This window comes from Dendrobates tinctorius, unplaced genomic scaffold, assembly GCF_039654945.1.
Source record: "Dendrobates tinctorius isolate UK_male_01 unplaced genomic scaffold, ASM3965494v1 ptg000158l, whole genome shotgun sequence".
Taxonomy (NCBI): domain Eukaryota; kingdom Metazoa; phylum Chordata; class Amphibia; order Anura; family Dendrobatidae; genus Dendrobates; species Dendrobates tinctorius.
In genome coordinates, this window is record NW_027361825.1 from 12171253 (window position 1) to 12233202 (window position 61950).

Sequence of the window (61950 nt, forward strand, 5' to 3'; positions counted from 1 at the left end):
ACATACTTCATTGGGGTCAGGTCTGCCAGGAGAGGTGCAGGTCTGCCAGTTTGACCGGTTGGGACGTCATGGCCTCCTTCTGTTCCTGTTGGGTTACACGCTGCCTACTGGTCTTTCACGGATGTCTTCAACAAGAAGGAGGCAGAGAGTCTTCCTCCACATCGGCCATATGACTGCCCGATTGAACTCATTCCCGGTTTGACACCTCCTAGGGGCAGGATATACCCACGCTCTCCAGCTGACACCCAGGTCATTGTCAGACTACAGTATAACCAGGAAAAACTGTCCAGGGGCTTTATTCGGAAGTCCTCCTCTCCCACAGGCGCGGGAATCTTCTTTGTTAAAAAGATGGACGGCTCCCTCCGACCCTGTGTTGACTATAGAGGCTTGAACAACATCACGGTCAAAAACAGGTACCCTGTACCACTAATTCCAGAGCTGTTTGATTGGTTAAGGAGAGCATAGACCTTCACCAAACTAGACCTTCATGGTGCTTACAACCTGATCTGTATCCGCGCTGGAGACGAGTGGAAGACCGCGTTTAATACGCGGGACGGACATTATGAGTGCCTGGTCATGCCCTTCGGCCTCTGGAATGCACCCGCTGTATTTCAAGACTTTGTTAATGACATTTTTCAAGACCTCCTGTATTCTTGCTTAGTATCTGGACGATATTCTCGTTTTCTCTCCGGATCTGTCATCTCATCGGCAGGACGTTCGCCAAGTGCTGTTACATTTAAGGGAGAACCGTCTCTATGCCAAGTTTGAGAAGTCCGTTTTTTGAGCAGACCTCTCTACCATTCTTGGGATACATTATCTCGGATTTCGGTCTGAAAATGGATCCGTAGAAAGTATCAGCCTTCCTCAACTGGCCACTGCCTCTCGGCGTAAAGGCTATCCAACGGTTCCTTGGATTCGCAAACTATTACAGGCAGTTCTTGCCACATTTTTCCTCGCTATCTAAGCCTATCTCGGCTCTTGTCTGTAAGGGAGCCAACTCCTATGTCTGGTCTCCGGAGGCTATAGATGCCTTCTTGTCTCTGAAGGAAGCCTTTGCAGCCGCTCCTGTGCTTCATCATCCAGAGAATAACAAGCTGTTCATTCTCGAGGTGGATGCCTCCTCCACGGGTGCTGGAGCAGTGCTTCTCCAAAGGTCCTCTTCTGGTAGCTTAGTCACCTGCGTTTTTTCTCCAAGGCATTTTCTTTTGCTGAGCGCAATTATTTCATCGGAGACAGAGAGTTGTTAGCCATCAAATTGGCTCTCGAGGAATGACATTACCTTCTTGAGGGGGCGGTACTTCCTTTCATAATTTTCTCTGACCACAAGAATCTGTCCTATATCCGGTCGTCTCAGATACTTAATGTCCGACAGGCCGGATAGTCCCTGTTGTTTGATTCGATTTTGAGCTTCACTTCTGACCAGGCCATAAGAATATCAAAACCAACGCGCTGTCCAGGTCATTCCAGCCTGCTGATGCCAAAGAAGATCCTTCTCACATCATCGATCCCTCCAGGATTATTATGGTGACTCCCCTGGGTCTTGGTAATTTACCCCCAGGGAGGACGTTTGTCGCCGAGAATGACAGAAGGTATTACCTTGGGTCCATTCATCCAAGATTGCCGGTCATGCGGTGATTAAGAAGACTCTCTCTCTCATACCTCGCCACTATTGGTGGTCCTCTCTATGCCAAGACATCGAAGACTTTATAGCTTCCTGTCCTTTCTGCGCCAAGAACAAGATTCCGAGGCAACGTCCCACTGGTACTCTGCAGCCTCTCCCAGTACCTTCAGCCCCATGGCAACATATAGCCATGGATTTCATCACCGATCTCCCTCAATCCTCTGGTTGTACAGTAATCTTGGTGGTCGTGGATTGGTTTTGTAAGATGGCCCACTTTATCCCTCTGCCGGGTTTGCCCTCTGCCTCCGAGTTGGCCAAGACGTTTATTGCTCATATCTTCAGGATTCGCGGATTCCCGCAATGCATTGGGTCCAACAGAGGAGTACAGTTTACTTCCCGGTTTTGGAGACCTCTCAGCAAGCTTATGAATGTGACTTTGGATTTTTCTACAGAAGAAATATATCGTAGCACAACTGTGATGATGCACAAGTAGGTTCCCAGGCCCAAGGTATAGTAACATAAAACTTGGCACTCAGGTAAACAGACGGTAATGGCTATGTCGCTTCTACACCAACGCGGCATCCACCACTAGTTAGGTCACCTGTTTATCTGCATTCCTATTGGGCATATATAACCCATTTATGTCCTCCTAAATACACAGGCGCATACAGCCTTACATCACCATTCACCCTAGCAGTCGGACTGACAAAAGTCAATTGGGTCTGTCTTGTTCCTTGAGCCGAATTTGCCTATAACAATCATCCTAGTGACTCTTCCAACAAGTCTCCTTTTTTCATTGTCTCAGGACAACATCCTAATATGCTCCTGCCGGTTCATCCAGTCTCGGGTGTACTAGCAGCTGATTCCTTGAGCGTAGAGTTTTCTAAGATTTGGGAGGAGACCAAAGGAGCTCTCGTCAAAGCCAGTGACAGGATGAAAAGGCATGCTGACAAAGACGTTTGGATACACCTCCGTACCCTCCCAGTGACAAAGTATTGCTTTCTTCCAAGTATATCTGGCTTAAGATCCCTTCCGAGTTGGGTCCTCGGTACATCGGTCCCTTCGAGAACGCAGGTCAAATCAATGATGTGGCCTACAAGTTGAAGTTGCCTGTCTCGCTCCTTATTCCCAACACCTCCCATGTCTCCCACCTCAAGCCCGTGGTGTTTAATCGCTCTTGTTCCTCTATCCGTCGCACTCCTAGTCCTGTTAGCCATGGGGACATTTTTTAGGTGAGGGATATACTCGCCATGAATAGGGTGAGGGGAAAAACCTTCTTTATGATTATTGGAAGGGGTTTGGTCCTGAGGAGAGGTCGTGGGAACCTCGAGAGAACATCTCTGCACCTCGTATCTTAGAGAGATTTCTTTCCAGCCTCAAAACAAGGGGATGTAAAGGGGGAGGTACTGTTACGACGCCATCTGCCCCCTGGTTCCGGAATACTCACTGCGCTCCCCGGCGTGCTGCTGGCCGGACTCATCCGGGGGTCTCTCCTCAGCTTCCGGCTTGGCGGGCGCGTCGGGGATCTCATATGCCGGGAACCCGCACCCGGCTGCTTAGGCCACGGCTATTATGAATGGGTCACCGAGGAGGATAGCAGGCCAGGCTAAGCCACAGAAAACCAGAGAGGTTGGTAACTAAGCAGATGCAGACCCCTGATCCTGTCCACACAACTAGCAGTAGTCGTGGAGCGTACCTACGATGATCCTAGACGCCTCGGCACAGCCGGAGAGCTAACTAAGCCTAAAGCAAGAAAGGGGAAATCTAAACTGCCCCGGACCGGCCCCCTAAGGAATAGATAGCCCCCAAACATGTATTGTCGGTGAGACAAGATGAAAATACAGGCAGAAAAATAGACTGAGCAAACGATGGGGCCCACACTGACTAGACAGGACAGAAAAGGAAAGACACTGTCTGCAATCACGCAAAAAACCCTGCAAAAAGTCCAACACGTCTGATGCACAAAAATACTGAAGTCGCACGACTTCGGCCCCACCTTATGGGCACTCTGGTATATTCTGAAAGCAAAGCAAAAAAAGACCAATATAAAAGGGGACAAAACAAACTGGCACATGCAGTAACATATGGGCGGTGATTCAGCACAGCCCCAGCTGGAGCTAGCTGACCCGCACAAAGCAGATAAAAACAAAACCAGATCAAATGCAAACAGAATAGCAAATGTACCACTTAGCTGAACATGCAGGGAAAGAGCAGGAGACATCAGACCTCAGGAGGCACAGTAAGAAAATCACCAGCAGGGATAGAGGGAGTGAGCTGTCTTAAATCCCAATCAGAAACCCCAGATCTCCAATCGACTTCCTCATTATCAGGTGGCAAGCCTCTGTCAATCAGATCAGCTCCACTACCTCCAGTAACCACCAGAGTGAGCCCAGAAAGAGAACTCTCAATCTGACCAGCTCCACTATCTTCAGTAATCACCAGAGGGAAGCCAGAGAGAGAATTCACAACACACGGCCATGCGCCTCCTCCGGTCCTTATGCGGCCTGACCCGGAAGTTCTTCTGCATATGCAGCTGCAACAGGTATATCAGGCTGCTTCCTGCTAGAGGAAGCACCTGATTATTACTTTAGGATCTGTTCTGGGCCAGTGTTGGTTCCAGCACGAGTGCTCTTCTGATTCTGAGGTCCCAGCGTGCCTTTCTATGCGCACTCTGCTCTTCTTTTCAAGCATGCTTCCCTGTGTGCGCTCTCGTGTTTCCCAGTATGCCCTCTGCGCTCTCGTGCTTCCCTGTGTGCACTCTGCTCTCTCATTTTTCCCAGTGTGCGCTCTGCACTCTCGTGCTTCCCAGTGTGCGCTCTCCTGTATCCAGTGTGCTACCCTGTATGCACTCTGTGCTCTCCTGTATCCAGCACGCTTCCCAGGGTGTGCTCTGTGCTCTCCTGTATCCAGCACGCTTCACAGTGTGCACTCTGCACTTTCCTGTAAACAGCGCGCTTCCCAGTATTCGTTCTCCTGTATCCAATGTGCTTCCTTGTGTGCACTCTGCGCTCTCCTGCATCCAGCGTGCTTTCCAGTGTGTGCTATGTGCTCTCCTGTATCCAGCGTACTTCCCAGTTTTTCGTAACCTTCTCAGTCTCCTTCAAGCCGGCCACCTGGTACCAGCAGTTACAGTACTTTATCCCCCTGGGTGTGCCCCTGACGCTCCCTGTATAGGGGGTGGTTTCACTAGGTCTGCTCGCTCAGGGTGGGTTGGTATCGCGACCCAGAGGGTCCACTCCAGGAGTCGTAACAATGGGCAATATATGGAGCTCATACTGTATGGAGCATTATATGTGGCTTAATATACTGTATGGAGCTCATTATTCTGCATGGTGCACTATGTGGTGCCCATAATACTGTATCGAGAAGTATATGGGGCTCATTATTCTGTATGGAGCACTGTGTGGTGCACATAATACTGTATAGATCAATATATTTGGGTTCATTATTCTGTATAAAACACTTATGTGGTACCCATAATTCTGTATGGAGGACTATGTGGTGCCCATAATACTGTATGGAGGACTATACTGCCTGGTTTCTGACCTATTGTAGAATTTACAATAGCTATCACTCATGTAATGTAAGAAGTGAAATCTTTGGCATTGTACTGTACCTATATTTCTCTGCCATATCTGTGCATAATGAATTGTGGAATGTGTTAAATGGGCCAAGTGAGACTCTATTGCCCTGGTCACTCCAAAACCTTGAGCCTGCCCTGCTTGTATTTATAGTATTACTAGAAATAGGCCCGATGCTATCGCATCGGGAGTGCGTTGCTCCTCCTGTTCCTCCTTGCACAAAGGCTGAGGTAGCAGTCCTGCTGCTGGGTTGTTGCCATTCTACGGCCCCCTCCACGTCTCCTAGTGTACTAGCCTGTCTCCTGGTGTCGGGGTAGCTATTGAGGGAGGGCTAAATTAACCCTTCACGGTTGAGCCAGTGATTTCCAAATTATTCCACAGTGTTGCTAGCAACTCAAATGACCACACGGAGACGGAGGTCTCTGTACGGGAGGATCGAGACAGATCACTAAACCCCTTTATTTTAGTCACTTCTTTTATATCATTTTGCTTAATTATGCAAAGTTCTCAACTACCAATAACATCATTTCACTTTATAAGCCAATAATATTGCAAGAAAACCGGAAACTACATATATGTCCATCATAGAAAGTAGTATAGTGGCATATTCTTTAGAGTAATACACCCCCGGTTCCCTTATCTTGCACCTGATGGGAACAGTCTGGTTTCATGACAGTCCATGCCAATTACAAAAATTTATCTTACAGCAACAAAAATGAAGAAACGAAACCTTCAGAGAAATGGAGAAGTGAAACTTCAGCTCTGATTTTAGTATTAACCCTTCACACTGGTAGCGCCTCCAACCTCTGGACACTATGCTGACAGACACAGCAAACCTTCTTGCCACAGCTCGCATTGATGTGCCATCCTGGATGAGTTGCACTACTTGAGCCACTTGTGTGGGTTGTAGAGTCTGTCTCATGCTACCACGAGTGTGAAAGCACAACCGACATTCAAAAGTAACCAAAACATCAGTCAGAAAGCATTGGTACTGAGATGTGGTCTGTGGTCCCCACCTGCAGAACCACTCCTTTAATGAGGGTGTCTTGATAATTGCCAATAATTTCCATCAGTTGTCTTTTTCATTTGCACAACAGCATGTGAAACTGATTGTCAATCAGTGTTGCTTCCTAAGTGGACAGTTTGATTTCACAGAAGTTTGATTTACTTGGAATTATATTCTGTTGTTAAGTGTTCCCTTTATTTTTTGAGCAGTGTATATAGATAGGCAGAGCTGAGGATAAAAGGCGAATAAGGGAAATGCTTCAAACGTGAAGACAAAGAGTTAATGAAAAAAAAAAAAGGGAGTGATAACCTCTTATTACTTCTTACAGCTGTATATAAGGAAACCTAAGAATCTCATGAAACTCTCAGTATTCAGCTGCACTGTTTGTATATATGACATTACATTATAGTGAGTGACTCTATATTACATCACATATTAAAGTTTCCTGCATTCCTGCAGAGCTTTATACTAAAGTCATCTACTTCATGCATTTACAGGATGATATTTGTCAATAAAATCTTTCCTTTGATCTTGAGATAGATAGATAATAGACAGATAATTGATAGAAAGATAGATAGATAATAGATGAGAGAGAGATAGATATTAGATAATAGATAGATAGAGAGATAAATAATAGATTATAAAGAGATAGAGAGAACGATAATAGGTTATAGATAGATAGATTGATAGATAATAGAGAGATAGATATTAGATAATAGATAGATGACAGAGAGATAAATAATATATTACAGAGAGATAGATAATAGATAGATAGGTACAGATGTAATAAGTCATGTAGTTTGCGTGAGGTATATTACATAATGTGTACTGGGTGGATCTATGTAAACCCTGGCAGTTTTATGATATGACGGAATGGTTACTGACAGATTTTATAGGGGAGGAGGGTGACGGATTTAAGGAAGGATCTTCACATCCATCACTTCTTAGCAGAGTCTGCGTCTTGACAGGCACATCATGTGAGAATTGTGGTGGACCTGGACGTCTGATTCATTTTTTTTTTCTGTTTATGTTTGTCGCCTTCGTCCCACACAGAGACGGAAAAATGAAGTATCAAAAGACCTGGGAACGGTACGTGAGATAATTAGCTGTGGGGACTTGATTACTGGGGGTAATTATTGTGGGATGATGAGAAGCCTTGATCGTAATACACGATTTGTCCATTACGTTCAGGTTTTTTGGCGTTTTCTAAAATATTTCAACAATATATTTATCATCTAAAATGTAATTTACGAAGTTGTAGGTGGCTTTTTGCCTGATTACGTTCTTGGTCCTGGACTTGTATATACATACCCTGGTCATGGCCGAGAGGCTTGTGGTCGCCCCCTTAGCACCAAGAATACAAGTCCCAATTGGTACCATCATAGCACCCCATTATGGTGCTTGTGGAAAGGTAGAGGCTCATTCATGAGACATTAAGATGGGGAATTGGGACAAACTGTCTTCTCATAGCCCTTGATTATTTGCAATTGCCGAATATGAAACTCCTTGGACCCACTGAAAATCTGTAACGATAATGCTATCATATAATGTGACACAGGGTCCTTTGCACTCATTGTATTACTAATGCTAGGGTGTGAACACCACCTCTGTATGCCTTCTAGCTTGACCTCTTCTACTCTTATTATATATCCCCTTGAAAATCCAAAATGAATTGCATACGGCAATAATATAATTTTTTTAAATCTGCTACTAAAATATATAATTTATAATAGAATAATATACATTGTAGGTCGATAGGCCTCATTTATGAAAACTTTCAGAAAATCTAGCCTTGTTTCTCGTAGCAACCAATCACAATTCAGCTTACATTTCTCCAGTTCAGTTTCAGACATGAAAGACGAGCTCTGATTGGTTGCTATGGACAACAAGGCCTGTTTTGATAAATGAAGCCTAATTAAGCTGAATTCTGAATTCAGGGATGCCCTAAAATTAAATGTACACCCTAAACACAGCTACATATGTGTTTAGATAGGTTTAATGTTATGTCTGTAGTAATTTAATCATCTAGGGACAGAGCTCTTTTTTTCAGATTTAGTGACCCAAATTCCTACACACATTCAATATTAATACAGTATGCAGGTAGCCCCCTAATAATACTATAAAAAAAACTATTTGCAGTTTCTAATCTGATTTTAGTAAAGATCGGACAACCCATTTTAAAGAAGCAGTGCTAGAATAAGCTTTAACAATGTCTTCTTTGAAAAATTTCTTACTGCAAGTCAAACCATGATTTGAAAGGGATATACAGTAAATTGGTAAAAAATACCACAAAAATACTAAATATCCTAAACTACACAGTTGTGTCAAAACAAACCAACACATCCCATTCACCGTAATGAAAAAGGCCAACTAAATACTGTAGTATCCAAAGGGAACCAAAGATTTTCCAACATGCTGTAAATTGAGAGTCGCTATCGGCAACCAGTCAGATTCCCGCTCTTAATTTCTTCTAACCACTCACTTGGGGAATAACATACTTCTGTGTAAAGTTAGATGGGGGAGAAATACCACAAAAATACTCTTAATACCGTTCCTGAAAAACTTGATGTCAACACACCCCATAAAGAAAATCTAGCAAATACTGCAGCTGCCAAAATAAATATTTTCCAACACGCCATAAATTGAAAGCTGAAATCTGATTAGTTGTTATGGGCAACTGCTTAATTTTTGTAAATTATACTGGTTGTACCAAGTTGGTACGTTATCCCTATAGGGCAGGTAATAAGTTACCGATCAGTGAGGGTCCAAGGGCTGGGACCTGCACTGATCCTGAGGAAAAGGAACTGATTGTTGGTGAACCATGTGCACCTCCACCTCATTCATTGTCAATGCTGAAAGTCCTGAGTGAGCTGGAGCAATGGCGCCATCGGAGCTGCGATGGACACGTCAGCTTGTAAATCTATGGGAGGATTCACAGGTGGTCTTTACGATCTGTAAACAGTGCATTATGGCGGCACGGAATATTAATTACAGTCTCATTAAGCGTCGGGAAACATTCAGCTCCCTCTTGTATAAGAGATGACAAGCCCATTACTGTGTCTGGTGTTGTAAATGATTCAATGACAGATTGATTCAGGAATGTTTCAAGATGGCGGCCATGTAGATCACTCCTCCCACTCGCCATGTTCAGAGATGTTACAGATTTGTTGGTATTAGTGTGTGGATATTTTCCGGGATTTTCACAAGTGGAGGTATTAAAAAGCTCATGGTGCAATAATCTGCGGATTACATGGTGTTTCAGCATAGCAGGCAATGGATAGGTGGTGGTTATATCTGTCTGTCCATAGACAAAGCTCGCTAACACTAATAATCACAGATATACGCAGATGGTGAAATGGATCTGCTCTGTGCCGGATGGATATAACGGAGTAAGTCTTGTTTTTTTTTTTGCTTGGCTAATTTTCATTTTTGCGCTTCCCTATAACACAGCTGGCGACTGCAGCTCCTGAGCCTGATCCATATATCTGCAATCGACAGTCATGGTACATGTACGGTGGATATTAGGAAAGGCGACAATATATTCTGCATATCGCATGGGAGTTTGGAATATAGTTAAGCAAGTGTACATAAGATTCAAATTCAGATGTCTGTATATTCCAGTCCATGTATAGACCGCCATGCATGAATGGGCAGCAGTGCTCCTGACTTGAACGCGACAGCTTCGACCATGGGTCTTCTGACCTCAACTTGACAGCCTCGTAGGGATTTATTAGACCATGGGTTTCCTGACCCAAACTCAACAGCCTTGTGGGGATTTAGTAGACCATGGGTCTCATGATCCAAACTTGACAGCCTCGTGGGGATTTATTAGACCATGGGTCTCCTGACCCAAATTCAACAGCCTCTTAGGGAATTTATTAGACCATGGGTCTCCGGACCCATACTCGACAGCCTCATAGGGATTTATTAGACCAGGGGTCCCCAACCAGTAGCTCGAGAGCCACATGTGGTTTTGTGGGTCCATGATGCGTAGCTCTCTTATGCCTGCCAGCGTGGTGCATTAGCACCAGGTCTAGCAAACAACTATGAAGAGCAGATTTCCAGATGGTGAATTTCGTGAGTAGCCCTGCACAGAAGATGAGGTCTGAACATGTACATTCTGGCCTTAGCGGTTTGGAGATAATTTAACTATAGTAAGCTGAAGACCGAATGATGCTAAGTGTCATAGGAGGTGCTGGATGCAACAGTGTGGTGGGAGTGATTGATGCAATAATACTGAATGGAGGTATTGTGGGAACCACTGAATCTTGGTATACTGCCTCTGTGTGATTTCTGTGAAATGCTTTGGCTGTCATTATATCAGAAATGGGGGCTGTGTGTTGCTACTGTGAATTGTGTGGGAACAGGATGTGGCTCAAGACTCTCTCTTAGGGTACCGTTACACATAGCGACGCCCCAGTGATCCCGACAACGATATGACCTGGTAAGGATCGCTGGTACGTTGCTACATGGTCGCTAGTAAGCTGTCAAACAGGCAGATCTACTCAACCTGTTTAGGGCAGAGCAAAGTACTGCAGTGTGCAGGCGACGGGAAACGTCAGAGAGACCCAGCGCCTGCGCACTGCAGGAATCTGCTCTACCTTCAACAGGTCAGATTAGTATGCCTGCGCAAGAGCGCAATGTCAGGGAGTCATGAAGCAAGCAGGAGGCCAGCATCGCAAGAAGATGGGAGGCGCCAGACCCGGACCTGCGACACCCATCGAACTGGACCACACCGAATCGTCCCCTTGGTGACTATAATAAAACTTATTTTTCCTATCTTGCAGGCCTGACCGGGGGCTTATCTACAGCATTATAGAATGCTGTAGATAAGCCCTGAAAGGCGGTGGCCTCATCTTATAGCGGCCAAAACTGCAGACAGATTCACTTTAATGGAGAAAGCAGCACATGTTCTAAGGACTGGAGGACCCCGTTCTTTGGATAGGTGCCAGTTCAGGTTTCCATATGTTTATGGAGTGTGGGCGGAAACCAAAGACGTACATGAGACTATCCAAACTGGATGCAAATGTTGTCCTCACTAGGAAAACATGACCACTGAGTCACCGAGCTGCTCTTAGTTATATTCTATATCTAGCATGTCTTTGGTCAGCGACTGTGCCGGATCTTCAGTGTTATAGCAATTCCTCTGCATCATTTATGTTTCACATTTTTAGAGCCACAAGGGGGAGACATAGAGCTGTGTAATTATATGGGCCAGTATCACTGCAGCTCACTGTTAATAATCTTATAATGTATTCCAGAAGGTTCTAAGATTCTCGTAATGGATTTCAGTAATTGCCGAGGATATTTCAGAAGGTGTGAACTCTCTTTTTGTTCTGACATTTAAACCCCAGTCTGGATGTGTCACTTTGGGTGCAGCTTTCTACCTGCCTAGGGCTATATTACAGACATTTACTGTATCAAGCTATCATATGACAGCCATAGCCGTCCCCAAATTAAGTTTATATGTACCTTTGGTTTCGTATAGCGGCACACGAAGACTGGAGATAGACCTGTGTAATTTTGCAGATAGCCATTCAGAAGTCTGGGAAAGTTGGGCAGCAGTGGATAATTGAATTAATTGTACACAACTTTTTTTATGCAAGATTAATTAGCTTCCTAAAGAGCTAAATTATAAACTGTATTTGGGCAGGGTCAGTTTATGTACGCGTCATATAATATGTATTATAGAGTTTGTATAAAAAGTCTCCTGGTGGTCATAAATGGTACTGCTTTTGGAATATTTCTTGCATATTATTTTGTTTTTCCATTTTTTTTTGCAACAAATATTTTCAGCTCCAGTATAATGGACCCAATAAGATTTGATGTGAGCAAGGTGCTTTAAGACATACATAAGACATCAGAAAAAAGTTCTTTATATAGTCCCCCAAAAAGGGTACGTGCACAAAACATCTTTTTCTGACAGATTTTGACATTTCAGGAAAGAAAACCACCAGCTTCACTTAGGAAAACCTCGGCAGGTCCGTCAGGGTCATAATGACACCGTAAGCACGAATTGGATTTCCCATAGAATAAATAGGAAAAGTTTTCCAAAGGTTTATTAAATAGATTTTAAGAAGGGTTTTGGAAAGTCTCCGTTCCAAAAACTCTGTAGAAAACCCTGTAAACATAGCCTTAGGCTTCTTTCATACAATACATGGTCGTCTTGCAGTGTTTTATTTTTGGGTGGCAATTTCGTATTTTCAGAAATTTTTTTATTTCTATACTGAAGCCTATAGGAAAATGTATATATATATATATATATATATATATATATATAAAAAAAGCATCACACCTTACAAAAAAAACACCAGAGACCCAAAAATGCACCAAAAATGTAAAAAAAACCAACAACCCCTAAATGACAGAAAATGCCATAATGTTTAACGTCGACATTTAGACGTACAGTTTTTCTCTATTTTTTTTCTAGAGCAAAAAAAAAAAAACACTACAAGAAAAATGTGTAATTAAAAAAAAAATGCTTTGTGTGAAACGTGTGGTAATAAGTAGTTGGACCCTGTAGTGGAGCAGATGAGATATGGAAATTGGGCGGTCTACACCAGACCACCCCATTATCCTAGATCTGAGCCGGCCAGCCAAGCACATGAGTAGGAGCTAATGGTGAAGATCAGAAGAGAATATTAGGTAATATTACCTCTTGTAATGTGGGACTCTATGAGTAACCGCTCAACGTGTAAGAACAGCCGGTTCTGTCTTCGCCTTTGATGTTGATTCCTGACAACCCGGGGAAGCGAAGTCTGAGCTCTCACTGCTGCACACAATGCTTTCACGGCAGCTTTGGATCCCTGTACCGGGCACGTGGAAGGGCGACAGGTAGGCAATTGGCTTATTATGGGGACTCCTATTGATGAGGGTCCCCTCGGTAACTGGAGCTGATCACGTGATTTGGAGATCTTCTTACCTTTTCGTGAAGCATCTATGATTTATTCCATCATCCCCATATTTGTACATGAAGATAGTGATTTTGAAGGATAGTCAGATTTCTGGCCATCCTAGATGTATGGGGGGGTCTCCTGCCTCAGATGATGATTTGAAGAGAAGTTGAATCTCGACGTCCGCTCCTTTTGTTCTCAGGGAACAGAGGAAGGATTTGCAGCACTCTCTAACTTACAAAATGGGGCGTTAATTCCATCAGAGACACAACCTATCACCACCATTACTGGTCTCTGCCAAGTAGCCAGTAATGGTGGAACGTAGCGTATGTTCGGGTGAATAAATACCCGGCTTTAACTATTCTGGAGCTTTGCAATCTTTCCTCTGTATTCTGCTGATGAATGTCCATGGGGCCAGCACACAATCGCTCTGCACCCTCTCACTACTTCTGCCGGCCAGACGTGGGAGCTATGCACGTTGGCATCATGGCGGCATTTGTATGGGGGTCACTAATATACTATGATAAATAAGTTTCTACGACTCAAATGGGCGGTATAAAGGTTTATTCCCAAGGTAATAATTTATCTTCTTTCCATAGAATAAGGGGTAACTTGCTGATCACTAGGGGCCAACGGCTGGGACCCCCAGGGATGCTGTCGGGCTATTTAGTGCAGTGTCTTGAATGGAGCTAAGGTGTTAATACTCGACTTCCATCCCAGTCATTGTCGGAAATGTCTGAGTGCTGCGCTCTCCGACAGTCCCATAGACAATGAATAATAAGGAGATGACCATGATAAACCTCTGATCCATTCATGATGGGTCTCTACAGTACCTGTATCACTGGGGGTCCCAACAGTTGGACCCTCCTGATAAAGGATAATTTACCATCTTGGGAATAACCCATTAAAAAGTAACTACAAAAATGTTTACTTTTTTTTATGTTCCTTTAGGTCGGTGGGGGGTCTAGGTTCTAAGACCACCACCAAACGCCCTAAAGACCCCTCAGCAGATAGGCAGAAACTGCAATGCTTACGGTGCACGCAGAAGAGCGTAATACGGATACCATCTCAACATGAAGGCTCTGTGCATGCTTACTCCAGAACTATGCCCTCCGAATAGCACAATTCTCAGGAATCTTTCTGCAATCTGTGGGGGTCTCAGATCTCGGACCCCCCACTAATCTAAAAGAAATTAAAGGGACAAAAAAAAAAAAAAGAAACATTTTTTGCAAGCACTTCATCTTTAAGGTAGCGTTCACAACTAAGTCTGGTGATTTCATCGAGACCGAGCCATTCACTTCAATGAGGCAAGCTGAGTCCACAACATGCACCTTTAACCTTCGTACCAGCGGCGGCCATCTTTTTAGCCAGTGCCACGGTGTCACCACCGGTATGAAGGCCAAAGGTGCATGCTTTGGGCTCAGTTTATCTAAATGCTCTCTCCCGGGAACATCTGGATCCCACTTTTCGTGGGTTCACTATGGGAACCATGACCGTGCCACTTAATGCAGTGTGAATACTGCCTAAGAAGGGCAGGACAAGGTATACACTAATGTGCCGTCGCCTCTGCCCCCACACAGAGCAATTGGCCAGGACTTGCCAAATCCTTCAGGAGTTCACACATAAAAGTTGTGCGTGATGCAAATTTCCTTTTCAGGATGCAACACCTTGTAAGAACAGTCATAAATGCACATTTGTGGGTAGAACCATGAGTCAGCCCCAATCTCATGTCACCCTGATTTCTCCACCTCCTGCATTATCAGCTTTGAAGTGTAATAACATGCTTCCCATTACTTGTCACCATTACTACTCATTACTGGCAGCAGCATATCCATCTATTGCATCAGGCTGCACTGACCTCTCTCCACCACCAGATGTCGCTTCTCGGCCTGCCCTCACTACTGCCTGAATACAGTGATTATTGCCACTGCGCCGGTGTAATAAAATCATAGCCCGTCTCCTTCACAGACAACATGGCAATGGCGGCTCTTTATCTGTTTAATAATATAGCATTGGAAAATGAAGAAACGTAATTAGAAGTCGGCGTTAGACACAGGCGAATAATGCGGACAGCTCAGGATGGGCAAATGGGGTCCTTTGACGGTGCGTGCTAAGGGCGGAAGTAGGAAGTGGAAGGGGATAGAAAATACACGTGGGGGAATGTGCGTGACGTCACTGGCGAGGAGCTGAGGAGAAGTGAGTGGGGGATGTGGGGTAACGGGGAAGAAATGCGTGGGTGTGTTTAAGGAGTGTGAATTAAAGGCAGGTCACCGACAGGGGAACTACAGGTCTCAGGAGGACACCTCACTGTCATTTCAGTGTCTGCTCCCTATGCAGTCGCCTCAGCAGCTGTAATTTCAGGTATTTTCCTTTATTATCCGTCACCTCCTTTGTTTTCCACGTTCTCCCCCTTATTAAGATCTCTGCTGTCAGTCAGTGAGCGGAGGCATCATTGTGTACAGGCAGAGTATATAAGAAGGCGATCGCAGGCATGTAAAGTGCTGCGAAATATGTTGGCGCTATAGAAATAAAATTATTATTATTATTAGAGGTGGGAGACAGGCAGTGATGTGATCCTCCTCACAGCTGAGGGTTTGTTACATGGTGGTGTGCAAGACGATGTGATTTTTTTTTTTTTTTTTAAATGTGGTTCCAAAAAAAAAAGGCAATTCTGGCTTTTTCTTTTTTTTTTTTTTTTTTTTTTTTTTTTATTTCAGACTTGACTTATGGTACAAAAATGAGATATTTTATTAGTTGGAACATTTATGGACAAAGTAATGTTAAATATATTATATAAACTTATTTCAAAGGGAAGAAGGGAGGGATTGAAATTTTTTTATTATGTTTGAAATATGTTTTTTTGTTTTTACGCGAGCCTGCAACCTGTGATCGCCTTCTTGTATACACTGTGCTGTAATATTGCGGTGTAACGTGACAGACACGGGGGTCCTTCAGTAGCCCCTGGTTGCCATGCCAACCCATCGGCACCCCTTGATTGCCATCAGAACTGACAGCCACCACATTGAAATGGAGCTGGCTGTAATAATGGCTATATTATTAATTTAAGATCTGATTGGCCGCTGTGTACAGAAGCGCCATACACTTTATTTTCAGGGGTGATGATTTGGTGACTGATGTCTCACTATTTGACACTCCACCTGCTGTAGTCGTGTAACTCAGCGTCTGCTTCCTCTGCAGGTATTGGCTTCCCCCTTCCACCATGTCGACTCTCTACCTTCCTCTGTCTTCTACCTCAGACCCGCGATGCATCTGGGTGCGCATCTCCGGACAGTACGCCCCGCACCCTAGGCCGGCAGTGGAGGAGGTGGAGGTCGGGCCCCGTGGGCTGCCACTTCCTTGCCTGCTGTCTCCATCCACTGGCTCAGTGTGGGGAGCCTGGGCCGTGTCTTACATGCTGGCACCAGAGTCCCTCTCGGGGGGAGGAGACCCCAGAGCGTTCTCCCTCATTAAGCAGTGGGTGAACTATGCGGAGTCCGACGTGTTGCCGGCTGCCTATGGCATGGACCATAAACAGGTGAGAGTTATAAAGAAGGGGTCTCGCTGTATATCTTGGAACCTTGTACTAACTTTCTGCCTTTTTGTTGATGTTGCAGATGAAGGACCGGTCTCTTGTAGAGCTTCAGAAGATACTGGAGGTGTTAGAGGGTCACCTTAAAGTGCGCACGTACTTGGTAGGGGAACGTCTGAGCCTCGCTGACATCGCAGTGTCCTGTTGTCTCGTCCATCCATTCAGCAAGGTGAGAAATTGTTACCTACCTGTTCAACTCCATCAGCGGTGGACAAATTTCATGAGCAAACCTGTAGTAATCCCCGACACCCAAGGCTCTGTCTAATGACTGGTTCTCTCCTAGGGCGTTTCTGAGTCCGTTATACACATTATAGAGATGTCAGCCGTATAGATATTCATCTGCTGTCGCTTCACTCTTATTTTCAAGGAGAACAAAATGATTGGATATTGGGATCCATTTTACTGATTCTTCTCTTGTTTGGGTTCAGCGGACTTTGGTCCAATGTGTATAGAGACCTTTAAAGGGGTTTTACAGTTTTGGAAAACCCCTGTCCCCCCGACTTCAGTTTTAAAACCAAGCAAACTGAGCTTTACTCACCCTCCCTGGGTCCACCGCTGAGTGTCTGCTGCTGCTCCCAGTGTCTGCGATTGTCTTCAGCGCTGCTGTCACGTCGACAACACTGCAGCCAATAACTGAGCGCAGAGCCGCTGAACTGTTATTGGCGGCAGCTCTGCCAATGTGACATGAGCGCTGCAGACAAAAACATCGGAAGCAGCAGCGCAGGACCTGAGTAGGATGATTAAAGTACTTTTTATTTTATTTTTTTATTCTAAAACAAGCTGCGGCTGGAAAATGTCTTTAATATTGATGACCTGTCTATAAAATACAGTGGGGAAAATAAGTATGTGATACACTGCCTGTTTTGCAAGTTTTCCCTCTTACAAAGATTGGAGAGGGCTGTAGTTTTCATCGTTGGTACACTTCAACTTTGAGAGACAGAATCTTTAAAAAAAAAAAAAATCCAGAAAATCACATTGTATATGTTTTTTATATAATTAATTTGCATTTTATTGCATGAAATAAGTATTTGATACAATATAAAAACAGGACTTAATGTTTAGTACAGAAACCTTTGTTTGCAATTACAGAGGTCAGACGTTTCCTGTAGTTCTTCAAGTTTGCACACATTGCAGCAGGGATTTTGGCCCACTCCTCCATACAGATCTTCTCCAGATCTTTCACATCTTGGAGCTGTTGCTGAGAATACAGTGCAGTCGTCCTGTCCCCTTTGCAGAAAAGCACCCCCAAAGAATGATGTTTCCCTCACCATGCTTCACGTTTGGGACGGTGTTCTTGAGGTTGTACTCATCCTTCTTCTTCCTCCAAACACGGCAAGTGGATTTGATACCAAAAAGTTCTATTTTGGTTTCATCAGACCACAAGACCTTCTCCCATGCCTCCTCTGGATCATCCAGATGGGTCATTGGCGAACTTCAAACGGGCTTGGACGTGTACTGGCTGAGCAGGGGGACCTTACGTTCCCTACAGGATTTTAATCCATGATGGCATAGTGTGTTTCTAACGGTAATGTTTGAGACTGTGGTCCCAGCGCTCTTCAGGTCATTGCACATGTCCTTCCATGTAGTTCTGGGCTGATTCCTGACCTTTCTCAGAATCATCCTTACCTCACAAGGTGAGATATTGCATGAAGCCCCAGACCGAGGAAGATTGACAGTCATCTTGTGTTTCTTCCATTTTTCAGTAATTGTGCTAACAGTTGTTGCCTTCTCACCAAGCTGCTTGCCTGCGGTCGTGTAGCCCATCCCAGCCTTGTGCAGGTCTACAATTTTGTCCCTGGTGTCCTTAGACAGCTCTTTGGTCTTTGCCATGATGGAGAGGTTGGAGTGTGATTGAGTGTGTGGACAGGAGTCTTTTTTATACAGGTAAAAGTGAAACAGGTGCAATTACGGTAATACAGGTAATGAGTGCAGAGTAGGAGGCTTCTTAAAGGAAAACTAACAGGTCTGTGAGAGGCAGAATTCTTGCTGGTTGGTCGGTGATCAAATACTTATTTCATGCAATAAAATGCAATGTAATTATGTAAAAATCATACAATTTGATTTTCTGTTTTTTTTTTTTTTTTTCTTATGTTTAGATTGTCTCTCACAGTTGACGTATACCTATGATAAAAATTACAGACCTCTCCATTCTTTGTAGGTGGGAAAACTTGTAAAATCAGCAGTGTATCAAATACTTATTTTCCCCACTGTCTATACAATCTGGCATTAATATCAGATTGGGGTAGAGCTCCCAGCACCCCACATTCTGCTGATTGAAGCTGTTGCATGTGCCGACGCGCTGTTCGTGTTGTAGCGGCCTTCAGCGATACTACAAGCTTTCTCCTACTTTCTTGTATGGATTAGTGCTCGCTGTACCTTTCACATATGCAGTGTGCAGAGCTGACGGCCCTGGTGATCGGCTGCAGCACCTTCAGTCAGATGATGATTGCAGGGTGCTGGGAGTTGCACCCCGTCTGATCTGATATTCATGACCCATCCTAGGAATGGTCCAGGAAGAATCCACATCCCTGAATGTATATAAGTGCGTTTCTGCTATACATGTGTGTGAGCAGTGCTGGATAAGACATGGCTGCAGGTGTACGGATAGATCGTCTTTAGGCACCTGGCTGTAGCTGTATGATCCTTACTTTTGTGCATACTATTAGATATATAACTGAGGGATGTGTCTCCTTTCCTGGGATTTGGTTGGTTACTTCTGCTCTTTTTCTCTTCCCCTTCCAGGTCATCTCTTCTTCACATGGACAGTCGACTCCTAATGTCACTCGCTGGTTCCTGACATGCGTAAACCAGCCGCAATTCAAGGAGATTTTAGGAGAGATGCTGCCATTAAGTGGAGGTAATGAATCCCACAGCTGGAGGAACGGGGGAGGATTTACTTAGTACATTTTTCTGAGTTTTACTTCGGTGCCATTTGATTGTCGCTTTTAAGGCTCAGGGGTTTGTGCTCTGTTCCTCTGTTTTTCTTCTGTGCCATTGCTTCTGCTATGGTCTTGCTTGTAAGTTGGAAGGGATGCCTCAGGTCGCAACTCAAATTATGAATCCCCGAATGAATGGAGCTGTTATCGATCACGTGCATATGCACGCCATTAATTCTCTATGGAACCGCAAAAAACAAGAGATCAACTGATCTTCGGCACCCCCCGTTAAGAATGAATGGAGCAGAGGTGAACATTATAGGCCAATGCTCTAGTCATACGGGGGCTCCTCAAACCAGTGGGAAGTGTCTCAGCAGTTGGACCCACAGCTGCCAGAAAGTTTTTTTTATTCTACTGATGGGGTAAACATCCCAATTGGGAACAGTCCCTTTTAATGTCCTTAAAGGTCCATTAATCCCACTCAGTCAAGCAAATCTAATACTATACGTGGAGATCATATAATATAAAAGCACATTATATTGTGTCACCATCTTATCACCTTGCCCCAGACACCAAGATTGATGTGACCTCTCCAGTCGTTGCGTCGGACCCTCCTGAGGTGAACGGTCTTCCCAAGACGGCTGCCCAGCTAAAGAAAGAGTCCAAGAAGAAAGAGAAGCTTGAGCGCTTCCAGCAGAAGCAGGACAAGCTGAAAGGCCAGCAGAGCGAGGTGAGGAGGCCGCACTTCTCCGGCTTGTATTGCATCCTCCTTCTTTGTTCTTTACCGTTGTCTCTTCTCAACCACAGAAGAAACCAAAGGTGGAGAAGAAAGACAAGAAGGAGCTCGGTGTGATCTCCTATGATATTCCCACCGCTCCAGGGGAGAAGAAGGACCTCTCTGGTCCTATGCCGGATTCCTACAGTCCTCAGTACGTGGAGGCGGCTTGGTATGCCTGGTGGGAGAAGGAAGGATTCTTCAAGCCAGAGTATGGGGTGAGTGCCATTATGACCGTGTTTGGTTGGTGGACCATCATAAAGCCTAGTGGTCGTTCCATTCTTTCTTCGTTTGATCAACATCTGTATTCTTCTGATACAGAGAGAAAGTATCTCAGAGCCCAACCCCAAGGGCATGTTTATGATGTGCATCCCTCCTCCAAATGTGACTGGATCCCTGCACCTTGGACATGCCCTGACCAATGCCATCCAGGACAGCCTGACCCGCTGGTGAGTACCTGTCCAGATGAAGAAGAAGCAGCAAAGAGTGAATCTACATTGCATTTTTTTTTCCATTAATGGGACAGTTAAAGGTCACAGCGAGCAATTATCGGATGTGTTGCAAGAACCCTTTGCGTCACAGGACACTTTTTTTTTTTTTTCTTTTTTTCTTTTTCCTCCCTCTTTCCAAGAGCCATAACTTTGATTTTTGGCCATATTGGACTAGTGTTTTTGTTTTTTTCTGGACGAGTTCTGAGTGATGAAAATGAGCCTGTAACATGATTCCCCAAGTCAGTACGATTACAGCGATACCAATTGTATAATTGTTTTTTATATATTACTGATTAACCCCTTGCCGACATCGGGCGTAATAGTACGGCGATGTCGGACTCCCTCCCTTTGATGTGGGCTCCGGCGGTGAGCCCACATCTTTTCTGGCACATGTCAGCTGTTTTGATCCCTCCGTGGATCGGAGAGCTACCATGACTGAGATATATGGATCCTCCCCTACAAGGGAGCCGTCGGCTAGAAGGGGCTGCAAGCATTCTAGAAGCGTGCAGGCGTCTAGAAAACGGATCCGTAGTACGTCTACTGATCAATCACGTGCCTTGGCGTCTGTGCGCTCCGCTTCTTGCTCTCCCTCACCAGAGGTGTGTAGCGAACATGATTCTGATTTTGATTCGGATGCTTCCTTGGATCTGAACTCGCCAGATTTCCTGAAAACTGTGGATTCGCTTATTGAGGCTGTTAACCAGACTCTGAAGGTCAATGAGGACTCTGGTTCTGCTCAGGATCATGCAGTGTCCTTCAAAAGGACTAAACGCCCTCATAGAACATTTGCCATTCACCTAGAGTTTCGGTCTATAGTTGATAGGCACAGGGAGCGTCCGGATAAGCGATTCACTGGGCAGAAGCCTCTTGAAGCGAGGTATCCATTTTCAGCTGATCTGAGGAAAGATTAGGCCAAATCTCCTGTAGTAGACCCACCAGTATCCCGCCTGGCTTCCAAAACCCTTTTCTCCCTGCCTGATGGGTCATCAATTAAAGATCCCACGGACCGTCAGAAAATCTGGTGCGTTCCGTCCTTGAGGCCTGGGGTTAAGCTCTCTGCCCTTCCTTCGCAGCCGCATGGGTAGCTAAAGCAATGGTTTCCTGGGCGGAGACCTTGACTACTTCGATTCAGAACAGTAACCTTCACCCGGAGGCAGTGCAGCTGGCCAATCAAATCTCTCGAGTGGGAGACTGTAGTTCATGCCTCTTTGGATGAGGCTAGTTGTGTGGCGCTGTCAGCAGCAAATGCCATTACAATTAGAAGGACATTATGGCTCAGAGAATGGAAAGTGGATTATGCATCCAAAAAGTCTCTGACATCCCTCCCTTATCAGAGTGGCTGTTTAATCGGTGAAAAGCTGGATCAGCTTATTTCAGATGATACAGGAGGGAAAAGCAAATTCCTTCCTCAGCAGAGACTTGGGCGTCCCTTTAAGCGTCGGCAACAAATCCGCTTCCGGTCCTTTTGTGCCAATCCAGGTTGGCCCACTACTTCTTCCGAATCAGGGCATTCCCCATGCAGGAACAAAGGATGGCAAGTTTCCTATAGACCCAACCAGCCGTGGAAGGGTCGTCCAAAACAGTCTAGATCTAAGGGGTCTAGGACCCAGAGATTTTCCGCCCAATGACTCCTGGCGTTATCTGGTCGGCACCAGTAAGGTAGGCGGAAACCTGCTTTTGTTTCGTCAGGTCTGGCTTACCGTCATCTACGACAATTGGGTCAGAGACCTGGTGTCCTCCGGATACAAAATCAATTTATTTTCCTCTTGTCCCGCAACACTGTTCTTTCTTTCCCGTTTTCCAAAATCAAAAGTGAGGGCAAGGGCTTTCTCTCAAGCCATAGATTTCACTGCGTAAAGATGGAGTCATTGTGCCGGTCCCAGAAACAAAAGGTGCAGAAGGTTCTACTCAAACCTTTTTGTGGTCTCAAAAAAAGACGGAAAAGTAAGACCCATTCTGGATCTCCAAAAGTCTAAACACGTTTGTCAAGGTCCGCCATTTTCGGATGGAGTCTCTCCGTTTGGCCATTACCTCAATGGAAAAAGGAGAGTTTCTGCCATCCATCGACATTTGGGATGCTTACCTCCACATTCCGAATTTTTTTTTTTTTTTTAACCCCTCACCAAAAATTCCTGCGCTTTGCCATTCGCGAACAGCATTTTCAGTTCACGGCCTTGCCCTTCGGTCTCGCTACCGCTCCCAAAGTGTTCACTAAGGTCATGGCGGCCATCATGTCCATCTTGCACTCTTGGGGTGTGGTCGTTCTGCCCTATCTGGATAACCTTCTAGTCGAGGGACCATCCTTCCAGGACTGCGCAGAGTCAGTTCATATCACTTGCGATACCCTTTCTCGCCTTGGCTGACTGATGAACTTAAGCAAGTCTTCCCTAGCTCCAGCCCAGCAGATATCCTTTTTGGGGATGACCCTGGACACCTCCTGAGGGTTGGTGAATCTTTCGAGACAAGGCCTTAGCCCTTCAACAGGGAGCTTGCGCACTTTGTCACTCCTCCCCTCATTCCATCCGATTTGCCATGAGGGTTCTGGGAAAAGTGGTGGCGGCAATAGAAGCAGTACCCTTCGCTCAACTGCATCTCTGTCCCCTAATCATGGTCTTCTGGCGGCTTGGGACAGGAACCCATTCTCTTGACCACCGGTGCTGCTTGCCTCTGTGGGTCAGACTGGCTCTCAGATGGGGGACTCCGAGCTCCTGCCTCAACTAGAGGAAATCTTTTCTCCCGGTTCAATGGTGAGTGGTGACTACCGATGCCAGCCTTCTTGGTTAGTGAGTGGTTTTTCGGCTCCACACTGCTCAAGGCTGATCCAAGCGATACGGCTAGCCCTGCAAAGGTTCCACTGTCTTCTGGCTGGTTGCCCCACGGCTGTTGAATACATCAGTCATCAAGGGGGTAGCCACAGCAGGGCGGCCATGGCTGAGGTAGCTCACATTCTCCGATGGACAGAGAGGAATCACTCTGTGATTTCTGCAATGCACATCCCAGACGTAGAAAACTGGGCAGCAGACTTCCTCAGCCGTCAGGGTCTCGCCTCGGGGTAGTGGGAACTTCATCCAGAAGTTTTCCATCGGATCTGTCTATATTAGGGGACCCCAGATGTGGATCTGATGGCGTCCAGACTGAATGCCAAAGTTCCCGAGTTCATACAGTTGTGGCCAAAACTATTGACACCCCTGCAATTTTGTCAGATAATACTCAGTTTCTTCCTGAAAATGATTGCAAAAACAAATTCTTTGGTTTTATTATCTTCATTTAATTTGTCTTAAATGAAAAAACGCAAAAAGAATTGTCCTAAAGCCAAATTGGATAAAATTCCACACCAAACATAAAGAGGGTGGACAAAAGTATTGGCACTGTGTTCGAAAAATCATGTGATGCTTCTCTAATTTGTGTAATTAACAGCACCTGTAACTTACCTGTGGCACCTAACAGGTGTTGGCAATAACTAAATCACACTTGCAGCCAGTTGACATGGATTAAAGTTGACTCAACCTCTGTCTTGTGTCCTTGTGTGTACCACATTGAGCATGGAGAAAAGAAAGAAGACCAAAGAACTGTCTGCGGACTTGAGAAACCAAATTGTGAGTAACCATGAGCAATCTCAAGGCTACAAGTCCATCTCCAAAGACCTGAATGTTCCTGTGTCTACCGTGCGCAGTGTCATCAAGAAGTTTAAAGCCCATGGCACTGTGGCTAACCTCCCTAGATATGGACGGAAAAGAACAATTGACAAGAGATTTCAACGCAATATTGTGCGGATGTTGGATAAAGAACCTTGACTAACATCCAAACAAGTTCAAGCTGCCCTGCAGTCCGAGGGTACGACAGTGTCAACCCGTACTATCCGTCGGCGTCTGAATGAAAAGGAACTGTATAGTAGGAGACCCAGGAAGACCCCACGTCTTACCCCGAGACATAAAAAAGCCAGGCTGGAGTTTGCCAAAACTTACCTGAAAAAGCCTAAAACGTATTGGAAGAATGTTCTCTGGTCAGATGAGACAAAAGTAGAGCTTTTTGGGCAAAGGCATCAACATAGAGTTTACAGGAGAAAAAAAGAGGCATTCAAAGAAAAAAACACAGTCCCTACAGTCAAACATGGCGGAGGTTCCCTGATGTTTTGGGGTTGCTTTGCTGCCTCTGGCACTGGACTGCTTGACCGTGTGCATGGCAATATGAAGTCTGAAGACTACCAACAAATTTTGCAGCATAATGTAGGGCCCAGTGTGAGAAAGCTGGGTCTCTCTCAGAGGTCATGGGTCTTCCAGCAGGACAATGACCCAAAACACACTTCAGAAAGCACTAGAAAATGGTTTGAGAGAAAGCACTAGAGACTTCTAAGGTGGCCAGCAATGAGTCCAGACCTGAATCCCATAGAACACCTGTGGAGAGATCTAAAAATGGCAGTTTGGAGAAGGCACCCTTCTAATATCAGGGACCTGGAGCAGTTTGCCATAGAGGAATGGTCTAAAATTCCAGCAGAGCATTGTAAGAAACTCATTGATGGTTACCGGAAGCAGTTGGTCGCAGTTATTTTGGCTAAAGGTTGTGCAACCAAGTATTAGGCTGAGGGTGCCAATACTTTTGTCTGGCCCATTTTTGTAGTTTTGTGTGAAATGATCAATGTTTTGCTTTTTGCTTCATTCTCTTTTGTGTTTTTTCATTTAAGACAAATTAAATGAAGATAATAATACCCAAGAGTTTGTGTTTGCAATCAGTTTCAGGAAGAAACTGAGTATTATCTGACAAAATTGCAGGGGTGTCAATACTTTTGGCCACAACTGTAGCTCAGTCTCAAGATCCAAGAGTGGATGCTCTGGTTCTTCCGTGGTGCCAGTTCTGCCTTCTTTCCCCTGCTGCCGCTTCTTCCGAGAGTCATCAGGAAGATCAAGGCTGGGGAGGAGGTTCCAGTGATCCTGGTTGCTACGGATTGGCCACGCCGAGCGTGGTTTGCGGAGTTGTTGCACCTCGTCACCGACATCCCCTTGCGATTGCCGGATCATCCAAATCTGCTCTCCCAGGGTACGATTTGCCACCAGAAATCGTCGGCCCTCTGTTTATCAACTTGGCTGTTGAATCCTGGCTTCTGGCCCAGGCTGGTTTTTCACAAGCTGTTTCCACAATGATTAGAGCTCGTAAACCTGCGTCGGTACGCATCTATCACCATACCTGGAAAAACTTTTTCGCATGGCGCAAAGGTCAGGGTCGTTCTCTCCTCATTTTTTCCATTCCCACCATTTTAGACTTCATTAAGATGATCTGGACTCAGGCCTGGCGCTCAGTTCCCTCAAAGGCCAGATCTCGGCCTTATCGGTCTTATTCCAGCGTAGGATTGCGACATTACTCCAAGTTAAGACTTTCATGCAAGGGGTGCCACATGTAGTGCCTATCTATCGCTTGCCGTTAGATCCTTGGGACCTTAACTTGGTCCTGGGGGTCTTACAGGAGTAACTTTTTGAACCGCTTCAGGATATCTCGTTGACCTTACTGTCTTGGAAAGTTGCCTTTTCTCGTTGCGGTTACGTCAATTAGGCGAGTCTCGGAGCTAGCTGCTCTGTCCTGTCAGAAGCCTTTCCTTACTTTCCATCAGGACAAGGTTGTCCCTAGACCGTCCCCGTCCTTTTTGCCCAAGGTGGTCTTGTCCTTCCATCTTAACGAGGACATTGTTCTTCCCTCGTTTTGTCTGGCACCAGTCCACATAATGGAACGGGCCCTTCACACTCCGGATGTTGTGAGAGCTCTGAGAAGGTACGTCTCGAGGACGGCGTCCTTCCGCAGGTCGGACGGTATATTCGTGCTTCCTGAGGGGCACAGGAAGGGTTTAGCTGCTTCAAAGGCTACGATAGCCAGGTGGCGTCGTACCGTGTCAGCCTATCCCAGTGGGGATCAGAGCACACTCCACTCGGTCGATGGGGGCTTCTTGGCCATTCGGCATCAGGCGTCGGAGCAGGTCTGCAAATCTGTGACTTGGTCCAGTCTGCACACATTCTCGAAACCCTATAATATTCACACCCAGACTTCCGCTGATGCGAGTCTGGACAGGCGAATTCTGCAGGCTGCGGTGGCGCACATCTAGACAGTTGTTACGTTGGGCCTTGATCTGTTATGTCGTTTTCCACCCAGGGACTGCTTTGGGATGTCCCATGGTCCTGTGTCCCCAATGAGGCGAAGAAGAAGAAAAAGGGATTTTTGTGTACTCACCGTAAAATCTTTTTCTCCAAGCCAATCATTGGGGGGACACTGCACCCACCCTGTTAGCCTAACGGATTTGTGCTTGTTTTGTAATTTCACATGTTGTACTCTTCTATGTTGTTAATGATCTCCTATTGCTTTAGCACTGAACTGTTTCTCTGGGAGCCAGCATGGAGGTATATATGCAGAGGAGGAGCTAACTTTCTTTGTATTAACTTAGTGTCAGCCTCCTAGTGGCAGCAGCATAACACCCATGGTCCTGCTTCCTCCAATGATTGGCTCAGAGAAAATCCCTTTATTTTTTTATTTTTTTTATTTTTTTTTTTTCACCACTTAGATGAAATAGAACCTAGACATGTTTGGTGGCTATGAACTCGCAATGAGCTGGAAAATCATAATGGCAGGTCAGTTATAGCATTTAGTGAACATCAAAATAAAAAATCAAAATCAAATAAAAAAAAATAAAAATAAAAAAAACAACTGTGGGATTGCACTTTTTTGCAATTTCACCACACTTTGAATTTTTATCCTATTTTTCAGTACCAAATATCTTAAAACCAATGGTGGTGTTCAAAAGTACAACTCATCCTGCAAAAAACAAGCCCTCACATGGCCATATTGACGCTAAAATAAAAAAGTTATGGCTCTGGGAAGAAGGGGCGCAAAAAACGAAAACGCAAAACAAAAAATACCTCTGGTCATTAAGGTGTTAAAAAAAATTCAGAACTTTGTAAAATTTGTCTTGAAACGTAAAAAGTTACTTTTTATTATGTTTCCGTCAATGGATCTGTAGGAGGCCTTGTTTGCATTTTTTGGAGGAGCAGTTGCCGCAAACAAATAACACAACTCCGGCATTTATTTTTTACCTTATGATCTTCATCACCTGTAGGGAAAGAGTGAGAGGCTCATTTGAAAACTGTATGGGGATGGTTGCTTGATTTCATCCTCCATACAGTTATCATGTTGTCAGCAGCGCATCTTCTGTATAAACTGCCTAAGAATGACCATTGGCTGATTGCCGCCATGTTTACACAAGGCACAAGCCTTACTATGGACGTTTGTTCTGACCATCATTGTATAGTCTTAACACCCATTACTTTTACCCTAAGGCATCGCATGCGCGGTGAGCTGACCTTATGGAATCCGGGATGTGACCACGCTGGGATCGCCACGCAGGTGGTGGTGGAGAAGAAGCTGTGGAGGGAACATCAGAAGACCCGACACGACCTGGGCAGAGAGCGGTTCATAGAGGAGGTCTGGAAGTGGAAGGGAGAGTGAGTCTCGTGGTTACACGTTTCTGCATCCCCTCCTTGTATATGACTCGGGCTTCACACCCTTTTCCTTGTTGCACCTTGCAGGAAAGGTGACCGCATCTATCACCAATTGAGGATTCTCGGCAGCTCGCTGGACTGGGACCGAGCGTGTTTCACTATGGAACCAGTAAGAAGCCATCGCGCTGCTTTAGTTCTCATCAGTTGAGACTATTTTCCTCCCACTGTTCACAAAATGTTATTGCCTTAATGCAGAAACTATCACAAGCCGTCCAGGAAGCGTTCATTCGCCTGCATGAATCAGGGATCATCTATCGCAGCAAACGACTTGTCAACTGGTCGTGCACCCTCAATTCTGCCATATCTGATATAGAGGTGAGTAGTGGATGGAAGCGTAGGTATTGGGGAAACTTAACGGTATTCTGAGAGTTAGATATCGATAGACTAACACCAGGGTAGGCCATCAATATCTGATAGGAGAGGGTTCGACTCCCAGCACCTCAGCTGGTCAGCTGATTAATGGGCCCTGGAGTGCCCTCATTATTTACTAGGCACTGAGAACTTTACATGGTAAAGTAAAATGTGCCATTCAAAACTACAATCCATTTTGTAAAAAAAAAAAAAAAAAATCCCAAGCTCTTGCACGATTATGTCTGGGAGAAAAACAAAAGTTTGGGCTCTTTGCAGAAGGTGTGAAAAAAAGAAAAATGAAAGCACCAAAAATTAAACCTTTGCTCTGTTATGACGGGTTTAATTAAGATTAATAGTTGGGCTGACTTTTTGTCACTCATGGCGGGACCCTAGGGGTGGCAATGTGACCTCATTCACCTGCATTTCGTTGCCATGTAATAGCACAGGGGGTGTCGTGGCCAAAGTCGCCGTCTAGCCCCCCCGCTTTACTCTCTTGCATGACTGACATCCCCAGATTCTGCATTCTAGGTGGACAAGAAGGAGCTGACGGCTCGCACGATACTGCCAGTGCCTGGGTACAAGGAGGGTGTGGAATTTGGGGTGTTGGTCTCCTTTGCTTACAAAGTACAATTTACAGGTGAGAGTTTGTGGCTTTACGACTCTTGTTTTCTTTAATTATTCATTTGCTGACTCCTTTTTGCTGTGGATGTTCTTCCAGGCGAAGAGGTCGTGGTAGCCACAACTCGTGTTGAGACCATGTTGGGGGACACGGCGGTGGCTGTACATCCTCAGGATCAGCGGTACCAGGTAAACCAGCGTTTCTTCATTCCGTTCTGTACATTTTGACTGTGGATAGTGACTTATCCGGTTTCTGATTCAAGCACTTGCGGGGAAAGTCTGTGGTCCACCCCTTCTCCTCTCGCCTCCTGCCCATTGTGTTCGATGAGTTTGTGGATATGAGCTTCGGGACTGGTAGGTTGGGAACTACGCAAAATGCTTCCGTCATGACGCCACCCTTGTCTCCTCATAACCTCATCATCTTCTCTCTCTTCCTCCATTTCAGGCGCTGTGAAGATCACCCCCGCTCATGACCAGACCGATTATGAGGTCGGGATGAGACACTCCCTGGGGTTTATTAACATCATGGACGACAATGGTCTGCTGGTGAATGTTCCTCAGCAATTCTTGGTGAGGAGTTCAACAGATTGTTGTTTTTTTTTTTGTTTTTTTTTTTCTTTTTTAAAAATAGGTTTTATTTTTTTTATTCCTGATTTCAACATTGTAAAATATTGCTTCCTATATTAGGGAATGAAGCGATTTGAGGCCAGGAAAGCTGTCTTGCAGGCTTTGAAAGATAAAGGATTATTCAAGGAGATAAAGGACAATCCTATGGTGGTCCCTATCTGCAGGTAATAACCCTTTTTTAAAGTTGCCTATTCTCATTTGGTCAGCAGCTTTTTCTCTTGTGCTCCCAAATTCAGCTGATTGTTCATGTGTTGACAATGCAAAGGGAACACCTTTGAGAATATGGGGATCAAGTGTGAAAACTCAATGGGCCGATCATTCTCATCCTGGACATCATCGGGGGGGGGGGAGAATTGCGAGGCTTTCATTCAGAAAAGATAAATGGAGGGTTCAGGAAACTATGGTCTTTACGACCATGAGATCTGAAAATATATAAAGAAAATTAAATACTCGCCTACCGGACCTTTGCTGCTGCTGCTCAGTCTCCATGTTTCCTTCTCCAGTAGGGGACATTATATAATCAGTGACCACTCGGCAGCGCTCTGACCTTCTGGTTTCATTTGGTGTCCAAGTCTTAAAGTTTCTCTTTTTGTTTTGTATAGTCGCTCTAAGGATATTGTGGAGCCACTTCTAAAGCCTCAGTGGTACGTGCAGTGTGACGCGATGGGCAAGAAAGCGGCCGATGCTGTCCGCAACGGACACCTGTCAATCAAACCTGAGTTCCACAATAAGACTTGGTTTAGTTGGATGGATAATATCAGGTGGGTGTCCTATCATGTGGCGGATGGTTGTGACCTATCTGTGTACTGGCATTGATAACGTTAGAGGTAGTAGTGTCGCACTAGACATATATATAGCATGCAATTGGCATATATTAGTAGTAAAGCATCCTCACCCTCCCATTAACCCCATCTCTGATATATCATTGCACCCTCCAGTTTCCCCTCCTGACATTGGATTTATTTTTTTCTTTGCAGAGATTGGTGCATTTCTCGGCAGCTCTGGTGGGGTCACCGCATCCCGGCTTACTTTGTCACTATTAATGATCCGTCTGTGCCACCTGGAGAGGTGAGCTTGGCAGGATGGCTGCGTTATGTTTTGAGGTTGGGTCGCAGGTGGGCTCGCTGTAGGGCAGAGGGAATAATCTGTGACCGTATTACAGTCTAATGTGACAGCGCTTAGTGTTGGTGTATTTCACATATTGATCTGGCTGCCCATCTGTGCAGGATACGGATGGCAAGTACTGGATCAGCGGCCGATCAGAGGAGGAGGTGAGGGCCAAAGCCGCCAAACAGTTCAATGTTGCTCCCGCAAAAGTGTCCCTTAAACAGGGTAAGTCATCATAAAAACTCAACTTATTGGCAGTAATATATGTATGACGTATCGTGAAATAATAAATATTTGAGAGAGATATCTGTAAGAAAAAAAAAATACATACACAATTGGTTGATGCGTTCTCGCGATATTTCGTCCCCACTCCTCATTATACGCACATCTATGTTTGTGCTGCAGATGAAGACGTCCTTGACACCTGGTTTTCCTCTGGACTTTTCCCATTCTCCATCTTTGGCTGGCCCAATGAGGTAAGGAACTATAAAGACTGCAGGTTGGTGTTTAAAGGGGGATTATTTAGGAACATTCAGACCAGTGGAGAAGAGGGTCCGGTGTCTGTATTATAAGACTAGGGGTAGTAGTATCGATCAGTAACTTTAACCCCTTTCTGACATATGACGTACTATCCCGTCCATATGCCCTGGGACTTAATTCCCAAGGATGGGATAGTACATCATCACCACAGCTGATTATCACAGCTGACACCCGGCACTATGTGCCAGGAGGGGTCACGGACAGCTCCCGGCACATTAACCCCTGGCACACTGTGATCAAATATGATCGCAGTGTTCCGGTGGCATAGGGAAGTATCGCGCAGGGACGGGACTCCCTGGAAGCTTCCCTGAGACCCTCAGAACAACGTGATGTGATCGCGTTGTTCCGAGAGCCTCCTCCCTGCAGGCCCCGGATCCAAGATGGCCACGGGGTCCTTCCGGGTCCTGCTGAGAGCAGGCGCTGAGAAGCCTCCTACACTGCCTGTCAGATCGCTGATCTGACAAAGTACTGTGCAAAGTGTCAGATCAGCGATCTGACTTTGCAGAGTAATGTCCCACCCTGGGAAAATGTAAAAAGTTTAAAAAAAAAAATAAATCCTAAATAAAGAAAAAAAAATATTTCCCAATAAATTAATTTCTTTATGTAAATTAAAAAAACAAAGAAAAGTACACATATTTAGGATCGCCGCGTCCGTTACAACCCGCCATATAAAACTGTCCCGCTAGATAACCCCATTAGTGAACCCCTTAAAAAAAGGCAAAAAACAATGCTTTATCATCATACTGCCAAACAATAAGTGCAATAACATGCAATCAAAAAGATGGATATAAATAAACATGGTACCGCTGAAAACGTCATCTTGTCTCGCAAAAACCGAGCCTCCATACATCGTTATCAGCTTAAAAAAAAAAAAAAAAAAAAAAGTTATAGCTCGCAGAATAAAGCGACGCAAAAATAATTATTTCTCCTATGCCTCATTGGGGGGACACAGATAGTGGGTGTTATGCTGCTTGCCACTAGGAGGACACTAAGTAAACCAGAAAAAAGTTAACTCCTCCCCTGCAGTATACTCCCTCTCGCTGGATGAGATTTCTTCAGTTCTTGCTTAGTGTCTGTAGGAGGCACTTGAACCCCACCATTTTTATTTTATTTTTGAATTTTCGGTAAATTTTTATTTTTTAATTAATGGAGTGAAGGGGGTGACGGTTCCTTTCTATGGCCCACTCTCCCCCGAACCAACAACCAGCAAGCACGCGGAGTATACCTCCCTGTACACTTTCCTGCGTCGAACGGGGCTGATTCCTCTGACGATGATTCCTTACGGTGGACGGATATGAGGGCAAGCGCAACAGAAGCGCTCCCGAATGCCCTGAATCAGCCCCATAGCTCTCCATTCCCCTACCTATAGGGTGGATCGATTGAGCATACCCCTCTAAGAACTCCTCCAGCTCTGTTACATCAGCCAGGAGGATGAGAAGACCTGCGTGAATGGCCCCGGACAGCGCGGCTGGCCTCAGCACTGAAGTAGAGGTATGGGATTGGGTCCTGGTCCCCGGGAGAGGCGCTGATTTTGTCCCAGCAGCTGTGCTCCGGCGCCCCATCGCGGCCCCCCCCCCCCCCCCCGCTCTCGGCGCTTACCGCGGGTAGGCCAAAAATTTAGTCCCTGGCTTTTCCGGCCTACTAGACCGCAATTTGAATAGCGCCGCCCACGCTAGCTCCGCTCCCCTCGCTCTATGCGCTTACCGCGGGTAGGCCAAAAATTTAGTCCCCGGCTTTTCCGGCCTGCTAGGCCGCAATTTGAATAGCGCCGCCGCCCCCCTCCTTGGCGCCTCTCGTCTCTTACGAGAGGCGCAATCCTAGTCTCGGGGGCCATGAAATTTACTTCAGCCTGCTCTGGAAACAGGCTGTTTGGCGCGCACTCTGCCGGATACCGGGTGACACCACAGGGCCACCGCTATTCCTCTCGGGGACTCGGCACAGGACCGGGGTAAGCTGCATCTGCCCTCAGAACAAAGCTTAACCCCTTCCCGGCACATTCCCTGCAGCTGCAGACCAGACTCTGCCTTTAACACTTTCAAGAGCGCTATGTCTCAATCTAAGGAGGCTAAACAGGCTGCTAAGAAGCACACTGCGTTTTTTACCATGTGTACTATTTTCAAGACTGTCTTGCCCAGTGCCCAGACTAATCAGTTATGCACAGACTGCGACCCGGCCTGCGCTCAAACGCCCCTCGCTGCTGCGGTACTTCCTGTGTTTAGTCCCCCTGAGTGGGCTGCGTCCCTGTCACGGTCGGTGGAGTCACTAACCCATGCCATAGACTCCCTCCGGGAAGCCTCTTTAAGTCAGAAAGCGTCTTTACCACCTGAGCAGGGCTCTGGTGACGGCGGGGAACAGTCCACCAGCAGGGGCCGTACTCACTCGTCAGGCTAGAAAGCGGACCCATGTCGCGTCCCCTAGTCTCGCTTGTGCTTCTGCACCGGCGAGTTCTGTCTCTCGCTCTCCCTCTCCTATTGTTCGCAGTGAACACGACTCTGAATTCGAATCTGACACGTCAGCCCCTCAGAATCCTCCAAATGACCAAGAGTCGCTTGATTCTCTTATAGAATCAATCAATAGGATTCTGGAGTTGGATGAGGAAAATATTACCGCTCCAGCACACGCTATCTCATTTAAGAGGACCAAACGTGGACACAGGTTATTTGCCAGCCATCCAGAGTTTAAGGACATTGTCCAGAAACACGGGGATCGGCCACATAAGCGGTTCACAGGGCAAAAGTCTACTGAGACTAAATACCCTTTTGCTCCAGACCTAATGAAGGATTGGTTACAGTCTCCTTCGGTGGACCCTCCTGTATCGCATCTTACTTCTAAGACGCTCCTATCCGTTTCTGAGGGCACCTCAGTCAGAAACCACTCTGATGGTCAAATTGACTACCTTGCCCGCTCAGTTTTTGAAGCTTCAGGAGCGGCGCTTTTTTCCATCTTTCGCGGAGATTTGGGTCACTAAGGCAATGGCCGCTTGGGCAGAAGTCTTAATTATTGCCTTCCAGGGTCGCCAGGCAGATAATTCACGCAGCAGACTTTGTAGTGGACGCTTCTTTAGATGCCGCCAATTGCGCTGCTCAAACTGCTGCTTATGCGATCTCCATTAGAAGGGTCCTATGGCTCCGCGACTGGCGGGTGGATGCCACATCTAAAAGATCATTGACTTCCCTGCCCTATCAGACTGGTCGTCTTTTTGGAGAGAAACTGGACCAGCTCATTTCTGATACCGGGGGAAAGAGTAAATTCCTTCCGAACAAAAGGCTGTTCGGCCGTTTCAGAGCCAACAGCCGACGCGTTTTCGACCTTTTCGCAACAATTCCTGTTGGTCCTCCACTACCTTCTCTTCCGGATCAAGTCGGTCCTCGCGCGGACAGAGGCTCCCAGGTCTCATACAGACCTAACTGCTCTTGGAAGCCCAGGCCAAGGGCATCTGGATCTAGGGGAGCCAGATCCCTTAGATCTTCTACACAATGACTTGTTGCGGTATCCGGCGGACACCGACCAAGTAGGCGGTCGTCTATTTTCCTTCAGTCACACCTGGCCCGCGGTCGTCCACGACAAGTGGGTCAGATAGAATTTTCGTCCCCCCGCCCCCCCCCCCCCCCCGACACGTTTTTTCCGGTCCTCACCCCCCCAAGAAAAAGACAAGAGCCTTCCTTCGGGCTGTTCTGGCTCTGCAAAGGGATGGAGTCATCATTCCGGTCCCTCATCATGAAAGGTTAAGGGGTTTTTATTCAAACCTTTTTGTGGTTCCAAAGAAGGACGGGACGATGCGGCCCATACTGGATCTCAAACTGTTAAATCAGTTTGTCAAGGTACGGCGATTCCGAATGGAATCTCTCCGATCAGTTGTCGCTTCCATGGAAAAAGGAGCGTTCCTAGCATCCATCGACATCAAGAACGCTTACCTTCACATTCTGATCTGCCCATCCCACCAGCACTTCCTGCGTTTTGCAATTCACGAGGAACACTTCAAGTTCGTTGCCTTGCCCTTCGGACTCGTCACCGCCCCCAGGGTCTTTAACAAGGTCATGGCGGCTGTCATGTCCATTCTCCACTCTCGGGGAGTGGTGGTGTTACCGTATCTGGACGACCTGCTCATCATGGGTCTGTCCCTTCCAGCCTGCGAGGAATCCGTGGATGTAACAGTAAATACACTTCCTTGCCTGGGCTGGAAGATAAGCTTCGAAAAGTCTTTCCCAAAACCGGCCCAGCAGATTTCCTTTTTAGGAATGATCTTGGACACTTCCGCGGGTTGGTCATTCTCCCTCCAGAAAAGACCCAAGCCTTACAACAGGCAGCGTGGACTCTTTCCCGACCGATTTCTCACTCCATTCGTTTCAGCATGAGAGTTCTCGGAAAGATGGTGGCAGCGATGGAAGCGGTTCCATTCTCACGGTTCCATCTCCGTCCCTTACAACACGCGTTGCTGTTAGCTTGGGACAAGAACCCGTTCTCCCTGGACCATCGGTTCCTTCTGTCCCTGCAGGTCAGACAAGCCCTCAAGTGGTGGACACTGAAGTCCTCCCTGAGTCAAGGGAGGTCTTTTCTCCCAGTAAGATGGTTGGTAGTAACCACCGACGCAAGTCTTCTGGGCTGGAGTGCGGTCTTTCGTCACCACACGGCACAGGGTCGTTGGTCAACTCGAGAGTTACATCCCCATCAACATCTTGGAGATACGTGCGATCAGATTAGCTCTACGGAGTTTCCACCATCTCGCAGGTCACCCCGTCAGGATCCAATCCGACAACGCTACGGCTGTAGCGTATATCAACCGCCGGGGAGGTACTCGGAGCAGGATGGCCATGCACGAAGTGAGTCACATCCTCCATTGGGCCGAGACCAATCATTCGCCCATCTCAGCAATCCACATCCTGGGCGTAGAGAATTAGGCGGCTGATTTTCTCATTCGCCAGGGCCTTGCCTCGGGAGAGTGGTCTTTTCATCCAGAAGTCTTTCAGCAGATTTGTCATCGTTGGGGGACTCCGGATGTGGATCTCATGGCCTCATGACTAAACAACAAGGTTCCTCGATTCATTGCGCGATCGCGCGATCCATGCGCCATCGGAGCAGACGCTCTAGTTCTGTCGTGGCACCGGTTCCAGCTTCCGTACATCTCCCCCCCCCCCCCCCTCTTCCCTTGCTTCTGAGGGTCATCAAGAAGACCAGAACAGAGGGAGTACCAGTGATCCTAGTCGAGCCAGATTGGTCGCGCTGGGCATGGTACGCAGAACTGATACAACTGGTCGCCGACGTCCCCTGGTGACTTCCAGATCGCATGGCTCTACTCTCTCGGGGCCCGATTTACCACCAGAACTCCGGGGCCCTGTCTTTGACGGCGTGGCCGTTGAATCCTGGATTTTAGCACAGGATGGGTTCTCTCACGATGTGATTTCCACCATGATTAGTGCTAGGAAGCCTGTGTCCATGCGCATCGATCACTGGACCTGGAAAACCTTTTCATGGTGCAAGGATCATGGTCGATCCCCTCTGGTGTTTTCCTTTCCGGCCATATTGGAATTCCTTCAATCCGGATTAAAGTCAGTCCTCGCGCTTAGCTCGCTCAAGGGCCAGATTTCGGCCTTGTCGGTGCTATTCCAACGCAAAATTGCCACCAAACTTCAGGTCAAGACATTCATGCAGGGAGTCTTCCATGTGGCACCTCCTTATAGAAGGCCATTGGAGTCATGGGACCTTAACCTGGTTCTCGGGGCCTTACAGGAGGCTCCTTTCGAACCGCTGCAGGATGTGCCACTAACCGTCCTTTCTTGGAAGGTGATCTTTCTAGTGGCTATTACGTCAATCAGACGAGTTTCGAAATTGGCGGCCCTGTCCTGCCGCCCTCCGTTCCTGAACTTTCATCAGGACAAGGCAGTTATCAGGACGTCCCCATCCTTCTTGCCCAAAGTCGTATCCTCTTTCCATCCAATGAGGAAATTGTTTTGCCTTCCTGCGCCAGTCCATCGCATTGAGAAGGCCCTCTACACCCTGGATGTGGTTAGGGCCTTGAGACTGTACCTATCGCTGACGGCTCCCTTCCGCAAGTCAGATGCCCTGTTCATACTTCCAGAGGGGCATAGGAAGGATCTAGCCGCTTCAAAAGCGAAGCTAGCCAGGTGGCTTCGCTTGGCTATTAAGGAATCCTACCTTGTCAGGAACGCGTCTGTCCCAGCAGGGATTAAGGTGCACTCTACCCGCTCAGTGGGGCGCCTCTTGGGCCATTCAGCACCAGGCCTCAGCAGAACACGTCTGCAAGGCCGCGACTTGGTCCAGTCTGCATACTTTTACAAAACATTACCAAATTCATTCTCAGGCCTCTGCGGATGCAGTTCTCGGCAGACGCATCCTGCAAGCGGCAGTCCCACAGTGTTGAGTCAGTGGTACATGGGGTATTAGCAGATGTATGCTCCCCACCCAGGGACTGCTTTCGGACGTTCCACTGTCTGTGTCCCCCAATGAGGCGTAGGAGAAATAGGGATTTTTGTCTACTCACCGTAAAATCCTTTTCTCCGAGCCAATCATTGGGGGTCACAGCACCCGCCTATTGGCTCGCTGTAGCATTCTTAGGTTTTGACATAGTTATGGTTATTGTTGACTGTTTATGCTCCTACTGCTTTTTTCACCGAACTGGAGAAATCTCCTCCAACGAGAGGGTGTATACTGCAGGGGGGGAGTTAACTTTTTTTTTTTTCTGGTTTATTTAGTGTCCTCCTAGTGGCAAGCAGCATAACTCCCACTGTCTGTGTTCCCCAATGATTGGCTCGGAGAAAAAGATTTTACGGTGAATGCACAAAAATCCCTATTTTTTATATAAAATTGATTTTATTGTATAAAAGCGCCAAAACATAAAAAAAAATATAGATGAGGTATCACTGTCATTGTACTAACCCGAAGAATTAAACTGCTTTATCAATTTTACCACACGTGGAACGGTATAAACGCGCCCCCCCCCCCCCCAAAAAAAAAAAAAAAAAAAAGAAATTCATGAATTGCTGGTTTTTGTTCATTCTGCATCACAAAAATCAGAATAAAAAGCAGTACCAATAAAAACGTCAACTCGTCCTGCAAAAAATAAGACTACATATGCCTCTGTGGGCCAAAATATGGAAAAATTATAGCTCTCAAAATGTGGTGATGCAAAAACTATTTTTTGCAATAAAAAGCGTCTTGTAGCGTGTGACTGCTGCCAAACATAAAAATCCGCTATAAATAGTAAATCAAACCCCCCTTTATCACCCACTTAGTTAGGGAAAAATAATAAAATAAAAAAAAAAGTATTTTCATTTTTCCGTTAGGGTTGGGGCTAGGGTTGAGGTTGGGGATAAAGTTGGGGTTGGGGCTAAAGTTAGGGTTAGGTTTGGGTCTAAATTTAGGATTAGGTTTGGGGCTAAAGTTAGGGTTAGGGTTGGGGCTAAAGTTAGGGTTGGGGTTAAAGTTAGGATTAGGTTTGGGGCTAAAGTTAGGGTTAGGGGTGTATTGGGGTTAGGGTTGGCGTTAGAATTGTAGGGTTTCCACTGTTTAGGCACATCAGGGTCTCTCCAAACTCGACATGCGTCTGATCTAAATTCCAGCCAATTCTGCATTGAAAAAGTCAAACGGTGCTCCTTCCCTTCCAAGCTCTGCCATGCGCCAAAACAGTGGTTCCCCCCACATATGGGGTATCAGCTTACTCAGGACAAATTGAACAATTACTTTTGGGGTCCAATTTCTTCTGTTACCCTTGGTAAAATAAAAAAAATTGGACCTGAAGTAATTTTTTTGTGGAAAAAAGTTAAATTTTTTTTTTTTTTTTAAACATTCAAAAAATTCCTGTGAAGCACCTGAAGGGTTAATAAACTTTTTGAATGTGGTTTTGAGCACCTTGAGGGGTACAGTCTTTAGAAAATACACAAAAGTGACACCATTCTATCATATAGACCCCTCAAAGTGACTTCAAATGTGATGTGGTCCCTAAAAAAAAATTGTGTTGTAAAAATGAGAAATCGCTGGTCAACTTTTAACCCTTATAACTTCCTAATATAAAAAAATTTTGGTTCCAAAATTGTGCTGATGTAAAGTAAAGATGTGGGAAATGTTACTTATTAAGCTTTTTGTGTGCCATATCTCTGTGATTTAAGGCATGAAAATTCAAAGTTGGAAAATTGCAAAATCAGAAGTGGCCGCACATGTATTTTGATTTTAACAGCCTTCGGTTCGGTTTCAAACCATGACTACTTGGCTGAACACTTTGTATGAAGATCTATCTTGTGCAAGCCAAGATAGGTCCACCAGGGTCTTTTCCACCCATATTTAGGTCTTCCTCTTCGCCTTCATCCTTCTATTCTTCCCTCCATGATGTCCTTCTCCAGTGATCGCTCTCTTCTTATGATGTGTCCAGTCATAGTTTGGTGATCTTTGCTTCCAGTGACATTTCTGACTTGATTTGTTCCAAGATTAATTTGTTTGTTCTTCTGGCCATCCACAGTCTTGGTAACATCCATCTCCAGCACCACATTTTGGAGGCATCGATTCTTCTTCGGTCTTGTTCCTTTATAGTACAGGTCCATCTGTACACTGCAGCACATACACGATGTCCTACTTGTTGCTCACATCCTCGTTGTACTGGATAACACATACTTATTTATATCCCTTAGACGGAGGACTTACAGGTTTTCTACCCTGGCACTCTCCTGGAGACTGGGCATGACATCTTGTTCTTCTGGGTGGCCCGAATGGTGATGCTTGGCCTTACCCTAACAGGAAAGCTTCCCTTCAAAGAGGTGTGTACCCCACTGACACCGCAGTATTTCTCTTATCCTAAGTTACGAAATCAATAAAATGAATCTACTTGTAAAATTATGATTCAGGGAGTTGAGCTCTGAAGCATACAGAATTGTGAACGCAGCTCTGACTGCAAAACAGATTGTTTATAAAGTGTCGATCTCCATCCTCTTGTCCTCTCAGGTTTACCTCCATGCTATCGTGCGTGATGCCCATGGCCGTAAGATGAGTAAATCCTTGGGAAACGTCATTGACCCTCTGGATGTGATCAAAGGTATCACCCTACAGGTAAGGAAATCGCATGGATGGGAAGGTGCTGAGATATCACGTAGACCCTTTCATTGTCTGTCTCATTAACCCTCCATCTGCTCCCGCAGGGTCTGCATACCCAACTACTTGACAGTAACCTTGATCCTGCGGAGCTGGAAAGGGCCAAGGAAGGACAGGTGAGCCCGGATCCAGACTGTGGGCCCTTGTACGATGTCTCATCTATAACGTGGCAACGGTTTCTCTATAAGGACCTGAATATAATGTACGACGGGCTAAACACTGTGTGCATATAATATTTTTCAAGAAAAATGTTTTTTTTTTAATTCTTAGAAATCTGATTACCCCATGGGGATCCCTGAGTGCGGGACAGATGCTCTGAGATTTGCTTTGTGCGCATATACCAGTCAGGGTAAGTGTAGCGTTATCAAAATTGTATACTTAACCTTAACTACTTGCGGACACCACCCAATGTCTTAAAACATCGGATTGGTGACTCTGCAAATTTGTTTTAGAAGGTCTTTGCAGAGTCGGCAGCTGCAAAAGAGGGGGAGCCGACTGTCAGAGGTGGTCGGACTTCGCATGGAGCAGGCAGAGATGGTTATTACCAACTCTGTCCTCCTGATCGCTCTCTACAGAGCACAGAACAAACGCTGTGAATATAGGCCAGGCAGAGCTGGCAACGCTTCCTCCTCTGAGCCTAGTGATCATTGGATTGGATTGGCGGGAGCAGTATCTATGGTGTGCCGGCAGAGTCAGTTCGGCTCAGAGGGGCAAACTGGAGGCTGAATTTGCCCTATAACTGGGGCTAAGTTTTACCAGTTACAAGGAAAACCAGCAATTACAAAAATCGTATTGGATGCTCCCCAAACATCTTTTTTATGATCTTATGGGGGAACAAAATGTGTGAAAAAATATGAAAACAAAAAATTAAAACAATTCCACTTTTAGTCTGAATCTCTGTTTCAACCCCCTAGTGGTGGCTGCAGACAGGATGTTATCATGTATCTCTGTATACAAGGAGCTCTCCCTAGTGCTGGCTGCAGACAGGATGTTATCATGTATCTCTGTATACAGGCAGCTCCCCCTAGTGCTGGCTGCAGACAGGATCTTATTATGTATCTCTGTATACAGGCAGCTCCCCCTAGTGGTGGCTGCAGACAGGATGTTATGTATCTCTGTATATAGGGAGCTTCCCCTAGTGGTGGCTGCAGACAGAATATCATCATGTATCTCTGTATATAGGGAGCTTCCCCTAGTGGTGGCTGCAGACAGAATATCATCATGTGTCTCTGTATATAGGGAGCCGCCCCTAGTGGTGGCTGCAAACAGGATTTTATGTATCTCTGTATATAGGGAGATTCCCCTAGTGGTGGCTGCAGACAGGACCTTATCATGCATCTCTGTATACAGGAAGCTCCACCTAGTAGTGGCAGCAGACAGGACCTTACCATGTTTCTGTATACAGGGAGCTCCCCCTAGTGGTGGCTGCAGACAGGATCTTATCATGTATCTCTGTATACAGGGAGCTCCCCGTAGTGGTGGCTGCAGACAGGATGTTATCATGTGTCTGTGTATACAAGAAGCTCCCCCTAGTGGTGGCTGCAGACAAGATGTTATCATGTATCTCTGTATACAGGAAGCTCTCCCTAGTGGTGGCTGCAGACAGGATGTTATCATGTATCTCTGTATACAAGGAGCTCTCCCTAGTGCTGGCTGCAGACAGGATGTTATCATGTATCTCTGTATACAGGCAGCTCCCCCTAGTGCTGGCTGCAGACAGGATCTTATTATGTATCTCTGTATACAGGCAGCTCCCCCTAGTGGTGGCTGCAGACAGGATGTTATGTATCTCTGTATATAGGGAGCTTCCCCTAGTGGTGGCTGCAGACAGAATATCATCATGTATCTCTGTATATAGGGAGATTCCCCTAGTGGTGGCTGCAGACAGGACCTTATCATGCATCTCTGTATACAGGAAGCTCCACCTAGTAGTGGCAGCAGACAGGACCTTACCATGTTTCTGTATACAGGGAGCTCCCCCTAGAGGTGGCTGCAGACAGGATCTTATCATGTATCTCTGTATACAGGGAGCTCCCCGTAGTGGTGGCTGCAGACAGGATGTTATCATGTGTCTGTGTATACAAGAAGCTCCCCCTAGTGGTGGCTGCAGACAAGATGTTATCATGTATCTCTGTATACAGGAAGCTCTCCCTAGTGGTGGCTGCAGACAGGATGTTATCATGTATCTCTGTATACAAGGAGCTCTCCCTAGTGCTGGCTGCAGACAGGATGTTATCATGTATCTCTGTATACAGGCAGCTCCCCCTAGTGCTGGCTGCAGACAGGATCTTATTATGTATCTCTGTATACAGGCAGCTCCCCCTAGTGGTGGCTGCAGACAGGATGTTATGTATCTCTGTATATAGGGAGCTTCCCCTAGTGGTGGCTGCAGACAGAATATCATCATGTATCTCTGTATATAGGGAGATTCCCCTAGTGGTGGCTGCAGACAGGACCTTATCATGCATCTCTGTATACAGGAAGCTCCACCTAGTAGTGGCAGCAGACAGGACCTTACCATGTTTCTGTATACAGGGAGCTCCCCCTGGTGGTGGCTGCAGACAGGATCTTATCATGTATCTCTGTATACAGGGAGCTCCCCGTAGTGGTGGCTGCAGACAGGATGTTATCATGTGTCTGTGTATACAAGAAGCTCCCCCTAGTGGTGGCTGCAGACAAGATGTTATCATGTATCTCTGTATACAGGAAGCTCTCCCTAGTGGTGGCTACAGACAGGATGTTATCATGTATCTCTGTATACAGGAAGCTCCCACTAGTGGTGGCTGCAGACAGGATATTATCAAGTATCTCTGTATACAGGAAGCTCCTCCTAGGGCTGGCTGCAGACAGGATGTTATCATGTATCTCTGTATACAGGAAGCTCCCCCTAGTGGTGGCTGCAGACATGATGTTATCATGTATCTCTGTATACAGGAAGCTCTCCCTAGTGGTGGCTGCAGACAGGATCTTATCATGTATCTCTGTATACAGGAAGCTCCTCCTAGGGCTGGCTGCAGACAGGATGTTATCATGTATCTCTGTATACAGGAAGCTCCTCCTAGGGTTGGCTGCAGACAGGATGTTATCATGTATCTCTGTATACAGGAAGCTCCCCCTAGTGGTGGCTGCAGACAGGATGTTATGTATCTCTGTCTACAGGAAGCTCCCCCTAGTGGTGGGTGCAGACAGGATGTTATCATGTATCTCTGTACACAGGGAGCTCCCCCTAGTGGTGGCTGCAGACAGAATCTTATCATGTTTCTCTGTATACAGGGCGCTGCCTCTAGTGATGGTGGCTGCAGGCAGAACATTATCTATTCTGCGATTATGCAGTGAATGTGAAAGTCTGAGAATAAATTAGATCCAGTCACTATTAAGATATGTTAAGAAATTAATCTGTGCATGATTTCGATTTAAAAAAAAAAAAAAAAATCCTACAATGGTGGACAATAAATTTCTGCAATGGACTCGCGTCAGTGGTTTGTTTGACAGAATTTTTTATTTTTTCAGGCCGAGATATTAACCTGGATGTGAACAGGATCCTTGGTTACCGTCATTTCTGCAACAAGCTTTGGAATGCAACCAAGTTCGCAATCCGAGGCCTTGGAGATAATTACACCCCTCCTCCGTCTTCACTGGTGAGCAGTGTTGGGGGGAGGTAGTTTTCCGAAGTCGCACTGGATCTAGCAGTGCTGGTCATGTGGCATGCAGCCTCATTATTTGGGTAGATGTGGGTAAACAGTAGCACTTAGCTCATTTGGGGTGTTGATCAGTGACTCCAGGTGAGTCCCATGCTATGCGAGGCTGCACACTTCTTCCTGTGCAGCAGCAAGTTGCAGGCAGTGTGCAGATACCTGTCCACGGGTAAAACTGCTGATTGTAACCAGCCTGTATGTAGATAACAGAATTGCTCGGCGCTGATGGCACAATTGAGGCTTATTCTCCAATGATCGTTGTGCTGATCAGTGTCGTCTTGTGTCCCAGCCCTCAGGACAGGAGAGTCTGGCCGATCTTTGGATTTTGAGTCGTCTCAGTTTAGCGGTGGATCTTTGCAATGCCGGCTTTCAGAATTACGACTTCCCAGGGATCACCACAGCCGTGTACAACTTCTGGTTGTATGAACTATGCGACGTCTACCTGGTAAGGACACAGACATTGGCATGAATTCTCCATCTTTGCCTCTCCTCCTTTTCTTCTCATCACCCTTGTTTCCTTCTTTAGGAATGCTTGAAGCCCTTGTTCTCTGGCACAGATGAATACGCCATAGCGGTAGCGAGGAACACGCTGTACACGTGCCTTGACGGCGGCCTCCGGCTCCTCTCGCCCATTATGCCGTTCCTCACAGAAGAACTTTTTCAGAGACTCCCCCGTCGTTCTTCTGAGACGTTCCCCAGTATATCTGTCACTCCTTATCCTGATGCTGCTGAGGTGACCACCAATATAGATACATGATAGTCATACTGGATGAGAAAAGCATGGCAGAACGAGCGCCACAGGGTGCCTATGGGCTGTGTCTGGTATTGCAGCTCAGCTCTATTGCAGTCAGTAGGGTTGAGCTGTAATACCGCACAAAACCTGTGGATAAGTGTGGCGCTGTCTATGGTATAAAACGGCTTAGTCTTTTCCAATAATGGACAACCCCTTCAAGTTCGAACCTACTGTATGTGATGAAAATTGGGATGAAGAGCATGATGGCTGGATGGGTAATGCACCGTGAAATTCCAACACTATGAAGGAAAAGTCATATATATATAATTGAGGAAATAGGGGGATCGATAAACATGGGCAGGAAAAATGGAGCCAACATTTCCAAACCATTCGATCTAATTAGTCTGGAATCTGAGCACCAAGTGCTGAAATCCCGGCACCTTCAGCCTCGGCTGCTATCACTGAGATTGTTAATGGTCATCTGAGGAAGGTTCTGCACCCGTAAGCACTTGGGCAAATCATTAAGATCCTCTGCTGGCAGCTCCTGTGTAATCAGCGACCAATGATGTCCCTGATGTGTTTTATGGGACACAAGTCTGTAGCCGCTGCAGCCATGGGAGCAGGTTTGGGCCACGCAGGCTGCTCACAGTAGCAAGAGCAAGGTGCATCTTGGGGTTATCGTGTTGAGAAATGGCTCTTGGGACACTTTGGAGAAATTACCTCTTCATTGACCTTGCACCACCACTGTTAAAGGCTTTCGTGGAGCAAAGCAAAACGGCAATGCAGGATGGAATTGAGGTCTGTCCTTCAGTGATGGGTCCCACTTTTGCCTTGGACGCACTGATAGCCTGAGGTTTGGACACCACGTGGGCATTGAAAGGAACTGGTCCTACTCCCAGGATTATGGCGTGGGGTGTCTTAACGCATGGTAGTCAAATGTTGCTCATGCTACTGTGAACATTCCACAGACGACCATTAATAACCTCATTGATGGCAGCTGAGGCTGGAAGTGCCAGGATTCCTGCACGTGGCTCATACTGGAAGCTGAATAAATGGATATGTTCTGAAAGTTGCTTCCATTTTTCCAATATTTGCAGATCACTAACATCTCCAGCCTGTGATTTTCATAATTCCATGACTTTTTCTACTTGGTGTTGCAATTTCAATGTTGAGTAGATTTTAGAAAAATTGGTCATGGGTGGACAAGCAGGTGGCGGTGTCCATGGGTGGTGTAACAATTTCTCGCATATTGGATTTACACAGTTACAAATGCAGAAGAACCAAGCTTGTCGGTTTTCACCTCTCATGGTGGTCTCATACGTTATCTGACGTTTTTCTATGGAGGGGTACAGTATCCTTCTACATTAAAACGCTGCAACATGGATGGACACAGTGTTGGGTGGTCTTCAGATTAGTAGTTTAATGGAGTTCTCAGTCAAATTGATGGGTTTGTGACCGGACCACCCTACGCACACGTTTCAGTACTGAATCTGACCATTGTTTTGTTTTTGCCTCTGTAGTTCCGTTGGCAAGATGAAGAGATAGACAGAAATATGGATCTGGCTTTGCTCATTGTGAAATCCATCCGGTCTTTACGGGCTGATTATAATCTCACCAAGACCAAGGCTGACTGTAAGTACATCCTGGTGGTCTGGAGACCAGTTCTGGTACAAGTTATTGTAAGTTTGACCATTATTCATTGGGTAAGTCATAGATGTCAGATTGGTGGGGATCTAACACTTGGCACCTCCATGGATCAGCTGTTATTGATTCGGCCTCCCCTGGAGCAGGTAGATCAAGGAAGACACGTCATTCAGACTTCCAAATTTCAAGGGGTGCACAGAAAGGGGTACCAGTCCCAATAATAAGTAAAGGAAAAATTCGGCACTCCCTTTGCAAGTAAAATATTGATTCTTTATTCACAAGATAGGAATCCAAAGGTTTATAATAATGTAACGTTTCGATCCCAATTTGGACCTTCTTCAGACAATATAAACCTTTAATGTAGCCCCGTGTGTCCCCTTGTATATAGTCGAGGTGAAAACACCATTTGGATGCATTAGCCAGGGTACCTGAGACAATGGCGCCTGACAGGATCGCGTATTAACCGCTGCATGTAAGAGGGGCGCTCCCCTGGAGCAGTTAACGGTTGATCATTGAAGTACCGGGTATCGAAATCATTTGATCTGACTTTTATGACCTATCCCATGGATAGGTTATCAATACTTTAGTTCCAGAGAATCCTTTTAAATGCTTGTCGTGAATAGACTGTAAGGACTAAAGTCCAGGGCTCAGGACTGATTCTAAGTCAGGGAAGGGCTTAAAGTCCAGCCTTCTGGTACTGGCTGTCCAGTAAGGTGACAGTGACTTCAGAAATTAGGTTCCCCACCTGTTACTTTCATCTCCTCCACCATTGACCCCAGGAAAAATAACTTTTCTTCTTGTCATCACCCTCAATTCTCATTCGCAGCCTGTAGAGGTATCAGTCACCCTGGGGGCAGGTACAGGAACTTTTCTTCTTGCTATCACCCTCAGTTCTCATTTGCATCTTGCATGGATTTCTACTAAATGGTGAGAAGTTTGTTTAGGTATAAACACATGATTAACCTTTTTTTTATTTTTAGCAGTACTGTGCATGCCAAGCTCTGCTTGTGTCAGAATTCAAGTCACAAAACATGATATTTTTAGGTGCAATTTTTTGTTGTTGTTGCTTTGCAAAACTTTGCTTTTCATTCACACTTTGACACCCATGATTGTAATTTGTCAAGTAGCATTTCCGCAAGTGCTAGGTGTTTACTTTTTTTTTTTTTAGGAACTATTTTTTCTTTCTTTTCTTTTTCCATTCTTTGACCGCACTTTTTTTTGTCCCATGTTTTCTTTTTTTTTTTCAGTGCATTTTATGGTAAAATAAATGGTGTCATTCAAAATTACATCTTTCCTCTCAAGAAACAAGCCCTCATATGGCTATGTTTATGGAAAGCTAAAAATAAGTTTGGGCTGTTGGAGGAAGGGCCAGGAAAAATAATGGTGGCCAAAAAAAATCCTGGTCTTGAAGAGGTTAAAATTGATTTGTCACCGGGTATAACAATGCAAGCTGTAACCATTTATAGAGCTGATGGATGGGCCTATTGGCTGTATAGTCTTCCTACGCATTTTAATTTCATGTGGAGGGGGGGGAATAAACAGCCAGTCATTTTCATAGTAAGTACATCTGCTCCATCAGGCTAGATCTATACATGTATACAGCTTGTATTGTGAAATCTGGTGACCGCTCCACTTTAAATGTATAGCAAGTCAAAAAGTTTCAAGGACCTTGCACAAAGTGTGACCTTTGCTCTAACTTATGATATATGCAGCCGTTCTCTATTGTTATCACCAGAATGGTTGGTTGCATATTAACCCTTCATAGCCATAAAACAATAATGTTCTTCATGCTTTATCTGACATTGATCAGGTAGGTCTATAAATGCTATGTAGGGTACTGACTATTACTTGTAAATCTATGAAAGCTGCAGCATCTCTCCGGCATCGCAGCCACAGCCCGATGATTACTGCACGGTCACTGAGGATGGCGAAGCCTAAACACAAGATCGGTAGGGACAAGACTGTCTCCCCAACTGTTCGTATATTTTCGTGCTTTGACAGGTTACGTGAAATGTCAGGATGAAGAAACCAAATCTGTGATTGTCGCTCACACCTCGTACATCACCGTCCTCTCTTCCTCACTCTCCTTGATCATTCTGGAGCCTAGGGACCCAACGCCAGAGGGGAGCGCCGTCAACACTGCCTCCGACAAGGCCACTGTCTACATGGTCCTCAAGGTAACAAGATATGCCCCCCCCCCCCAACAAAAAAAACAAAAACGTGTTGGGGAGGCCACAGACGGAGCTTCATGTCTTGTCTGTGGTGCAAGATGCCAGTGTGTAGATTCATCCTATACGCCCCGGTGTGTTTCCTGTAAGTGCTTGTATTCATGCACAGCATTTTCCCGTAGGGACTTATTGATCTGGAGAAAGAGATGGCGAAGCTGCAGGTGAAGAAGACTGAACTCAACCGACAGCTGGAAAAGTTGCGTGAGCGGGTGGGAGGCGCAGATTACAGCAGCAAGGTCCCCGCTATAGTGCAGCAACAAGACTCTGAAAAGGTGATCGCAAACCACTTCCCTGTTCTGCCTACAGGGGGAGTAGTACTTGTCATCTTAGTTGATTTATTAGTATTAAACTGCCGTCTGCACTACCCATACACCCCTGCGCTGTGACATCACTGCCTGCCTTTCCCTGCGCTGTGACATCACTGCCTGCCTTTCTCCTGCGCTGTGACATCACTGCCTGCCTTTCCCCTGCGCTGTGACATCACTGCCTGCCTTTCCCCTGCGCTGTGACATCACTGCCTGCCTTTCCCCTGCGCTGTGACATCACTGCCTGCCTTTCCCCTGCGCTGTGACTTTACTGCCTGCCTTTCCCCTGCGCTGTGACTTCACTGCCTGCCTTTCCCCTGCGCTGTGACTTCACTGCCTGCCTTTCCCCTGCGCTGTGACTTCACTGCCTGCCTTTCCCCTGCGCTGTGACATCACTGCCTGCCTTTCCCCTGCGCTGTGACATCACTGCCTGCCTTTCCCCTGTGCTGTGACATCACTGCCTGCCTTTCCCCTGTGCTGTGACATCACTGCCTGCCTTTCCCCTGCGCTGTGACATCACTGCCTGCCTTTCCCCTGCGCTGTGACTTTACTGCCTGCCTTTCCCCTGCGCTGTGACTTCACTGCCTGCCTTTCCCCTGCGCTGTGACATCACTGCCTGCCTTTCCCCTGCGCTGTGACATCACTGCCTGCCTTTCCCCTGCGCTGTGACATCACTCTGTTCATTACTCCACATTTATCTCCATGTTTTATCTACCCTTAGATTAAACAGTTTGAAACGGAATGCCAGAAGGTTGACGAAGCCATGAACAGTTTCCAGAGGATGGTTTAGTAGTAAATTATTTTCCACTTGCCCGGGGACTGTCTCGCTTGCCCTGATGCTGCTCCTGAACTTTTATCTTTTTTAGAGAAGAAAAAAATGTGTTGTGCGCGAGTTGTCATCATGCCGGGTGGATTGTATGTAATAAAACTTGTAGAACCAAGGAAGACTCCATGTGTGGTTTCCTGAGGGTCCGAGGAGAGAATGTAAATGGGGGACTGATCAGTAAAGACGTCTTAGGCCTCTTTCACACTTCATTTTTTTGCATCAGTTATAATCCGCCAAAAATGGCGGACAAGCGGATCCGTTGTCAACTGATGTGAACGGATGGCACAGGATCCGTTTTGAGACGGATCCTGAAAATGACGAAATTTAAAGGAATCGCTGGCTAGGAGAGAGAGAGAGAAAATTTTTTTTTTTTGGTCCGGCACCCAGAAAGAACGCCATTAATGCAAGTCAAAGGGGAAAAAAACGGATCCTCAAAATTTTTTTTCAAAACCTGGCGGATTGTGACTGATTGTAAAAAACGGAAGTGTGAAAGAGGCCTTAAAGGGCAGCAGTTTGGATTCTACAGATCATGTGGCGTCAGTTTATTTTACTTTTATAGTTTTCTATTATCTTCTAAATAAGGAGAAGTAGCTATTGGACTGTTAAGTAACTAGATAGAATTCATAAAATATATATTTTTATTGGCTACATCGAAGCCTCTCTTTTCCCCCCCCCCTTCGTCCTCCTCACCAACTTCTTTATTATTTTTTTTCTTTTTTAAGCTATAGACGTAAAAGAAATTGGAGCTGAGGGTTTGCTACAGTTTTATCTAGACTTGCTGATCCTTTGACTTTTAGCTAATTATTTTAGGCCTCTGGATGTAAACGGAAATGTTCTCATTCACTAACAGCAGCCAGAAATCTTTAAAAAGTGGTGAGGAAAGAGAATGCAAAATGTGTTAGAAAGTTTCTCTCTAAAGTACGAACATTTCTTCCGTTATCATTCCACAACTACATTTGTTTTAAACATTGTCGAAGCTAAATTATGCAATTAGCAGAAGAAAAAAACAAACTGTTGTACATGCCAGGCTCTACATTTTTATGTAATTATGGCCCTTTTTGTGTCTTGTTGGTCAAAAGGGTGTGGTTAAAATGAAAAGGGTGTGGCTTGAGAGTCACTGTGCACCAAAATTGGCCAATCAGAAGGCAGAATAGCGTTAAACAAAAATTGTTTGCGTATGTGCCAAATTTACCAAACTGCATGTGCCACTGTGAAAAATTTGGGGACATTTTAATGGGTTATTCTAATCTTTAAACATTATCATCTACAGGATAGGACAGGTTAGTAGGTCAGTAGGTTAACTGATTAGTCGTCTGACCACTGGGACCCCCACTAATCTTGAGAACTAGGCACTTCGGAGTCCCATCTGAATGGAGCCGTGGCCGGGACATTCTCACCTCCGTTTCATTCATTCTTTATGGGACTGCTGGAAGTATTTAAGCTCTTTGTTCAGCTATCTCAGCAATCCCATAGACAGTGAATGGAGCTGAGACACACATGTCCTACTACCCATCCATTTAGATGGGCTCTGAAGAGCCCTGTACTATGGATTGTTGTGGGTCCCAATTGTCTCCTTCCTTCCGCCCCATCCATCGATCTGCTTTCCTTCCGCCCCATCCATCGATCTGCTTTCCTCCGCCCCATTCGTCGATCTGTTTTCCTCCGCCCCATCCGTTAATCTGCTTCCCTCCGCCCCATCCGTCGATCTGCTTCCCTCCGCCCCATTATTCAGCTATCTCAGCAATCCCATAGACAGTGAATGGAGCTGAGACACACATGTCCTACCACCCATCCATTTAGATGGGCTCTGGAGAGCCCTGTACTATGGATTGTTGTGGGTCCCAATTGTCTGCTTTCCTCCGCCCCATCCATCGATCTGCTGCCCTCCGCCCCATCCATCGATCAGCAACTTGTCTCCAATTATATGAATGGATGATAATTAGTGATGAGCGAGTATACTAGTTGCTCAGGTTTTCCCGAGCATGCTCGGGTGGTCTCGGAGTATTTGGATGTGCTCAGAGATTTCGTTTCTGTCGACGTAGCTGCATGATTTGCGGCTGCTGCACAGCCTGAATACATGTGGGGGTTGTCTGTTAGGGAATTCCCACATGTATTCAGGCTGTCAAGTAGCCGTAAATCATGCAGCTAAGGCGACAGAAACTAAATCTCCGACCACTTCCAAATACTTGGAGATCACCCGAGCATGCTGGGGGAAAACCCAAGCAACGAGCATACTCGCTCATCACTAATGATAATGTCTAAAGATGGAAATAACCCTTTAAGACTGCACTCAAATCCACATGAAAGCTGTATCCCATGCTTTTGAATGGGGTCTTTGAAATCCTGTTCACCTTCATTGTTCTTTGTAGCAGAAAAATATCTGTCAAACTCGGCACCATGCGGAAAAGCCAATAAATTTGGGTTAATCCTAGTGCATAATATTCCATTTTGCACTTTGTCACACTAAAATTGGCATATTAATATTTCCGTCATAGTGACCGGTTCTACGAAAAAAATGTGATCTCATTGCCTGTAGAAACCAATCCTATTTCCATACTGTCTGTCGCCTGCCATGTCGCAGAGCATATGACCACCATGTAGGGTCCATGTCGGCGCTGGTAGTGGGGGAAGTACCAAATATAAACATGTCTTCGCCAGCGGTTGTCTGCTTTAAGCTATCCTTTTTATTGTATAACTTATTAGTGTGTTCTGTTTCTGAGTCCCTAAAGGATTGGGCTTAATTTACATGGGAATCCTGCAGCGCCTCCACAGGGTAACTAAAGTATTGCACAGCTGCCATACAAGCACTGGGCTTCATATGTAATTATGGGCCAGCAGGGTCTTGACCATATTGAGAGCCACCATATGAAATACACCTTAGTCTATATGAAAAAAGAGGGTCGTCATTTTAACTTTGCATCAAAATAGATTGACTGATTATATTATAGGGTGTATGGAGAAGCACATCCTTGTGAGATTATCCCTTTAAAAAAGTATAATATCATCTCTTTTTTTCCAGGACGTCCACCTGACAGCACCATGGAGGACGTCCTCCTCCTCCTTACAGGGACAGGAAGCACACGAGAGTTTAAAGGTCACGTCCCACCCCCTCTCCCTCAGTGTTTTTCCTGTCCCTGCATGGAGGGACACACGAGAAGCTTACCGGAGGGGCTCAGGGGATCGTACGGCTAGTCCAAGCCTTCCCCTGTCAAGAGGTCCCGGGGCCGAAACTCTCCAGTGGGGAGTCCCTCTGCCCCAAAGGCCAGGAGCAGGACGACGCTCCTGGAGGGAGCCGTTCCTCCCTATGGGAGGCTCTCGGCTCCAAAAACTCACCGCCACGGCAGGTGATGGTCGGCTCCCCGCAGGCGGCTGGCTGGGCGGGCACCGACGGACGACTGGCGCAGCGGCGCTGGGAGGCAGGAATGTGGCCTCCGCAGTCCGCCATAGGCAAAGAGGCCGGAGTGGCAGTCCGCCGCAGACGGATGGGGGTTGGCTCCCCACGGCGGCAGGCCGGAGGAGGCCGCCATAGCCGCGCGCAGAGCAGGAAGTGGAGGAGGCGGCCTAGCGCGAGAGGCCGCGCGTCACATCCGGTGACGTCAGACGCCGGCCTTTGAATCCCGCGCGCGCTTCTGAAGCACAGAGCGCTCGCTACAGAAGCCACACAGCGCTCGCCTCTGGGGTCCACAGCGCGCACTCCTAAGGCACAGAGCGCGCTTCTGGAGATCCAGGGAGCACGCTTCGGAGGTCCATAGCTCCCTGCGGACCGCGCCAGGATGGAAGGGGTCGCTCCAGCAGGCGGAGGGGTAAGTGCGCATAGCGCAGACCACCCTCTCCCACCCATTACCCCAACCCAGATCTGAGTAGGTGCCCCTTCTGTATTAGGAGAAGGGAGCCCCGACAGAATCCCCCTTGGGGGCGAGGGACCCCCAGTATAGATCTCTTTGCAAGCCGAAAGATTTCGAAAGTCCCCAGATTCTATTCCCTGAATCCGATGGACCACCCAGAAGGTGTGGATGCCCTGAGTCAGACCTGGGGAGAATCCCTCTCCTACGCATTCCCGCCACTGGCCCTCATACCGACAGTGCTCAGGAAAATACGCGAGGACCACGCACGAGTGATGTTGATCGCTCCATACTGGCCAAAGAGAAGCTGGTTTCCCCTTCTAGGAGCCATGGCAGTCGGAAATCCAGTCGAGCTACCCCTGTGGAAGGACATCATCCACCAGGGCCCGATCTACCATCCAAACCCAGCAAGACTTCATCTATCGGCTTGGATCTTGAGAGGGACATCCTGAAGACAAAGGGATTGTCGGACCAGGTCATATCCACCCTACTGGCCAGTAGGAAACCGGTGACATCCGCAATCTATAAAAAGATTCTGTCTGGAGGGTGGCAGGTCCGATCTCGCGGCAGGCACCCCTGACCTCCCTAGCATACTAAGTTTTTTGCAGGCAGGTTTTAATAAAGGAGCCTAGCACGCTAAAGGTCCATATTTCAGCCTTATGCGCCTTCTTCGTTTACCAGCTAGCGGCTCATCCCTGGGTAATAAGATTTATAAAGGCCACGCAGCGCCTGCGCCCCACGATTAGGCAGCTCACCCCGCCGTGGGATCTGGGTCTGGTACTCAGGTCCCTCTGTACAGACCACTATGCCCTATGGGAGAAAATAACATCTCTGCCCTCACCCGTAAAACGGCCTTCCTAGTAGCCATTACCACGGCCAAAAGGATAGGGGAGATCCAGGCCCTGTCCACTAAGGACCCATATCTACAGATATGAGGGGATAGTATAATCCTAAGGTTAGTCCCGGCATTTACCCGAAGGTAGTCTCCTCAAAGAATCTAAACCAGGAGGTAGTGTTACCATCGTTCTGCGACAATCCCCGTAATAAAAAAGGACAGCGTCTTCACTTGCTGGATGTGAGGTGCGCGGTGCTAGACTATCTAGAAGCCACCGATAGCTGGCGCATTGACCCAAACTTGTTCATCCTTTTTGGGGGTAAAAATAAGGGGAAGAAAGCCTCTAAGGCGTCTATCGCGCGCTGGATTACCTCAGTAATCTCTGACGCCTACCAAGCCGAAGGCGTTAGCCCGCCAGGGTCCATAAAAGCCCACTCTACGAGGGCGGTATCAGCCTCATGGGCTGAACGGGCGGGGGCCTCGGTTGACCAAATCTGTAGAGCAGCAACCTGGGCCAATCTGAATACATTCTGCAAGCACTACAAGCTTGACGTGTTGGCTGGTCAGCAGACCGCATTCGGGAGAAAAGTTCTCCAGGCGGTAATCCCACCCTGAGGAGGTGCTTTGGTACTCTCCATGGTGCTGTCAGGTGGACGTCCTGGAAAATAGGTATTAGACCTACCGGTAATGATGTTTCCAGGAGTCCATCCTGACAGCACGGGTATTTCCCTCCCTGTTATGTTATGCTATGTTGTATTTTGATATGTCATATGCTGTAATATGATTGTTTCATTAAACTGTTACTAGCATCATCCACCTTGCGGTACTTGTTAAATCACTGAGGGAGAGGGGGTGGGACGTGACCTTTAAACTCTCGTGTGCTTCCTGTCCCTGTAAGGAGGAGGAGGACGTCCTCCATGGTGCTGTCAGGATGGACTCCTGGAAACATCATTACCGGTAGGTCTAATACCTATTTTTTTTTTTTAAAGTGGTTTTCTGATGGTAGAACTTACCACCTAGCAATAGGATAGAGGGACACATACGGCAGCAGCGGCTAAGCATTGGGGTATCAGGTGCAGTAATAGGGACACATACGGCAGCAGCAGAGGCTCAGTATTGGGGTATCAGATGTAGTAATAAGGACATATACAGCAGCAGCATCTCAGTATTGGGGTGTCAGGTGCAGTAATAGGGACACATACAGCAGCAGAGGCCCAGTATCGGGGTATCAGGTGCAGTAATAGGGACACATACGGCAGCAGCAGAGGCTCAGTATTGGGGTATCAGATGCAGTAATAGGGACACATACGGCAGCAGCGGCTAAGCATTGGGGTATCACGTGCAGTAATAGGGACACATACGGCAGCAGCAGAGGCTCAGTATTGGGGTATCAGATGTAGTAATAAGGACATATACAGCAGCAGCATCTCAGTATTGGGGTGTCAGGTGCAGTAATAGGGACACATACAGCAGCAGAGGCCCAGTATCGGGGTATCAGGTGCAGTAATAGGGACACATGCAGCAGCGGCTCAGTATTGGGGTATCAGGTGCAGTAATAGGGACACATATGGCAGCAGCGGCTCAGCATTGGGGTATCAGGTGCTGTAATAGGGACACATGACAGCAGCGGCTCAGCATTGGGGTATCAGGTGCTGTAACGGACACATACGGCAGCAGCGGCTCAGCATTGGGGTATCAGGTGCAGTAATAGGGATACATACGGCAGCAGCAGAGGCTCAGTATTGGGGTATCAGGTGTAGTAATAGGGACACATACGGCAGCAGCGGCTAAGCATTGGGGTATCAGGTGCAGTAATAGGGACACATACGGCAGCAGCAGAGGCTCAGTATTGGGGTATCAGGTGTAGTAATAAGGACATATACAGCAGCAGCGTCTCAGTATTGGGGTGTCAGGTGCAGTAATAAGGACACATACGGCAGCAGCGGCTCAGTATTGGGGTATCAGGTGCAGTAATAGGGATACGTACGGCAGCAGCGGCTCAGTATTAGGGTGTCAGGTGCAGTAATAAGGACACATACGGCAGCAGAGGCTCAGTATTGGGGTGTCAGGTGCAGTAATAAGGTCATACGGCAGCAGCGGCTCAGTATTGGGGTATCAGGTGCAGTAATAGGGACACATACGGCAGCAGAGGCTCAGTATTGGGATATCAGGTGCAGTAATAAGGACACACGGCAGCGGCGGCTCAGCAATGGGGTATCAGGTGCAGTAATAGGGACACACAGCGGCAGCGGCTCAGTATTGTGGTGTCAGGTGCAGTAATAAGGACATATACGGCAGCAGAGGCTCAGCATTGGGGTATCAGGTGCAGTAATAATAATAATCTTTATATAGCGCCAACATATTCCGCAGCGCTTTACAGTTGAACAGTTTCAAACACAATAGTCATAAGTAATAACGTTAACAATACAATAATTAAAGCGAAATAAGATGACCCTGCTCGTGGGCGCTTACAATCTACAATGAGGTGGGGGCGATACAAAGCACAGGTTTGTATTTACAATGATGGTCCAGCCATCTTCAGGGGGTGGGGGATAGATGGAGATAGTGAATGGGCAACACACACACAAGCGTAAAATGACTTTGATTACTGAATGTGATAGGCCGCTCTGAACAAATGTGTTTTGAGCGAGCGCCTAAAACTATGCAAATTGTGGATGGTCCTAATATCTTGGGGTAGAGCATTCTAGAGGATTGGCGGAGCATGGGAGAAGTCTTGGAGTCGGGAGTGGGAGGTACGGATTAGGGCAGAGGTTAGTCGAAAGTCATTTGCAGAGCGCAGCGGTCGGTTAGGCCGATAGACAGAAATGAGGGAGGAGATGTAAGGGGGTGCCGCACTGTGGATAGCTTTGTGGGTGAGAACAAGTACTTTGAATTGTATCCTGTAATGAATGGTCAGCCAGTGTAACGACTGGCGAAGAGCGGACGCGTCCGAGAAACGATTAGCCAGATGGACAACCCTGGCTGCTGCATTAAGGATGGACTGGAGAGGGGAGAGTCGAGTGAGGGGGAGGCCAATTAATAGAGCGTTACAGTAGTCCAGGCGGGAGTGGATCAGGGTGACAGTGAGGGTTTTTGTTGCTTCCATGGTGAGAAAAGGGCGGATTCTAGAGATGTTCTTAAGGTGTAAGTGGCACGAGCGGGCAAGAGATTGTATATGGGAGGTGAAGGAGAGATCGGTGTCAAACATAACGCCCAGACAGCGCGCCTGCTGTCGGGGTGTTATTATGGTGCCACCCGCGGAGAGGGAAATGTCAGATTTAGGGAGGTTAGTAGATGGCGGGAGCAGAAGAAGTTCAGTTTTGGAGAGGTTGAGTTTCAGATAGAGAGCAGACATGATGTTGGAGACTGCAGACAGACAGTCAGTGGCGTTCTGTAGTACAGCGGGGGTAAGGTCAGGGGATGATGTGTATAGTTGTGTGTCATCAGCATGCATAAAGATGGTACTGAAAGCCAAATCTGCTGATGGTCTGTCCAATTGGGGCTGTGTAGAGAGAGAAGAGAAGGGGGCCAAGGACTGAGCCCTGAGGTACCCCGACAGTGAGAGGAAGAGGAGATGAAGTGGAGCCAGAGAACAGAACACTGAAGGAGCGGTCAGAAAGATAGGAGGAGAACCAGGAGAGAGCAGTGTCCTTAATGCCTAGTGACTGGAGCCTAGAGAGTAGGAGAGGGTGGTCAACAGTGTCGAAAGCTGCAGAAAGGTCGAGAAGAATGAGCAGAGAGTGGTCACCGTTACGTTTTGCTGTCAGAAGGTCATTGGTCACTTTGATGAGTGCAGTTTCTGTCGAATGTAGGGGGCGGAAACCGGACTGTGAAGAGTCTAGGAGGGAGTGAGTGGAGAGGTAACGGGTAAGGCGGGAGTATATCAGGCGCTCCAAGAGTTTAGAGATGAAGGGTAGATTGGAGACTGGTCTGTAGTTGTTTGTGCAGGATGGGTCGAGGGTGGGTTTCTTTAGTAATGGAGTAATGATAGAGTGTTTGAAGGGGAAGGGGAAAATGCCAGAGGAGAGGGAGAGATTAAAGATTATAGTTAGGTGAGTTGTGACGACTGGAGAGAGAGACTGGAGGAGATGTGAGGGAATGGGGTCGGTTGTGCATGTAGTCAGACGAGAAGAGGAGAGGAGCCTGGAGACTTCTTCTTCTGTGATGGGATCGAATGTGGAGTGTGAGCCAGGGGAAATGCAGGGAGGGATGGGAGTCACTGAACTTGGTGATTGGGAGCGGATTTCCTGGCGGATATTGTCTATTTTCTCTATAAAGTGGGAGGCCAGATCATCAGCACAAATGTCTGTGATAGGGGCTTGTGCTTTTGGCCTGAGGAGGGAGTGAAAGGTGTCAAATAGGGACACATACGGCAGCAGCGGCTCAGTATTGGGATATCAGGTGCAGTAATAGGGACATATACAGCAGCAGCGGCTCAGCATTGGGATATCAGGTGCAGTAATAAGAACACATACAGCAGCAGCGGCTCAGCATTGGGGTATCAGGTGCAGTAATAGGGACACATACGGCAGCAGCGGCTCAGCATTGGGATATCAGGTGCAGTAATAAGAACACATACAGCAGCAGCGGCTCAGCATTGGGGTATCAGGTGCAGTAATAGGGACACATACGGCAGCGGCTGCTCAGCATTGGGGTATTAGGTGGAGTAATAGGGACACATACGGCAGCGGCGGCTCAGCATTGGGGTATCAGGTGGAGTAATAGGGACACATACGGCAGCGGCAGCTCAGCATTGGGGTATCAGGTGCAGTAATAGGGACACATACAGCAGCGACGGCTCAGCATTGGGGTATCAGGTGCAGTAATAAGGACACATACGGCAGCGGCAGCTCAGCATTGGGATATTAGGTGGAGTAATAGGGACACATACGGCAGCAGTGGTTCAGCATTGGGGTATCAGGTGCAGTAATAGGGACACATACAGCAGCAGCGGCTCAGCATTGGGGTATCAGCAGGATGAGTGGTTTGTGCAGGTTGGCGATAGATGGTGATGGGGCTGGAATATGAGAAGTGAAACGTGTATTCTCTGTAGCAGAGCCGTGGCTGGAGGAGTTGTCATGTCGGTCTGGGCCAGATGGAAAAGACGTGAAAAGTGACCGATTCCATCAGAAAGAACGTCAGTGGTAAGACACCAACTATACCTGTGCAGTAATCACGTATGTTTTGTAGGACTAGTATTTACCACTGACCATATTGCGGTAATATCCATGTTGGTCTTTATATAGGGATTATTTTCAGTAACAGCACAGTCATCTCCTACATCCACTAATAGGGTGCGCCACCGAGTTGTAATCAAAGTTACCTAGTTAGGGGCCCACTCAGAAGTTTCGCCCCCCCTGAACCGAAACCCTAGCTACGCCTCTGGGTACTGGTATGGGCTGGAATCATCAAAGATGAACTTGTGGGACCTTTTCGGGTTGAGGATGGAGTGAAGCTCAACTCCCAGACCTACTGCCAGTTTCTGGAAGACACCTTCTGCAAGCAGTGGTACAGGAAGAAGTCGGTATCGTTGGAGAAAAACATGATTTTCATGCAGGACAATGCTCCATCACATGCATCCAAATACTCCACAGCGTGGCTGGCCAGTAAAGGTCTAAAAGGAGAAAAATTAATGACATGGCCCCCTTGTTGACCTGATCTGAACCCCATAGAGAACCTGTGCTCCTTCATAAAATGTGAGATCTACAAGGAGGGAAAACATTACACCTCTCCGAACAGTGTCTGGGAGGCTGTGGTGGCTGCGGCACGCAATGTTGATCGCAACCAGATCAAGCAACTGACAGAATCTATGGATGGAAGGCTTTTGAGTGTCAGGAAGGAAAGGTGGCTATATTGGTCATTTTTTTTTGTTTGTTTTTGAATGTCAGAAATGTTTATTTCTACATTTATATTGGTTTACCTGGTGAAAATAAACAAGTGAGATGGGTATATATTTGTTTTTTATTAAGTTGCCTAATAATTCTGCACTGTAATAGTTACCTGAAAAAACAGATATCCTGTTAAGATAGCCAAATCTAAAAAAATCCCACTCCAACTTTCAAAAATATTAAGCTTTGATATTTATGAGTCTTTTGGGTTGATTGAGAACATAGTTGTTGTTCAATAATAAAAAGAATCCTCTCAAATACAACTTGCCTAATAATTCTGCACGCAGTGTATGTAGAGGTGTTATCAGTCATTGTACAGGATGAGGAGGTGAGCTGTGACATCCCCTATTGTGAATGGTGGATCCTGTATTATCTACTGTATATAGAGGTGTTATCAGTCATTGTACAGGAGGAGGAGGATGTGAGCTGTGAATCACCTATTGTGAATGGTGGATCCTGTATTATCTACTGTATATAGAGGTGTTATCAGTCATTATACAGGAGGAGGAGGTGAGCTGTGACATCACCTATTGTGAATGGTGGATCCTGTATTATCTACTGTATATAGAGGTCTTATCAGTCATTGTACAGAAGAGGGAGGTGAGCTGTGATATCACCTATTGTGAATGGTGGATCCTGTGTCATCTACTGTATATAGAGGTGTTATCAGTCATTGTACAGGATGAGGAGGTGAGCTGTGACATCCCCTATTGTGAATGGTGGATCCTGTATTATCTACTGTATATAGAGGTGTTATCAGTCATTGTACAGGAGGAGGAGGATGTGAGCTGTGACATCACCTATTGTGAATGGTGGATCCTGTATTATCTACTGTATATATAGGTGTTATCAGTCATTGTACAGGAGGAGGAGGATGTGAGCTGTGAATCACCTATTGTGAATGGTGGATCCTGTATTATCTACTGTATATAGAGGTGTTATCAGTCATTATACAGGAGGAGGAGGTGAGCTGTGACATCACCTATTGTGAATGGTGGATCCTGTATTATCTACTGTATATAGAGGTCTTATCAGTCATTGTACAGAAGAGGGAGGTGAGCTGTGATATCACCTATTGTGAATGGTGGATCCTGTATTATCTACTGTATATAGAGGTGTTATCAGTCATTATACAGGAGGAGGAGGATGTGAGCTGTGACATCACCTATTGTGAATGGTGGATCCTGTATTATCTACTGTATATATAGGTGTTATCAGTCATTATACAGGAGGAGGAGGTGAGCTGTG

At 46.5% G+C, this 61950-nt stretch overlaps 1 protein-coding gene across 3 annotated transcripts; it reads left to right on the forward strand.

The window, feature by feature from the left end:
- Nucleotides 1-7195: 7195 nt before the first annotated feature.
- VARS1 (valyl-tRNA synthetase 1) lies at nt 7196-50252 on the forward strand. Of its 3 annotated transcripts, none has more exons than XM_073548960.1 (30): nt 7196-7297; nt 16300-16636; nt 16716-16859; nt 19433-19547; nt 20136-20296; nt 20374-20559; nt 20663-20790; nt 28146-28310; nt 28395-28476; nt 28563-28682; nt 29247-29355; nt 29437-29525; nt 29600-29690; nt 29782-29906; nt 30024-30127; nt 30566-30724; nt 30941-31031; nt 31190-31295; nt 31476-31546; nt 40250-40375; nt 40560-40664; nt 40754-40822; nt 40977-41055; nt 44217-44344; nt 44691-44846; nt 44928-45134; nt 46655-46766; nt 48780-48955; nt 49129-49278; nt 50033-50252. In XM_073548960.1, exons 1-30 carry the CDS (start codon nt 7236-7238, stop codon nt 50099-50101), a joined length of 3822 nt encoding a protein of 1273 aa, XP_073405061.1. In that variant the 5' UTR covers nt 7196-7235; the 3' UTR covers nt 50102-50252. The 3 variants fall into 3 exon arrangements, with proteins under 3 accessions (XP_073405061.1, XP_073405063.1, XP_073405062.1); XM_073548962.1 differs by lacking the exon at nt 7196-7297 and adding an exon at nt 15192-15297; XM_073548961.1 differs by lacking the exon at nt 7196-7297 and adding an exon at nt 15304-15462.
- The last annotated feature ends 11698 nt before the right edge of the window (nt 50253-61950 follow it).

Excerpts from the sequence above, each read along its gene's own strand:
- VARS1 (XM_073548960.1), top strand. The coding sequence starts at position 7,236 with ATGTTTGTCGCCTTCGTCCCACACAGAGACGGAAAAATGAAGTATCAA. Across the intron at positions 31,032-31,189 it reads CGTCTGTGCCACCTGGAGAG|GATACGGATGGCAAGTACTG; the intron begins GTGAGCTTGGCA and ends CCATCTGTGCAG. Across the intron at positions 46,767-48,779 it reads CACCAAGACCAAGGCTGACT|GTTACGTGAAATGTCAGGAT; the intron begins GTAAGTACATCC and ends GTGCTTTGACAG.